The following is a 72,089-nucleotide window of genomic DNA, read 5'->3' as shown; positions in this document are numbered from 1 at the left end:
CATGGGTTTTCAGTTCTACCTCAGCCCATGCTGAGGACTCCAGGTCATTTCCAAGCAAACAGTCTACTGGGATATTTGAGGAGACCACTACCTGCTTCAGGCCATTGACCCCTCCCCACTCTAAAGTTACCATTGCCATGGGATGTACTTTAGTTTGATTGTCAGCATTGGTGACTGGATAGGTTTGTCCAGTCAGGTATTGGCCAGGGGAAACCAGTTTCTCTGTCACCATAGTGACACTGGCACCTGTATCCCTCAGGCCCTCTACACTTGTCCCATTAATTAAGAGCTGCTGCCTGTATTTTTGCATGTTAGGGGGCCAGGCAGCCAGTGTGGCTAAATCCACCCCACCCTCAGAGACTAATGTAGCTTCAGTGTGACACCTGATTTGCTCTGGGCACACTGTTGATCCCACTTGGAGACTAGCCATTCCAGTGTTAGCTGGAGTGGAGTTTGAAGTGGTATTTTTCTTGGGACAGACCTTGTCTCCAGTTTGGTGTCCAGACTGACTACAGCTACGACACCAGGCCTTTTTGGGATCAAAGTTTTTACCCTTGTACCCAGAATTGTTTTGTGAAGAGGCTCTGGGCCCACCCTCCTGTGCAGGTTTTTGGGGGCCTGTAGAAGACTCTTTACTATTTTTGTTTTTGGCTGTCTCACCACCCTTCCCCTGGGGAGGTTTTGTGACCCCTTTCTTTTGGTCACCCCCTGTGGAAGTTTTGGACACCCTAGTCTTGACCCAATGGTCCGCCTTCTTTCCCAATTCTTGGGGAGAAATTGGTCCTAGGTCTACCAGATGCTGATGCAGTTTATCATTGAAACAATTACTTAACAGGTGTTCTTTCACAAATAAATTGTACAGCCCATCATAATTACTTACACCACTGCCTTGAATCCAACCATCTAGTGTTTTTACTGAGTAGTCTACAAAGTCAACCCAGGTCTGGCTCGAGGATTTTTGAGCCCCCCTGAATCTAATCCTATACTCCTCAGTGGAGAATCCAAAGCCCTCAATCAGGGTACCCTTCATGAGGTCATAAGATTCTGCATCTTTTCCAGAGAGTGTGAGGAGTCTATCCCTACACTTTCCTGTGAACATTTCCCAAAGGAGAGCACCCCAGTGAGATTTGTTCACTTTTCTGGTTACACAAGCCCTCTCAAAAGCTGTGAACCATTTGGTGATGTCATCACCATCTTCATATTTAGTTACAATCCCTTTAGGGATTTTCAACATGTCAGGAGAATCTCTGACCCTAGTTATGTTGCTTCCACCATTGATGGGTCCTAGGCCCATCTCTTGTCTTTCCCTTTCTATGGCTAGGATCTGTTTTTCCAAAGCCAATCTTTTGGCCATCCTGGCTAACTGGATGTCCTCTTCACTGGAGTTATCCTCAGTGATTTCAGAGAGTTTGGTCCCTCCTGTGAGGGAGCCAGCATCTCTGACTATTATGCTTGGAGTCAGGGCTTGAGAGGCCCTGTCTTCCCTAGATAGGACTGGTAGGGGGGAATCACCCTCCAAGTCACTATCATCATCCTCTGAGTTGCCATCCTCAGAGGGGTTGGCCTTTTCAAACTCTGCCAACAGCTCCTGGAGCTGTAGTTTGGAAGGTCTGGGGCCCAATACTATTTTCTTTATTTTACAGAGTGACCTTAGCTCCCTCATCTTAAGATGGAGGTAAGGTGTGGTGTCGAGTTCCACCACATTCATCTCTGTACTAGACATTATGCTTCTAAAAGTTGGAATACTTTTTAAGAATCTAAAGCTAGTTCTAGAATCTAATTCAAACTTTTACCAAACTTTTAAACTCTAAAAGCAATGCTAACAGGGACTAACACAAGGCCCTAGCAGGACTTTAAAGAATTTAGAAAAATTTCAAATTGCAAAAAATCAATTTCTAATGACAATTTTTGGAATTTGTCGTGTGATCAGGTATTGGCTGAGTAGTCCAGCAAATGCAAAGTCTTGTACCCCACCGCTGATCCACCAATGTAGGAAGTTGGCTCTGTATGCACTATTTCAAAGTAAGGAATAGTATGCACAGAGTCCAAGCGTTCCCCTTAGAGGTAAGATAGTGGCAAAAAGAGATAATACTAATGCTCTATTTTGTGGTAGTGTGGTCGAGCAGTAGGCTTATCAAAGGAGTAGTTTTAAGCATTTGTTGTACATACACACAGGCAATAAATGAGGAACACACACTCAGAGACAAATCCAGCCAATAGGTTTTGTTATAGAAAAATATATTTTCTTAGTTTATTTTAAGAACCACAGGTTCAAATTCTACATGTAATATCTCATTTGAAAGGTATTGCAGGTAAGTACTTTAGGAACTTTGAATAATTACAGTAGCATATATACTTTTCACATAAAACACAAATAGCTGTTTTAAAAGTGGACACTGTGCAATTTTCACAGTTCCTGGGGGAGGTAAGTTATTGTTAGTTTTAGCAGGTAAGTAAATCACTTACAAGTCTCAGGTTTGGGTCCAAGGTAGCCCACCGTTGGGGGTTCAGAGCAACCCCAAAGTTACCACACCAGCAGCTCAGGGCCGGTCAGGTGCAGAGGTAAAAGAGGTGCCCAAAACACATAGGCTTCAATGGAGAGAAGGGGGTGCCCCAGTTCCGGTCTGTCAGCAGGTAAGTACCCGCGTCTTCGGAGGGCAGACCAGGGGGATTTTGTAGGGCACCGGGGGGGACACAAGTCAGCACAAAAAGTACACCCTCAGCAGCGCGGGGGTGGCCGGGTGCAGTGTGTAAACAAGCTTCGGGTTCTCTGTAGGTTTCAATGGGAGACCAAGGGGTCTCTTCAGCGGTGCAGGCAGGCAAGGGGGGGGCTCCTCGGGGTAGCCACCACCTAGGCAAGGGAGAGGGCCTCCTGGGGGTCACTCCTGCACAGAAGTTCCGTTCCTTCAGGTGCTGGGGGCTGCGGGTGCAGGGTCTTTTCCAGCCGTCGGGACTTTAGGTTCAGGCAGTCGCGGTCAGGGGGAGCCTCGGGATTCCCTCTGCAGGCGTCGCTGTGGGGGCTCAGGGGGGACAACTTTGGTTACTCACGGTCTCGGAGTCGCCGGAGGGTCCTCCCTGAGGTGTTGTTTCTCCACCAGTCGAGTCGGGGTCGCCGGGTGCAGTGTTGCAAGTCTCACGCTTCTTGCGGGGATTGCAGGGGTCTTTAAATCTGCTCCTCTGTAACAAAGTTGCAGTTCTTTTGGAGCAGTGCCGCTGTCCTCAGGAATTTCTTGTCTTTCTTGAAGCAGGGCAGTCCTCTGAGGATTCAGAGGTCGCTGGTCCTTGGGAAAGCGTCGCTGGAGCAGGTTTCTTTGGAAGGCAGGAGACAGGCCGGTAGGTCTGGGGCCAAAGCAGTTGGTGTCTTCTTTTCTTCCTCTGCAGGGGTCTTTCAGCTCAGCAGTCCTCTTCTTCTTGTAAGTTGCAGGAATCTAAATCTTTAGGTTCAGGGAAGCCCTTAAATACTAAATTTAAGGGCGTGTTTAGGTCTGTGGGGTTAGTAGCCAATGGCTACTAGCCCTGAGGGTGGGTACACCCTCTTTGTGCCTCCTCCCAAGGGGAGGGGGTCACATCCCTAATCCTATTGGGGAATCCTCCATCTGCAAGATGGAGGATTTCTAAAAGTTAGTCACTTCAGCTCAGGACACCTTAGGGACTGTCCTGACTGGCCAGTGACTCCTCCTTGTTATTCTCATTATCTCCTCCGGTCTTGCCACCATAAGTGGGGCCGTGGCCGGAGGGGGCAGGCAACTCCACTAGCTGGAGTGCCCTGCGGTGTTGGAACAAAGGGGGTAAGCCTTTGAGGCTCACCGCCAGGTGTTACAGCTCCTGCCTGGGGGAGGTGATAGCATCTCCACCCAGTGCAGGCTTTGTTACTGGCCTCAGAGTGACAAAGGCACTCTCCCCATGGGGCCAGCAACATGTCTCGGTTGTGGCAGGCTGCTGGAACCAGTCAGCCTACACAGATAGTCGGTTAAGGTTTCAGGGGGCACCTCTAAGGTGCCCTCTGGGGTGTATTTCACAATAAAATGTACACTGGCATCAGTGTGCATTTATTGTGCTGAGAAGTTTGATACCAAACTTCCCAGTTTTCAGTGTAGCCATTATGGTGCTGTGGAGTCCGTGTTGGACAGACTCCCAGACCATATACTCTTATGGCTACCCTGCACTTACAATGTCTAAGGTTTGGCTTAGACACTGTAGGGGCACAGTACTCATGCACTGGTGTCCTCACCTATGGTATAGTGCACCCTGCCTTAGGGCTGTAAGGCCTACTAGAGGGGTGACTTATCTATACTGCATAGGCAGTGTGAGGTTGGCATGGCACCCTGAGGGGAGTGCCATGTCGACTTAATCGTTTTGTTCTCACCAGCACACACAAGCTGGCAAGCAGTGTGTCTGTGCTGAGTGAGGGGTCCCCAGGGTGGCATAAGATATGCTGCAGCCCTTAGAGACCTTCCCTGGCATCAGGGCCCTTGGTACCAGGGGTACCAGTTACAAGGGACTTACCTGGATGCCAGGGTGTGCCAATTGTGGAATCAAAAGTACAGGTTAGGGAAAGAACACTGGTGCTGGGGCCTGGTTAGCAGGCCTCAGCACACTTTCAATTCAAAACATAGCATCAGCAAAGGCAAAAAGTCAGGGGGTAACCATGCCAAGGAGGCATTTCCTTACACTTGTATTTCACTTACTCTTCTGAGAGATGTGATAGCTATTAGGAAGGCTACTTTCCAAGTTAAGTATTGCATTTCACAAGAGTGCATGGGTTCGAATGGTGGACCCATGAGTCTCGTTAATACAATATTGAGGTTCCACAAAGGAACTGGTGGTGATCTCGGTGGAATGATCCTTTTTAGACCCTCCATAAAAGCTTTTATGACTGGGATTTTAAATAGAGAAGTTGAATGTGTAATTTGCAGATAAGCTGAAATTGCTGTGAGATGTATTTTAATGGATGAAAAAGCTAACTTCGATTTTTGTAAGTGGAGTAAGTAGTTTACAATGTGTGTAGCGGACGCGTGTAATGGTTGAATTTGAATATTATGACAGTAATAAACAAATCTTTCCATTTATTTGCAGAGCAATGTCTTGTAGTAGGTTTTCTAGCCTGTTTGATGACCTCCATACATTCCTGTGTGAGGTTTAGATGTCCGAATTCTAAGACTTAAGAGCCAGATTGCTAGATTGAGCGATGCTGGATTTGGGTGTCTGATCTGCTGTTTGTGTTGAGTTAACAGATCTGGTCTGTTTGGTAGTTTGATATGAGGCACTACTGACAGGTTTAGTAGTGTTGTGTACCAAGGTTGTCGTGCCCAAGTTGGTGCTATTAGTATTGGTTTGAGATTGTTTTGACTCAGTTTGTTTACTAGATACGGAATGAGTGGGAGAGGGGGAAAAGCGTAAGCAAATATCCCTGACTCATCCATAAAGCATTGCCCTTGGAGTGAGGCTGTGGGTACCTGGATGCAAAGTTTTGGCATTTAGCGTTTTCTCTTGTTGCGAATAGGTCTATTTGCGGTGTTCCCCAGTTTTTGAAGTAGGTTTGTAGTATCTGAGGATGAATCTCCCATTCGTGGATCTGTTGGTGATCTCGACTGAGATTGTCTGCCAACTGGTTTTGAATTCCTGGGATGTATTGCGCTATTAGGTGAATGTGATTGTGATTCGCACAATGCCAAATTTTTTGTGCCAAGAGACACAGTTGTGATGAGTGTGTGCCTCCCTGTTTGTTTAAGTAATACATTGTTGTCATGTTGTCTGTTTTGACAAGAATATGTTTGTGGGCTATTAGCGGTTGAAATGCTTTCAACGCTAGAAACACTGCTAGTAGTTCTAGCTGATTTATGTGAAGTTGTCTTTGCTGAGCGTCCCATTGTCCCTGGATGCTGTGTTGGTTAAGGTGTGCTCCCCACCCTACCATAGAAGCATCTGTTGTGATCACGTATTGAGGCACTGGGTCTTGGAAAAGCCGCCCTTGATTTAAATTTACAGGATTCCAACATTGTAGCGAGGTGTGTGTTTGGCGGTCTATCAACACTAGATCTTGTAGTTGACCCTGTGCTTGTGTCCATTGTGTTGCTAGGCACTGTTGCAAGGGCTGCATGTGTAATCTTGCGTTTGGGACAATGGCTATGCATGAGGACATCATGCCTAGTAGTTTCATCACTAATTTGACCTGATACTTCTGGTTTGGGTGCCTGCTTTGTATTATGTTTTGGAATGCTTGTACCCTTTGTGGACTTGGAGTGGCAATCCCTTTTTTTATGTTGATTGTTGCTCCTAAGTATTGTTGTATTTGACACGGCTGAAGGTGTGATTTGTGGTAGTTTAGTGAGAAACCTAGTTTGTGAAGGGTTTCTATGACATTTTTTGTGTGTTGAAAACACTGTTCTTGTGTGTTGGTTTTGATTAACCAATCGTCTAGATACGGGAATACGTGTATGTGCTGTCTTCTGATATGTGCCGCTACGACTGCAAGGCATTTTGTAAATACCCTTGGTGCTGTTATCCCGAATGGTAACACTTTGAACTGGTAATGTACTCCCTGGATTACAAACCGTAAGTATTTCCTGTGTGAAGGATGTATGGGTATATGGAAGTACGCATCTTTGAGATCTAATGTGGTCATGTAGTCTTGTTGTTTGAGCAAGGGGATTACGTCTTGAAGTGTCACCATGTGAAAGTGATCTGATTTGATGTAAAGATTTAGGCCCTCATTCTGACCTTGGCGGTCTTTTCGCAAGACCGCTGAGTTACCGCCGCGGTGAAGACCGCCGACCGCGGCGGTGTGCCGCTGTGCGCATTCTGACCGCTGGGAGCGTTCCGCCGGAAAACCGCCAGCAGCCACACTGGCGGTCGGCGGGAAAGTGGAGACTGGTCAACCTCCACCGCCACGCCAGCAGAACACCGCCCACAGAATTACGACCCACATTTCCGTGTGGCGGTCTTCTGTTGGCGGTCTTCTGTTGGCGGTCACGTCCCTATGGCTCCCGTCGCCTCCCGGAGGACCAACGCACAAGGTAAGTTGATCGTCCGTGAGGGGAGGGGGTGGGGGGGTGTTGTGTGATGTGGGCGTGCATGGGGGTGTGCGTGTGAGTGTGTAGAGGGGGTGTGTGAGTGCGTGTATGCGGGCGGGGGGTGCTGCTGTGTCTATGGGTAATGTGTGCTGTTCGGCAGGTGCGCATGTCGGCATGTATGTGTGCGGGTATGTGTCCCCGTTGTGTATGTGTGTGTAGGGGGTGTGTATATGTGCATGTTGGGGGTGTGTGCATGTCGGGGTACATGTATGTGCATGTCGGGGTGGGGGTGGGGAGGGGGTTCGTACCACCTCTGGGGGGTGGCAGGGGGGTGGAGGGTGTGGGGGGAGGACTCGGGTGGGTAGTGGGGGGTGGGGGAGACCCCTATCAGTGCCAGGGAAGGAATTCCCTGGCCCCGATAGTGCTTACCGCCATGGTTCGCACGGCGGTTCCCGCCCGCAAGAAACCGCGGCGGTAGGCAGGGTCATAATACCCTTGGCGGTCTTGGGACGACCGCCGGGCCGGAGTGCGCAAACTCCAGCCCCGCGGTCATGACCGCCGTGGCGGTCGGAGTGGAGAAGTAGCGGTCGGTCGCGGCGGGGACCGCCGCGGTCAGAATGCCATTTTTAATACCGCCGGTCTGTTCGCGGTCCGACCGCCGTCTCTCCGCCGACCGCCAGGGTCAGAATGAGGGCCTTAGTGTTCTGAGATCTAATATGGGTCTTAGAGTTTTGTCTTTTTTGGGTATGAGAAAGTACAGGGAGTAAACCCCTGTTCCTTTCTGGTGATTGGGTACTAGTTCTATTGCATCTTTTTGTAACAACGCTTGGACTTCTATCTGTAATAGATCCATGTGTTGTTTGGACATGTTGTGTGTTTTTGGAGGCACATTTGGTGGTAATTGTAGGAATTCTATGCAATAGCCATGTTGGATGATGGCTAGGACCCACGAGTCCGTTGTTATTACCTCCCAATTTTGGTAAAAATTTGTTAGTCTCCCCCCCCACTGGTGTTATGTGTTGGGGATTTGTGACACTGAACTCACTGTTTGTTTTGAGGGGTCTTTGGACTTTGGAACTTCCCTCTAGTCTTAGGGAACTGTCCACCTCTGTATTGTCCCCGAAAGCCTCCTCTATGATACTGGCTGTGGTATGTGGGCCTGGTTTGTGAGGTTGAGGGTTCTGTGGTTTGGCCCCGAAACCCCCCTCTAAATTGTGTCATCCTAAAAGTGCCTCTGCTCTGTGGGGAGTAGAGCGCGCCCATGTCCTTGGCCGTATCTGTATCTTTTTTCAGCTTCTCGATAGCTGTGTCCACTTCCGGCCCAAACAACTGCTGTCCATTAAAAGGCATATTAAGCACAGCCTGTTGTATTTCGGGCTTGAATCCTGAGGTGCGCAGCCATGCGTGTCGCCGAATTGTGACCGCTGTATTTACAGTTCTTGCAGCTGTGTCTGCTGCGTCCATTGCTGAACGTATCTGGTTATTTGAGATACTTTGGCCCTCTTCGACCACTTGTTGTGCACATTTTTGGAATTCTTTGGGCAGATGTTCAATAAAGTGTTGCATTTCATCCCAGTGGGCTCTGTCATATCTTGACAGCAAAGCCTGTGAATTTGCAATGCGCCATTGATTGGCTGCTTGTGCTGCCACTCTTTTTCCCGCTGCGTCGAACTTGCGACTTTCTTTGTCAGGTGGCGGTGCATCTCCGGAGGTGTGTGAATTCGCCCTTTTGCGCGCTGCGCCTACTACTACTGAGTCCGGTGTCAGTTGCTGCGTGATGTACATAGGGTCTGTTGGTGGAGGCTTGTACTTTTTCTCCACCCTAGGAGTAATGGCCCTGCCTTTTACGGGTTCTTGAAATACTTGCTTTGCGTGTTTCAACATTTCCGGTAGCATCGGAAGACTCTGGTACTGACTATGTGTGGACGACAGAGTATTAAATAAAAAGTCATCTTCAATAGGTTCAGCGTGCAGTGTCACGTTGTGAAAAGCAGCTGCTCTGGACACCACCTGTGTGTAAGCAGTACTGTCTTCAGGTGGTGATGGTTTTGCTGGGTAACAATCGGGACTGTTATCTGACACAGGCGCATCATAAAGATCCCATGCATCTGGGTCATCTTGGCTCATGCCTGTGTGCGTTGGAGACTGCACCATAGGTGGGCTAGCAATTGGTGATGATTGCGGTGAGCGTTGTGGTGATGGTGGCGGAGTTCTTGTCTTGCCACCTTTGTTTGTGGTTGTTTATCCTTCTCTTGGAAAGCCAGTTTCCTTTTCATCCTTATAGGAGGGAGAGTTCTTATCTTCCCTGTCTCCTTTTGGATATGGAGCCTTCTCTGCGTATAATCTGGCTCCCCTGCTTCTAGCTCTTGCCCGAATTTATGGCTTTGCATTTGTGTGGAAAGCCCTTGTTCCTCGGTGTAGGAACTTGTTTTCGGCTCCGAAGCCGGATGTTTCGGTATCGAAACCTTTTCAACCGTCTTTTTCGGCTCCGAAGCCACTTTTTTGAGTTTCGGTGTTCCGATCTCTCGGTGCCGACTCATCTCGGTGCCGGTATCTCGATGTCGAGATTGTTCTGACCCAGTGTCTCGGGCCGAGTCTTTTCTGTGCCGGTATCTCGACCGGAGTCGGATGACTTCGACACATGTGTGCCCTTTTTCGGTGCCGATGGACGGTCACCGATTTTTTGGGTTAAGCCATGGCCTGCCGGCGGTGGCGTCCCCTGGGCTTTGATGATTTTTACGTGAGTTTGGCCGGGGCTGTTTTACTCACGGTTTTCGGCGTCTGTTCTGTTTCGGCCTCGTCCGAGTCAGCAATGGAGAAGGTTTCTTCTTCCTCCAAGTCGTGGTGTTCTGACGGCGCCGACGCCATTTGAATCCTTCTCGCTCTCCAGTCCCTCAGCGTTTTCCTCGACCGAAACGCTCGACAGGCCTCACAAGTATCCTCTTTGTGTTCGGGAGACAAACACAAATTACAGACCAAATGTTGATCTGTGTAAGGATACATGTTGTGGCATTCGGGGCAGAAGCGGAATGGGGTCCGTTCCATTAGTCTTGTAGACGCACGTGGTCGGGCCGACCAGGCCCCGCCGGGGAATCGAAACCCCGAAGGGCCACCGAAGCTCTTCAAAATTCGGTGTCGATCTGCGTTAACTAACCCGATACCGAACGTAAACAATACCGTCAAATTTTTCCGATATCTAACTAACTTTCCGAACCGAAACACGGAGCGAAGAGGAACACGTCCGAACCCGATGGCGGAAAGAAAACAATCTAAGATGGAGTCGGCGCCCATGCGCAATGGAGCCGAAATGGGAGGAGTCTCTCGATCTCGTGACTCGAAAAGACTTCTTCGAAGAAAAACAACTTGTAACACTCCGAGCCCAACACTAGATGGCGGGATATGCACAGCATGTGTATCTGCAGCTACACATGCCATCGAACATATATATATATCGTAGGTACTATATATATATATCGTAGGTACATATGTGTGGAGTGAGGAATAGAAAAAATATAGTTGCCTGTCGATGTTTTGGATTTGATATTCTGTCCTCGATATTCTCTGCAATCGATATTCTGCTTTCAATATTCAGGGTGCCCACAATGTGATTCTATGTGAAGGAATATGTGGATTCTTTTAAGGTACATATTAAAGCACACTCAATCAACTTTTCACGATCCAACTTTAATTCCTATCATTCAAATGGGAGTTAAAGTAGAAGGATGTAATGTTGTAAAGCAAGCAGACTCACAGCTTTGTATGACCCTCTGCTCAGAACCCTCCCTGTCATACCGCCTACCTGAGGTAGTGGATGTACAGCCTCCACACTCAAAATTTGTTTGCTGGAGGATGTACTACCTTGGATATTCTGCATGAGGAAATCATCAGACCTGGAAGGCCTGAAAGGATAAACCTCACCTCAAGAAGTAAAGTTAGTAAACTACATCTGCTTCATAAAGTGTGGAGTTTCCTAATTCTGACCAACTTAATGAGCGAAGTTTGAACTTAACTTGTCACAAATTTAAAATAACTTTACAGAGAGCTTGCAGCATATCCATCAAGAACGTTTTGAGAAATTAGTGGTGAATAGTCTGTTTTAAACATTTTATGTTTGCAACAATAAGAAAAACTAAATAAAATTTAAATCTCATTTTACAGGGGGAGTTGTAAAGGTCCCACAATGAATTTCACTGTAAGGTTGTGACAAAAGATGGATAGTTCAATAATACTTCATCAAAAGAACCAATCAAAATTACATGGAGGGGCTCTGACAATGGCAGATACCCCTTGTAGTCACAGGCAGGTTGTGCGAAAGGCACTCTACAAAAGGAGACCTTCATTAGACAACAACCAGCAAGACAGGTAAGCATGATAAAGTATAGGTGATTGTGTGACCCCCGGGATGGGTCTATTTGAGGCCTGTGGCCTGGCTAAGGTCACTAGCAGCTGCACTGAGTCTAATGCTCTGAGCGATGCTTTCATAGTTTGCATTTAGGATCCTGTTCTTTCTTTGATGGGGCTTGCATGGACCTCCCATTTGGATGCTACAATCCTCCACTTCCAGAATTATGGGCATTCTCTACTCTCTCAAATGCAGTAGACACCTTGCATAGGACCCTCAAGGTGGCGCCCCATATATGGCTAACATTGTCTGGACGAGCAGGCACATTTCTGAGTGATGAATGTAGAAAGAATGGATGCCTGCCGTGTGTACTAGAAATGGAAAATATATATTTGCAGAAGCATTTTTCGTCATTACCCCAGGTGCAGATAAAAGTCAAGCTTCATGTTATGAAACATCCATGTTTAAATGTACACTAGAAAGCCAAATCTCTTCCTTTATAGAACTTTAACTTATCAGCAAGTAGTCTGTACTTTCCACCCACTACACCAGCAAATGTGGACATGGCTGATATGCAATAAAAGAGAAGGCATCAGCACTTCTCACCAAGGGCATATAGCAATAAATTACAAGGGGATACCATTGTTAAGCAATTCACAGAAAGCAATGTACATCAAGTAACAATGGTTAGACCTTATTAGGATTTTAAAGACCATTATTCAAGGTGATTATTGGACCTTACACTCCTAGAACTGAAAAAGTCCCCTACAAACATGGAAAAAAGAAGTTAATGCAATGTGGCCATCATATCCCTGCAGCTTGTTGCAGTTCTTGCTGGACAGGACATCAGACTGCATGGATTTGGGGGGTATTAACTGCTTTAGGGGAGACAACGTCCCATTGATGTCCACCACACTTCTTTTACAGTGGGATGGACTTCAAGAGGTCATCCACAGTACTGGAAAACAAAATATTTCTGGTAAAAACACCAGAAACATTTTCTTTCCCATATACAAAGTCGGTATGCGAGGGAAATGCTTCACAAAAGTCTGAAGTTTGATTTTTTGTTTTGCTGTATTGCACAACACGCTGTGCGCACTGACGTTACAGAGCAAAACAAAAGTGAAAGCAGTTGGCACATACGAATCTGTGGGAAACACAAGTGTCTACCCTTCTCCCAATAACAATAGTATACCACTTGTGTGGCTGGGCTATTGCCTTGAAAGGATAAGCTTCCTTAGGTCCTTAGGGCACAAAGAAAGTTCAAGATTTTGCCATGTAAACTGACTAGTCTTGGCAATGTGGGTAGCTGCGGTATTTAGGCCAGGGCTCGGTTGGCACCCAGGGGAATATTCCATGCCCAGACATTTCTGAAAACACATCATCTAGAGAAGTCTCTGGTGGTGTAGTTTGCACGGATCCCAATACTTTTTCTTACCCAGAGCGCCCTGCAAACACCAAACTGGCTAAATCATAGATTTTCCTAATATTGATGTGAAGGAAAATTCTGGAATCTGCGAGGATCCATAGAATTCCTACCACCCAGCGTTCCCACACTTTTCCCAATAAATCCCCCCTCCCAAATGTTCACCAACTATTATGCATTTGATACATTAATGACATAGGACCTCATAACAGCCACTAATAAGCTTTGACCATACATTAGATAAAGATAAAGCAGAATTTCAAAGGAGTCAATACATTTCAAAACGCAGATTCATACTACACAGATCATAAAGTACAATACACAAAAATCTGAAAATGTTAGTAGATGTTTTGTGGAGTTGTCTGGAGGGTCAGTTATAGTACAGATGCTTTCACGCTCGGTTGCCCTGATTATGGTTTCCACAATATTTTGTTCAATGAGATAAATCCTCAGTGCGTTGACCCTGGCAGGGTTATCTCGATATTAAACCATTTTTTAAAATATAGTGTGTTGCAGCAGTCCTTTGGGACATGGCAGGCTATATTGGGTTAGTTCAGATTCACACTACTGCCAGCTATGGCCTTTGCACCCCTCTGCAGCAGGCACATCAACCTAACAAAGTACCTGGCTCCTACAAACAAAATAACGACCTGTAGAGCAGATACATTATCTCACCAGGCTGTATTTCACGACAGTCAAGTGTAGGCTTGAGAAATTTCAGTCAAATATAAATCGTACCTGACCTGTGATAACTGTGCCCTGGGACATTAGGCTAATCAATGCAGCACTCCATATTGGAATCTGGAGTTTCCTGATTGGACATTGCTTCTGAATGACTGGTGGGTTTGGGTAGTGGCAACCACTTATGTATCAGAAATAGTAAATGTTATGAAAGTGGCTAGCTTAAGAACAACATGACTAAAAGTCCTGTGAAGTTGTGCAATCCCTTCACATGGAATATTTTTGCTTGACATGCCGTATATGAAAAGTGAGAAGGGAGTTCAGCTAAAGCCCATTGAATTCTTGGTCCTCAGATATGATGAGAACTTGTGTTGATACCACTTTTTATATCTTTGATATCAGGTCCTCACATACAGCACTATGGCATCCCACAGGGGTCCATCACATCTTCTCTACTCTTCAATACCTACATAGCCTCCTTACCACATTGGATTAAATCATTCAGCCTCACCTGTTACAACTATGAAGAGGACATCCAAATCTATTTTAAAAATGAATGGTCTGAAAGACCTCTACTGTTTAAAACTTGATGACTTCCTTTTGGCCATAAACACATGGATGATGAATAGCCATCTAAAGCTAAATACAGCAAGGATAGAGTTTATGACTTACGAACAATGAGATAACTACTAGCCTACCTCCACATGGTCTAAGAGAAGGAATAGAATGTTCTAAACACGTCCTGTGGAGACTCCTCTCTTTTTTCATGTGATGGTCTGAGGTCTCAGATGTAGAGGTGTGTGGTCTGTGAGATGATACTTCAGTTCTTTTGCAGCCTTTTTTCTCTCCGACTTTCCCAAAGATTCTTAAGGTGAATATTTAGGATAACCCTTCTGAGAATGACTTCTTTTGTGAGTTTTCTTCGTCTTCTTTGAGATTTCCTTTTCAGATGATGGCATTTATATGTCTTTAATCTTTTGAAGCCATAGTAGTAGTCTAGCTTCTCTGTCCTTAACTGTCTTTGCAGAGAAGGTGTGATCTTGCGCTGTTTAGGTTTATAAGAAGTGTGCAGACAATAAATACATGTCTTGTGGGGCTCGTCAGAGAAAGAGTCTAACCTTCCCTCAGGATCCACAACGTTTGAAGCAACCTTTTTTTTTTTTTTTTTTACAATTTTCTAGCATGATTCCTGTCAGGAAATGTCATCCAGAGGTGAGATAGGCTGACGTAGCAGTAGGTAATGGCAGAATCTGTTGAAGCTGTCAAAAATAGCTTTCTCTGAGGAAAAATTAAGCAGGCTTGTGGTAAGAAACCTGAGGTATGGTGCCCCTGACAGGAGAAGTGAGGATTCTGGAGAACCGCAGTATAAAGGTAAGTAACTTATTTCTTATCAGGAATCTGATTGGCTAAGTATTTGTTCTTTTCAAACTATGTTGTTAGGCTATCGACGTGGCTAAAGCTAGGCTATTAAAGCCTAACTTTGGTACTGCTTTTTCATTATGATGCCGCAAGACTCATGCCTCAACGATGTACATGATGCAGGCATGTGAATCTATGAAAGATCTAATACTCGAGAACAATTGTTCCTGGCAGGGTAACCACATGACGTAAAGCTATGTGTTCATAAAATAACTTCTCAGTAAATAGAATTTGTGTTAGATAGCACTGTTCACACGTAAAGCTCTTTTTTAAATATAATCAATCACAAATGCACCTTGACCTTAGTCAAACTCAGTGTACATTTGTGACAATTTTTCTTTTTTGTATATTTTCATAAGCAATCAAATATTGTATATTGTGTGTACACATGCGCAATAAACCCATACTCAGCGCTTATGTGATCACACAGCGAATAACATAAAACAAAAAACATTGAAGTGGGTATTGTATAAAGAAATGACATTGTAGCAATAGTAAACTCAGGCTCCTGTTTTGTCTCAGCAAAAGTTGGATGTAATAATTGGGCATAAAATCACTTCAGAGTAAGTGGTATTTTTGTTAGATGCACATATAGCATGTGATGTGTGTCCCAGAAGAATTGGCTCTGGAATACCTTTACCTGAATTTAAAATAACCCTTGAAGGTCTGTCGATATGTCAATCGTCAATAAAGGTTTGCGTGTCATTGACGATCGTTTCAGCGAAAGGGCTGTCGTCGGCGTGGTCATTGACGAAGTTTTTGTTGTCGACGATGTCGTAGTTGACATTGCCATTGTTAAAGCTGTCCTTAGACCTGTCATCATCGATAAGGTGGCGTTTTCTTCATCGAAGGGGTAGTTGATGATGTGGCCTGTTAAGAGCGGCTTATATTTCTGTTTATCCTTAGAATTTACCTTAAGAGATGAACTAGAAGCTTCAGAATTAGTCCTTTAGAGACTCGCCTCTTTTGATGTTTTTAGGTTTGAAATGTTGAAGTGTGTGGTTTAGGAGATGACACTTCAGTTCTTTTTTACCCTTTTCTCTCCTATTCTCCTGAAGGCTCACCCTGAGGGGAAAATTTAGATAACTTTTTCATAGAATCAATCACAAATCCACATTGACATCAGTCATCGTTACTTTTCTTTTTATATCTTTTCATAATAATGAAGATTTTGTATAACGTGCCAAGGTGTATAAACCCATGTTTAGTGCTCATGTGATCACACAGTGAATAACAGAGAACAAAAACATCAAAGTATGTATTATATAAGAAAATGAGAATAAAGCAAAAGTAAACTCAGTTTGCTGCTTTCTCTCACTAATAGTTTGATGCAATAACTGGGCATAAAATCACCTTATAGTAAATAGTATTTGTGTTAGATGTGCCCCTAGCTATTGTGCCTGTTTCAGAAATAAGCTTTGTAGGAGGCTGGGTTTTGGTTCAGTAGTCAACCACTTTCTGCCTGGTATTTGATGCAACTTTGACTGAAGTATTTAGAGTTCCTGCTAGCAAGGTCTCCAGTGCCAGTGTTTCTTCCCCAAAAGCAAGGCAACTGGTCACTTGATCCCCATGTACCAGGCCATTAGCACCTCTGTAAGAACCTAGTAAATGGTACCTGTGGTACCTAGGCCATAGGTACTGAGAGGGCCCCTAAGAGCTGCAGCATAGCTCGTGTCACTCTAAGGGAACCAGCAACAAACTCATAAAGAGTGCCACTGCAGGCTGTGTGACAAGGTGCTCTAAAAAGTGAAAACACAACATGACACACCGTGCATGTAATATTTGTAAGTCACCTCTACAACAGGCCTTACAAGCTTTGCACTGATAATTACACCAGATATTACAGCAAGCATGACATCTTTTAGAACACCATTGATAATGTTACCATAATATTGGAGAAGTGTGGCTCAATGGTTAGAGCGGCAGACCCTGATGCAGAAATCTGGCCCGGGACCAGGGTTCAATTCCCGCCTCGGCGGGTCTTGGGCTCAATTTCCTCAGACCTGATAATTCTCACATCGGTGCCTAATCTAATTCATGGGTCCCACTCTGTAACTCTGGGCAATAGCTTGCTTAATCTCCACAACGGCCCCAACAGCGCTGGGATGCCTAGCTTCACCTTGGAGGTTGCCCAGGAGTGGGCACCACACAGGGAAAAGCCAGGAGGGGTTCCACAGCGGTATGAGTACAGCGCCTTGAGACACTAACGGGTGAGTAGTGCGCTATACAAGTACACAGTTTACAGTAAAATTATTGATGAGATAGCTGTGCCTGGCGGGAGCGTGAGCTATAGTTACCTTAGGGTGCGAGTTATAGTTATTTGAAGTAACTCTGAATTTCTATGTTTTTTTACGTTTAAAATGTGATCCTAACTAAAACATCTCTGTCAACTTGCGGTGAATATTTTCGATATTTATACATATATATATATATATATATATATATATACATTGAACATTGGGGAGGAATTGAATACCCATTTACATGATAATTGAGAACTAACCATAATTGGGTTCTGTATTTTCAACAGGATAATGTGTAGTTAACCAACCTTAATGAATTTTAATGATTCCTAATGATTATAAAGTATTTACTGTAGAAGAACTTAACATCTATTCTGGATACTAATATAGTGTGTTAACAAGGGATGTATTTTTCACTTTTTTATCTTTATTTTTTATATTTAATCTTATATTTATTGGATTTGGGGATAAATGGTCATTTATTATATGTATTTATGTGTTTTTTCAGATTTAATGGGTCGGGTGAAACTAATGCTGCTTTCTACCTGCTACCGCGCTCTCTCTCTACATTGCACGTTGTTGTCTATGCTGATTATCAGATAAGAAAATGTTATAGAATCTGTCCGATATTGCTGATCTGTCTTATTAACATCGACTGTATAAGCAGTGATATAGGGGTTTTACTATTGCAGTTAGTGTGGTTAAGGTTTTCAATTAATTTTTACATCGCTTGGTTGTAGTTCACCATTGGACCTATAAGTAATAATATTTAATTATAATATATGAGTCTGGTGGACTTTCAATCTATGAGATATATATTTTTTCCTTCCATCCATGCATGCTATTTTACCCCATTATATATCGATCTTTACGGTTCCATGATTGTAGAATTATGTATTTATATATTTATATGTCTATATATCTTATATCTATACATATTTATTTATCTATATATGTGATAATTGTGTATAGTGTTACAGATCTGATTAGTTATTGTAACCTAGATATATTTTTCTATGAGATTGTAAGTAATTTTTTATGAGGTGTTGTATTTAAGGTTCTTTGTTTTTTCTCTTACCTGATATCTGCTGTTGTTTGTCTCATTTTTATGTCTATGACTGGTTAGTATTTAACAATGGTGGATGGGTGATTAATAACACGTGACCAAGGCTGCCGTGTCAGCCGAAATGCGTTGTGTTTCGATTAAACTTGTCTTTCACTTTACCTGAATCCTGAGCGTGCTGATATACTTTTTTCTCTTGCTGTTGGATTTATTATACCGGCTTGCTCGTACCGGTTTCTGCACCGCCCCTCTTGGGCCATTGAGTTCACTTCGAGCGTTTGAAGTTGACTTTATGATGTAGAACTCTACGGCCGGCCGCCAGAAACAGACGCTGTACTTTGCATCAACTTCCGCCTGTAACGCCTCCTGCTCTTCTGACCCCGGGACGAACTGCAAGGTAAACAGAAGTGGCACTGTGCCGGCGCTGTTCTTTGTATTGCACTTTCTTGCTACTTTGTGGCTGGGTAGTGCGTCGCTACAGAACGCTGATATTGTGGATAATATCGTATTTGAACTTCTCCGGATCTTTGTATATACGGCCGCGTCTTCGACGCTCAGCTCCTGTGAATTTCACTGCCGTGTTTGACATCCGCGGAGTGGTAATTGGATATCTCTACGATATACAATTTTTTTTGAGCTGCATTTGAATTATAGCTGGGCATGGGAGATTGCGAAACGGAAATAGACTATTAAGACCCGCTTTTTCTTTTCCTTCCCTGCGGAGCACTTATTTTGATCGTTTATCTAATATCGGCTTTTGTGGACCAAACAGTTGTGATTTCTTTTTTCACCGTTGTCGGAGGGACCCGGAAGGACGCATATGCAGGCTTGGGATATGTAATTTGCCTCGCTGGTGTTCAAAATTAGTTTTTGAATTAATACCTGATGGTGTGCAATACAGTTACATCTGTCACTTATTATTTTTACAGACAATAATTCCTGGCATATCTGGGCAAGGGGAACTAGGAACCTTCCTAGGGGATTCACGGTTTCTGTGAATTTCAGTTTGATCTTACTCATTGCAGTAACCCTGCACGATGGATGATGATATAGAGAATGAGAGGCGGTTGGCAGCACAAACATTATTTTCTAAAGACACAATTAGGAAGAATCCTCACATACGCTGTCAGGAAAGCAACAATGATTTAAATGTTGTACTACATAAATTGGAGAAATTGAGCAAAGCCGAAATATCTAAATGGTGGGATGCTACATCTTTGCAAAATTATGTCGATCAACAAATGGTCCCAAGGGGCCTGCGTATTTTTATCACACCATCATATGAGACACCCAATCCAGAGATGCTAAAGGAATGGGCAGAAAATTCAGCTTTGAGCTCTAGACATATGCTTCAGATACTTATAAAATATGCGTGGCAGGACCGGAAAACCCTATTAGGGGATATTAAGAGAATAAAAGACGATTTGGATTCACGGTCTGAGAAGGATATGATATCCAAATTTATGGAGACAATGAACACCAGATTGAAGAAATATGAGGAGGAAATTAAAATAAAAAAACAACTAAAATTACATAGAGATATAGGGGATTATGAAAGAATTCTGACTTTCAACAGAAAATATGATCATTTATACAAGTCATCCCCTGTCCGCCTCCCTACGGTGGAGAGACAATCTTCTTTGGAAACTGATGTAGAAAGTGCAAAGGAATCTGATATCCCCAGTTCTACTGAGAGTGAGAAGTCTATTGAAGAAGTCACCAACAAACCAGCAACTTTTTTAGACGAATATCGCCTGCTGCGACGCGGCAGGCAAATATCCAAGAACCAACAAGGACTAAGTTCCAATTACAAGGCAGGACATCAGGCCGAAGAGGAAGACGAGGCGGAATCAGAAGAGGCGAGAGAGAGTCAGAAATCGTAACAAAAACAAACTTCGATATGGGGCAAGTAGGAAAAACAACAAAAAGCTCCAACCCACAAACATAATGGATGAAAATATGGTGAATAAAACTATTGTGAATTTATCTAACTTTGTGTTATCTGAAAGTGATAAATCTACATTATGTTTAGGCCTCTCTTTCTGCCCTATAGAACGTTTTAATTATGCCGAGACAAGGATTGACTTTTTTAAATTTATCAGGAAACTGAAGTTGAGAAAATGGTTCAAACAAAAGAATTCCCCTGATGTGGGTGCTGAGGGCTCTCACAGGGATGTTTCCCATGATGTGCTCAATATCAGTGATGTTGATTCTTTGATTGCATTGTATGAATTAGAGAATGATGTTGTTGACTCCACTACAACTAGAAGTGTTTACCAAATTCTTGATGATTTAAATATTACGTATGATCTGTCTGTTCCCACTGGCTTTAAGCCCAGATCTACATTCTTTCCTATTATGAACCACAATAACATTGATACATTCTACGATTTGGTGGTTAAAGATTTGACACAATTTCGCCATAAAACATGGTTTAAATCTAAATGTAATTACAATCTAACACAATCCCAAAAGAAATTTATTACATCTTTGGCAAGTGATGCAGACACAATTGTCTGCCCGGCTGATAAGGGTGGTAATATTGTACTTATGGAGAAACAGAAGTACATTGATGAAGTTATGTGTCAACTTAATAACACCCAATTTTATAAAGTTACCACCAAAGAAGTATATACTAACAGTATTGTGGGGATTTGGCAGTTGCTTATGGAATGGAAAGACAAGGGCTTACTACTATGGGAAGAATATTGTTTTCTAAAAAGAGATTTTCCCAAACTACCGGTGCTGTATATTCTTCCCAAGATTCATAAAAATAGGACCAATCCACCAGGAAGACCTATCGTATCCTCTTGTGGTAGTGTTTTGGAAAATGTCTCTAAATATGTTGACCACTTTCTGAGGGAATTTGTTGTCAATCTTCCCTCTTATGTTCGTGACACTAAGGATTTTCTTGGGAAACTTGAGGGCATTGTATGGGAAGATGATTTCTTGTTAATAACCTTGGATGTCAATTCCTTGTATACTATTATCGACCATGAAAAAGGCATTGCAGCCTGTAGACATTTCTTAGATGCCAGATCACTGAAATATCTGGCACACACTGGAATGATAATAGACATGATAAGATATTGCCTGATGAACAACTTCTTCTTGTTTAATGGGGTCCTTTACCAACAAATCCTTGGGACTGCGATGGGCACCTGCTTTGCTCCGAGTTTTGCCTGCCTGTTTTTAGGCTGGTGGGAAGAGAATATTTTTAAAGATGAAGAAAAATATCCAGAAACCAGTCAGGCAATTCTATGGCTAAGATATATCGATGACCTTTTCATTATTTGGAAAGGTTCTGAGGAAGAAGCTTCCCACTTTGTTCGTAAATTAAACAACAATGATTTGAATATAGGTTTGACATACAAAATGAGTAGGTCTTCTATTGAGTTTCTGGATATATTGGTAAAGACTGATGCAAATAAGGTTAATACCGAACTCTTCCGAAAGTGCACAGCAGGTAATAGCCTACTACATGCATCTAGTGGACACCCAGAGAGCCTTAAGTGGAGTATCCCCTATGGAGAGTTGCTAAGGGCTAAAAGAGTTAGTAGTACTAATGAAGCCTTTGAAACTGAGCAGAAAGAGATGATCTTGAGATTCAAACAACGGGGGTACCCTGACTGGGTTATCAAAAAAGCAATTGATAAAATCAAGGTTATACAAAGAACTGACATCCTCTTTGATAATACTCCCAAACAAAAGATGGACAGTAATGATGATATCAGACTTATCATGACTTATAGTGATGATACAAAACAAGTTAGGAATATCATTGGAAAAAATTGGAAGATATTAAAAAGTGATCCTGTTATTGGTGATTTGATATTAAATAGACCTCAGATCACGTACAGAAGCGAGCCATAACTGCAGTTAATGAACATTATCCTGTAGCGAGGCATTTTAAAGAAAAACATAATTCCGATTGGACTCAGTTGTCGTACTTTGGCATTGAACATGTCCCTCCATCTCATAGAGGGGGCAATAGGGAACTAACACTGAGGAAAAAAGAGTCAAAGTATATTTTAGATTTAGAGACAAAGATACCCAAAGGATTGAACATTGGGGAGGAATTGAATACCCATTTACATGATAATTGAGAACTAACCATAATTGGGTTCTGTATTTTCAACAGGATAATGTGTAGTTAACCAACCTTAATGAATTTTAATGATTCCTAATGATTATAAAGTATTTAGAAGAACTTAACATCTATTCTGGATACTAATATAGTGTGTTAACAAGGGATGTATTTTTCACTTTTTTATCTTTATTTTTTATATTTAATCTTATATTTATTGGATTTGGGGATAAATGGTCATTTATTATATGTATTTATGTGTTTTTTCAGATTTAATGGGTCGGATGAAACTAATGCTGCTTTCTACCTGCTACCGCGCTCTCTCTCTACATTGCACGTTGTTGGGTGTTGTCTATGCTGATTATCAGATAAGAAAATGTTATAGAATCTGTCCGATATTGCTGATCTGTCTTATTAACATCGACTGTATAAGCAGTGATATAGGGGTTTTACTATTGCAGTTAGTGTGGTTAAGGTTTTCAATTAATTTTTACATCGCTTGGTTGTAGTTCACCATTGGACCTATAAGTAATAATATTTAATTATAATATATGAGTCTAGTGGACTTTCAATCTATGAGATATATATTTTTTCCTTCGATCCATGCATGCTATTTTACCCCATTATATATCGATCTTTACAGTTCCATGATTGTAGAATTATGTATTTATATATTTATATGTCTATATATCTATACATATTTATTTATCTATATATGTGATAATTGTGTATAGTGTTACAGATCTGATTAGTTATTGTAACCTAGATATATTTTTCTATGAGATTGTAAGTAATTTTTTATGAGGTGTTGTATTTAAGGTTCTTTGTTTTTTCTCTTACCTGATATCTGCTGTTGTTTGTCTCATTTTTATGTCTATGACTGGTTAGTATTTAACAATGGTGGATGGGTGATTAATAACACGTGACCAAGGCTGCCGTGTCAGCCGAAACGCGTTGTGTTTCGATTAAACTTGTCTTTCACTTTACCTGAATCCTGAGCGTGCTGATATACTTTTTTCTCTTGTTGTTGGATTTATTATACCGGCTTGCTCGTACCGGTCTCTGCACCACCCCTCTTGGGCCATTGAGTTCACTTCGAGCGTTTGAAGTTGACATATATATATATATATATATATATATATATATATATATAATTTTTTGTGTTGAATAAAATTAGTCCATGTTCAGATGTGGACATCAGGCAGGAAGGGAAGAGATAACAATAGTGGATATGAGGAGGAAAGGAAAAGATAAGAGATTCTACCAACTTTGATCTCATTGTGTAAGCGATCACATTTATTAAAGAAAAATTGAATCCTCAATTAAAGGAAGGTCCCACTTATTATGTTTTTTTAATCCAGCTCCATCACAGCTATTATGGTATCGACGATGCAAGGTTTAGCTAATTGTTATGCTCTACTGAAATAGCCAGTGGAATAAATCATTCTATTTTGGTTACTTGTTGCTAGGTACGACAGTGGATTTAAATTGCTATAATTGTTACTGCATCTACACTGGTGCCTTGTTTGTTTTGCCTCTTTTGACAAATTGTCTGGTGTCCACGGAAGCAGTGCTTTTCTCCTCCATCTTTCTTGCAAGCTCCGGGGAACAATTAATTTGCTGGCAAATCTGTTCTAGAGCATTCAATGTATAATTGGGGGGCTACTATTGAATTTCAGTACAGATCGACCAGGAAAAGATGTAAGCTTAGTTCAGAAGGACAGAATATTTTTGAACATCTTCCAGTCTTTAGGGCACCAGTGGCGAAGAGTTAGTTGGGTATGAGGAAGCTCTATGAAGATTTGAGATATATTTTGAAGTCCAAAAAAGTCTAGTGGTCAAAAGACATAGATTTTTCTCAAAGGAATATTTTTCTGAAAAGCTTATGTGTGACCAGCTGAAAGTCTGATATCATATTATAAGGATATTGTAAGTCACAGTTCCATGACCATATAGAAGAATGAGGCTGAATGTTTATAAGGTTATGGAACTATGTGGTGGCTCGCAATATCCTTATCATGTATAACAGTGGGTACTTTATTCCTTATAATACATGGTCGCAACATCAACATCATCTTTCCCACAAACAGCTTAAATCTTTGGTGCATAGCTCTTTCATATGAGAGAGACAGCATGTATGCAAAGAAGAAGATAAATTTAAACACATGAAAAAGCTGTTAGATATTTGTTATTAAGATGTTACAATGAGATTAATATATATTGATTTTTTTTTAAAAAGGAGCAGTAGCTCAGAATGTGCAGAAACATGCAGAAAAATTCAAACCGTTCTGCCATTACCTAAAGTGTGTAAAAATAAACAGGTTGCCATAGATCAGCGCAGCAGAAAGAAATATAATATTTTGTTTTTCCTTCTTTAAACAGACTTTTTAATTATTCTCCATGACCTGACTTGCCTTCCCCCCTCAGGCTGCTGTCTAAATTGTAATAAGTCATTACAGTTAGTTCTGATGTCTTTTTTTATAATAGGAGACTGGGTGCATCACAAGTTGACAATTGTAAAGAAATTATAGATGTGTTTTTATAGTGATTGTTGAATCCTGTGTATTATAAATAGATTTGAGAGAAACTCTTAACATGCAAAAACTTGACTATGCTAAAGGAAGGAGAAGCTGCATGTGGTATGCAAATTAAATTCAGAGGTCAGTGCTAATACAGTGACAAACAATGTAGCTTTGTGTGAGATGTGCAAGCAGAGAAGCTTGAGAGTAAGGGAAATGGGAGAAGATAGGAGTCTAGTTCTGAAGTGAACTAAAATGTGCTGGAAAACTATTATAGGCGCAGCTCTCCTAAATACATGGCTAATTTTGTCCAGCAGTGAAAAAGAATGCAATAATGAAGTGAAAGGTGGCTGGGCATTTTGAAAGAGTATGTTGTTCAGAGAACAAACAAACCTAAGGTGAATATGGTGAGTGATGAAAACACATTTCTGGAAAATAGGGTGTCATCCTTGCTGTTAGATGAATCAGTGAGGAAGTTATGGTTGGGAAAAAGCAATACATAGATTTGGGTACAGATGTTAAAGGTGAAGGTATACTTATGAAGTTACTAATTGATTCAAGTGCACATTTTTGGGTTTTGTCCAAGAAAACATATGGAAAACATTGTAAAGTTAGGAAGGTCCACTTTCTGGGTGTTGAACTTGAAGCCTATAGTGGTCTTGGAATTACAGTGATTGATGCCTTCTAAATATTATTGAGTTCAAAGGCAATAAAGAGGTGAATATTTACATGGTGAATACAGGTCAAAAAGCTTGTGTTGGTTCCATCAAGGAATGTTAGACATGGCCCTGAAACAAATACAGATAACTATGGATCTATGAGGGATTGCAGATATAATTCTGGGCAGAAGGTGTTGTCAGGGGAGCAATTGAAGAATAATTGTAATAATATGGAGAATCTGGAATATATGCTGGAAACAACATAAGGAAGTATTTTAAGTTAGTATGGGAGAACTTAGGATGTGTTATTAATTATAAGGAAAATATTTTCCAATGTATTGTAGAAGATGAGTCATGATAATGTAAAAAAAAAAAGCCTGTAGATCCTTAATTATTTCAAATTGTTAGGGCTCTTGCCTCACCAAATACACAGTTCTCCCACATTTAGAGGTGACATAACCAATAAGTGTCCAAAGACAGAACTTCAGCTGGCTTTTCCATTGGTTAACCTATCACCCAGCAGCCCATCTGTCAAACAGCCGTGTTGGTCAATGCATTCGAAAGACTGCCCAATATGGCGCAGGCTCCACGAGTCTGTCATGCAAACCAGAACTCGCAATGCCCCCCTGGTGTTGTGAAGGCCTCTATGAGATGCAAGATTGTGAGTGACAGCATCCCAAAATAAATAATCCTGTGGCAGACTCACCATGCAATTTGTTCTCCACTGCCCCTGCTTGGACCATGTCTAACATCAGATGGAACTGATGGATTAGTCTTTGCAGAGAATAGGTTACGCTCTGAGAAGTCTCCAAATGCATGGCAAGTCCATTAAAAAAAATCGAGGTTTGGTCTAAGGAAACCTCCACTGTAAGTGAATAAAGTTTCAAGTATTATCCCTCTTAGACTCAGATTTATTTAACACCCCCAACTAAAAACATAACAATCATCAAAACCACAAACATCACATCTTTCGGCCATTCACAATCCAAATTGCATAACCCTACTTATACTGACACTCCTAGGGCCCGGAACACCATCAATATTCCAAATAGGACCAGGAAAAATCAAAAATGCAGATTGAGTAGGGGCATATTTTTTGATTTGGAACAAGTTTTAAATCTTCCTACCCTCAGTCTGAACCATCCTCTGCTACCAGTATGATGAAGTGCTTTTTTTGGTTAATTTACGAGCCATAAATCCACTGCGTGATGAACCGAAATCTGAAACTGAGGCTAGTCATCAAATCAAAGCATTTAAACAATGTGAAGCACATTAGGCTTCACAATGAGAGGCAGAGAGAGGTTAAGTTTCAAAACCATAAAAGTTAATCAAACGATTAATGCTGTTTACAATCCAAAATCATCAAATTAGTATCACTCATTAATCAATACATAAATGCCACTGTAAATATGAAGCTCAATTCAATCAATGTGATATTAGTATGAGGGTTAACTAGTATAAAACTTCCTCATATAAAATCTTATTGAAATCAAATCAGTTCTCCCATATAGGGAGTACCCCATTCTGCTCTAAGGTTACTTTAAAGTGAACAAAAGAAGGTCTGCAATATGTCTGGAAATATTTTGCTTTATAGTCTAGTCTGCATTTGCTTAAAACATGTAATTATACCATTTGTTACACCTACACATGGTCCCCACCAAATTCTCTAATCAGGTTAAGGCAATTGCTGCAATTCAATGCTCATTAGGTTTTCAGCATAGTTCACATTGCGGCTTCTCTAAATGCCCTTCAAGCTTACAGTTGTCTGCAACAAAAAGAGATACATGGGACCAGACTGAACTATGCCCATACACCAGTAAATTAGTTGACACAGTGTACAGTTACCACGTAAGGAAATATTTCAAATGGGAAAGAAAACAAGGACAATAGCGTTCATTAAACTGTGAATACACTTGTTGAGAAAAGAGATTGCAACCAGATGTCAGCCATTTTAAAATGCAGGCCTACAAGAGCATTGGTCTATCCAAATGTGACTAATACAGTATTAATACATTTGCACAATTCTTTGTGAACGTCAATATGATCCAAAGACATTTAGTATGTAGAACTTGTTACCAGCACCAACAGTCCTGTGTTAACTAGGGATTGACAACTGTCTGCAAGGACATTTCCCAGAGATGTGACAGTCCTGATTCCCCACCTCAAACACACAATTGTGGTGTGAAAACATGGACAGGTGTGTGGCTGCTGAAAGGGTGCTTCATGAGACTATAAGTACACCCCTGATGGTCAGAGTGCACTGACGGTGTTAGGACCACTGAGAAAAACCTCGGAGTAAAAGTAGGGCTATATCACCAGGTTTATTTTTTATAGAATTTTCCAATTATTGTTCATTGAACCCTTTTTTGAATGGAACATTTTGATTTGAACAGCTGACACTGAGAAGATTGTTTTCTAGGAATATATTTTCGTACATTAAATAAAATCCCTGTTCAAAAAGCCTTTAAAATGTACAAATTGTACAATAAAGAGTTCACACCATGCTTTTGTCACCAATGGGTTGGCTGTCTTTCTCATCCAACACTGCCTTCTTGACATCATTGATCTCTTGGCCATCTTCTCTCCAACAAGCACCAGCAGCTGCAATAACAAGTTAAGGACATGTTCACGAAAGGCAGTTGTTATAGCAAAATAAAGGGAAAAATAGAGAGAGAAAAAGAGAGAGTGTGTGTGTGTGTGTGCGTGTGCGTGTGCGTGTGTGTGTGTGTGTGTGTGTGTGTGGTTGAGGATGGGTGGAAGCTTTTAAAAACAGGAAGTGAAAGGAAAGGACCATGGGGCATGTACAATGATATATTAACAAGCAACAGTTTCAACAGAAACCTATCTGGAGAAGGCTCTCCTGTCTACAGTCTTAGTATCAGAATCTATTAGGTCCAAAGGGATAGGAGAACTATGTAAGAATAGATCCAGTAATATCTGTGTCACTAGGGAAGACACCCATGAGGGCTGGCTCTGCAAGGGCATTCTAACCTAACAGAGGAACCTCTAATGATGTATCCATTCATCAATGATGTCTTAGGCTCAATCTGAGAAGAGGAGTAACTGGTGTTCCTAGGCTAGACTAGGCAGCTACAGTGTATAGTATGTTTACTGTTCGGAAATACTGCACACTGAGCTACAGCATCAAACATACCAGATCCCTGGTGCCCAGAAGGGTGCTTCCAGTCATCATGCTTCATAGGAGTCAGATTATGTTTTTCAAGGTCCTCCGATTGCTCTTCCACCTGTGCAAGTTTGTGGATCTGGTCAGCAGTCTTGGGAACTTCTTCACTTAGGGGCACCCAATTACGCTGAAAGAAAGAATTACATGAAAGCTGCCACCTGAACTCTACTTACAACCATTCCCATAAAGAACCCAGGCACCGAGACTGAAGAAGAGAAGTAAGCCCCTTCCATTCATCACACCCCTTACCCAGTGCAAGTACTCACCGTACCCCATCAGTTAGTGAACTGAAGAACAACTCTACCTCACATGAAGGCTCCCCATTTAAGTTGAAGACTTTCCGAAATCATATTTTCTGCCCATAAATTATTCTTGCATACGTTGCGTTTCCTACCACTGATAGACCCTTTCTGGGATGGGCAGACGTACGAGTGCCTGGTGCAGCACAGTCTATATGCAGTACATTAGTTCCATCAAAAATAAGGAGATGGTCTTGGCACAGACCCAAGGACCACATACACCAGGGCTGGAGGCTGACACATTGTCTAGAGGGCCAGCCTGTAGGCCACCAGGTTTACAACATGTAAAAAACTCCACAACAACAGGCAAAACAGTGCTCTTACCATACGCAGCTCGATCAGATCTTGCAACAGGACATGGGTCTGAGATGATATTTTCCTTTCTTTGATGATTTTTTCTATCTGATTAAAATACTGATCCATTCTTGGCTGGTAAAACAAGCAGACACGGTTATTTTTTAGCTCGGATGGCTGCCCACAGCAAAGATGGATGAGGTGCTAAATAGTTATCAAACTGCATACATCACAAAATACGGTACAGGTCAATAGAGCTTGCATCTCTGTGTGGAAGATGTGTGAGAGATGCTCAGGGGAAGATTATAAAGATCATCAAATGAGAACATAGCTGACCTGAGACATCAATTCTCATGGTGTGGCAGGGTGTTAAAAATGTCACTTAAATCCCCAACACTCCAAAGCAACTTACTGCTACTCTCTATACATCATTGGATTATTGAGCTATGACCTTCTATCCCATTATGCAATCTTCAGAAAATCATGTCTCCACTGTCTCCAGTCTTTGTCTATCGTACTAGAGATGTGGATTACAGAAAATATCCTGCAGTAGCAATTCCACCCAGGCAATTTATTTAGTTTTGGAATTACATTTTCTTTCCTGCACACAGAGAGTCAGTGGAGCCTCCTCACACCTCACACATCTTGGTGGACATGCTTAGAGCTGGTGACTCTTTAGTACTCCAGATGAAATCTTGTCAATGCTACAGGCACTGCTTATTGCCCGTGTTGTGGGTAGTATCATATTGCTCATTCTAGGTGCCTTCCAGTGGGATGCACTTCTGACACTACAGAGTTGATCTACCAGACCTATAATATAAGTGTTGGATTTTTTAAGCCATCTATGTCTGGTATGAGTATCTCAACAGCCTTCTTTTTTCTTATCTTTCTTCCATTCATAGTGTGGAAAAACAAAACAGTAAGTACTGGAATTCAAATGAAAAATGACAACTGCTGAGCTACTCACACCTTATATGTGAAAATGTGTGATCTGTGGGCACCTACACCAGTGGACAGTGTCTAGTGCCTTGGAGCACCCAAAGCAGTGGCGATCTGGCTGCACGTTGTTCGGAGTCAATGGAGACTGCGTGCACAATAGTACAGGCCATACCTTATCCTTGCAAGAGTCCAGGTCTTTGCCAATGGTAGACAAAAGCCAGCACAGACGCTCCAGCGACTCCTCATCCTTTTTCTTGAAAAGCTTCACCACACAATCGTGCATGATACCCTCCGTCAACATCCCTAGCTTGAACAGCTCCCCAGTGAACATGATGTTACCCAAGTGCCGCCTCCTTGACTGGTCTCGTGCCAGCTCCAGCTCTTCATTAAGGCGTATCTTTTCCTCAGGCTTCAATGGAAAGGGGTCATGGTTACTTATTTTTTCTTTTTTTTTCATTAAGGTTTTTGATATAATGAAGAGCAAATTCTCAGAGGCAATGAACAGAAAACATGTTTTAAGTTGCAGAATTATATTAAACCTGATGTGCTGTGAGGGGTTCAGCTGAAACTATTAAGGAAAACAGGATTTCACTGAGGGAAACTGATTACATTAGGGACAGTAGTAGAAAGCACCTATTTACATTACACATTTCTGTTTTTTTACATTACACAATTACACATATTCACATCCAAATTACACATATGAACAATCTGAGGCACTGGGAGATGAAAAGATTCATCCTCAATGACACACTTTGTGTCAAGTACTAATGCTGAGATTAGAATTCAAATCTTCAACATCAAGGTCAGCAATTTACCACTAAAAACCATCTCCTGCTGCTAAGGTTAAATAGTTACTCACCTACAGCAACAATTCTCCAGCATTGGTATCTTTCATATATTGAAATGCAAAGACCATCCTTGGCTGATTCTTCCAAGCATGTAAAGCTATCAAAGGTCCATTGATGACAACAACCCCACATACAAGGGTTGATATGGCAGCCATAGCATTTACTTCAGTAGGTTGTAGGAAAGAAGATCTGGCTGTCTTCCCTGGAGAGTAACAGGGGTGTACTTGTGTCACAGTGCTTTGTGGCTATTCAGGGTTGAGGATGCTGTCAAAGTCAGGCTAACTGGTATGCTTGGCCATGAACTTCGGGATCTAAGTGGAAGAATCAGTCAGACTCAGTGGCTAGGAACAATTTGAATCCTTTCCTGAAATGCTACAAGCAAATGAGTTTGTTTCAGATGTGGAGTGTTGCAAGTCATGCCAGTCATCCAGGTGTAAATCACAACCATGACAGGAGTAAGACACAACTACTTATAAACAAAAAGTGTTGTGAACCAGGCACACGATCTGAATGTTAGAAGGTAGACAGTGGGGGCAAGTCCATAAACATGTTGGGCAATGGAAAAGGCGATCCCCCAAGTAGGGAAGAGAAGGCTACCTTACCGTGCCAGCTGCATCCATCTCCACCGCCTTCTTTCTAAACATCTCTCTGTCATCTTTTACAAATTCCGCCTGGCATCGGTTCAGCAGCACTTTGCGGAAGTTTAAAGTTTGTGCACGATTTTTTGCTGAGGGGACCTTCAGCTAGAAACAAGAAACACCACACCATCATTAAGAGAAGCCTAGTAGTAGGCATGTTGGCTTAACAATCTTCCAGCATGAACATGCACATTTCAGAAAAAAAGATTGTGGAATGATGCTAATGATTTGCCCTGGTGGTAGTACAAGCACCAAAGCTATGAGTTACTGACCTCACAAAAAATGTACAATGTTAGTGAGGGTCTCTTTAATTAACTTTGGGGACCTTACACAATGGAACAAATGAGAGTCACAGTCAACAGTAAGTTTGTGATAGTCACAAGCCATTTCAAAAGCAGTTTCTTGGCAACAGATATTCAAGCCTTATTTCCTTTTTCTGCACAGCATTTCCAGATTTCAAAGACGAGTGCTATGACTGATAAAAGGGTAGTTTGCATGTGTACCCCAAGCAAACAACCCAACTTGCTCTGTATCTCCTGAAATTTACAAAGCTTGGTAATGGGGTGATACCAGCAGTTCAATGATGTGGACTTAATTTTTGAGGATAAATTCAGATTAAAATGAGATGGGAAATTACAAAGGAGAAAGAGCTTCTCACTTCATTTAACTTCAAATGCTGCTATTAGAAGGATGATGCTTACTTAACTGTACCCAGTATTACCCCTTATCAGAGATTGGAATGCAAACATACCCCCTCATCCGGCAGTGGTGCACAAACTTATTCAGATCAAAACATGGTACACAAAGGTGTCCTCCATCAGTAAGTAGCATCCGATCGTATCACCGTCAGGCAGTGCAATTTAAATGAATTCTCCAATCAAAAAGTTACATGCAAGCCTATCATGCCAAATAACTTGATAGCCTATCAGAGGGCATCACCTGAAATTACTCCCAGTCAGAGAGTGGAAACCAACTCATTCACCCATCAAGAGAGTGGAAGGATAACATATTCCTCCATCAAAATGCAGTACGTAAGCTCATTTCCCAGTGGAGAAGTTCACAAAAACTTCTTCCACAATCATAAAGTGATAGACCACTTATTGTCAATTACAGAACAACATGGGACCTCATTCCCCCATCAACCAGCAGCATGGAAATTCATCCTCATCTGAAAACAGCACATAAGCTTATCTCCTTCAAAGAGTGCCCTGTGAACTTATCCTCACAGAATGGCACGTGAATCAAATGTCATCAGGTAGCAGACAAACATCATGCCCCTTGCAGACAACAGCACATCGACATGACCCTATCAGAGAGGTGTTTTAACATGTTCATATTGGGCAGTCGCACATCAACAAATTCCCAATACATAAACTTACCCCCATCATGGAGCGGCACAGCTTTGCATACACATCTGATGAATTAGGCTCAGCGACAACCTTCTCAATGATCAAGTCAACAACCCCATTCAGTTGCGCCTCTGATTTGATGGGAAGACAATTGACCTCCTTGATCAGCTGTCTGAACGTGCGGGGCGTCAATCTGCTGAGAATATTGTCCATCCTACAAAGGAGATCCTGCAATGAATTGAACGAAATATTGATAAATGGATTATTTCCACATCCCAGCTATCCATGTGGCACCCACCCATGGCCACAAGAACCAGCCGAAAGAAAACATGTATTGTGAGGGTAGTCTTATGTGAAATACAGTAATTTAATTGCTAAGAATTTACTTCTAACAGTGTCAACAGTGCTTCAACATGAGAAATCAACACACCAGGACCTAAACACCTTTATCTGAGGAATAACTGCACGCTGACCCTGAGTTAGATTTTGCTACCGTATCCCTGGTATCACCCATGCCCAAATGGGCCATAGCCCCACTCTTTCCCTTAATTTGCTCCAGCTGCAGTTAGTAATCACCCTATTGCCTACACTTACAGCCACTCATGGCCAAACCCCAATGGCACAAAAAATGAGCCAGTGGGGACACATACTCTGTGAGGTAAGCAGAGATGGTTGGTTGGGAGTATTGTCTGGTTCTTGGCAGTAACAGGTTTTGGATGCATAGCAACTGATCTGCATAATCAATTCTGCTGGAACAACCTTTGCTGGCATTGGATGGTCCTCAGTAAATCATTCAATTCTAAGCACCCTAGGCCTGTATACGAAAGTCACCTTTGAGATTTCATTTTAGGTGATGGTATTTCTCTGGCTTTAATCTTTTGAAGCCATAGTAGTAGTCTTGCTTCTCTGTCCTTGAGTGTCTTTGCAGAGAATGTGCAACAGATCTTGCACTGCTTAGGTTTATGGGAAGGGTGCAGACAATAAATACACTCCTTGTGGGATCAACAAGGTCAGAAGAGACCTTTTTTACAATTTTCTGCCATAATTCCAGTCACAAAAGGTAACCCAGAGGTTAGGCAGGTTGATGTTGCAGAAAGTAATAGAATCGGGTGAAAATGTCAAATATAGGTTTCACTGAGGAAAAACTGAGCAGAGCTCAGGGAGATTCCTTTCACATGGCTTGTGGTAAGAAATCTGAGGTACGGTGGCCCCTGAAGGGAGAAGTGATGATTCTGGAGAACCACGATCTACAGGTAAGTAACTTGTTTCTCATCAGGAATCTAATTGGCTAAGTTTCAGTTCTTTTCAAATTACATGGATAGGTTGCAAATGTGACTTCTTCAGACTATTAAAGCCTGGCTTTGGCACTGCTCTTTTTATCACGATGCCATGAATCGTTTGCCTCGGCCACAGGGATGATTCAGGCTTGTGAATCTATGAAAGATCCAATCCTGGAGCACAACAGTTTCTAGCAAAGTAACCAAATATATCACAGCACATAATGTAAAACTATTTTTTCATAGAATCAACCACAAATGCACAGTGACTTCATCTATCATTGCTTTTCTTTTTATATTTTTTCATAATCATGAAAATATTGTATATTATGTATATACCTGCCTTGCCATATAAACCCTTGCACTGCTAATGTGATCACACAATGAATTACAGAGAACAAAAACATAGAAGTGTGTATGATACAAAGAAATGGCGATGAAACAATGGTAAACTCAGGTTGCTGCTTTGTCTCACCAATAGTTTGATGCAATAACTGGGCATAAAATCACTTCACAGTAAATAGGGCCATATTTATACTTTTTGACGCAAAACTACGCTAATGCAGTTTTGCGCCAAAAAAATTAGCGCCGGCTAACGCCATTCTGAAGCGCCATGCGGGCGCCATATTTATTGAATGGCGTTAGCCGACCGGCGCTGCCAGGTGTGCGTGAAAAAAAACGAAGTACACCAGGCAGCGCCGGCGTAGGGAAAAATGGCGTTTGGGCGTCCCAAAATGGGGCAAGTCAGGCTGAGGCAAAAAAATCGTCTTAACCCGATTTGCGCCATTTATTTTGGGCGCCCAGACGCCATTAACATGACTCCTGTCTTAGCAAAGACAGGAGTCATGCCCCCTTGCCCAATGGCCATGCCCAGGTGACTTATGTCCCCTGGGCATGGTCATTGGGCATAGTGGCATGTAGGGGGGCACAAATCAGGCCCCCCCTATGCCACAAAAAAAATAAAAAAAAATACTTACCACAACTTACCTTTTCTTCCCTGGGATGGGTCCCTCCATCCTTGGGTGTCCTCCTGGGGTGGGCAAGGGTGACAGGGGGTGTCCCTGGGGGCAGGGGAGGGCACCTCTGGGCTCATTCTGAGCCCACAGGTCCCTTAACGCCTGCCCTGACCAGGCATTAAAAAGAGGTGCAAATGCGGGGTTTTTTGCCCCGCCCACTCCCGGGCGTCATTTTTGCCCGGGAGTATAAATACCATGCACATGCCTGGGAGTCATTTTTTAAGACAGGAACGCCTACCTTGCATCTCATTAACGCAAGGAAGGTGTTCACGCCAAAAAATGACGCTAACTCCATGAACTTTGGCGCTAGACGCGTCTAACGCCAAAGTATAAATATGGAGTTAGTTTTGCGTCGAATTTGCGTCGAAAAAAACGACGCAAATTCGGCGCAAACGGAGTATAAATATGCCCCATAGTATTTTGAATTCGATGTGCAGCTATTGTGTATTAAGTCAGATCTGACTTTTAAAGTACAGATAAACAAAGTTACTAACACCTGTCTCTGGATAATCAGATTCTTGAAAACAATTTTGCCATTCATTCCACCAGACCTCAGGGCGACAGTTGTCCTGACCCTCATTATATCTAGACTGGGCTACTGTAATACCTTGTATTTAAATATAAATCAATCATCGATCAATCAATCAGGGAATTCGTAAAGCGCACTACTCACCCATGAGGGTCTCAAGCCGCTTAGGGGAGGGGGGAGGGTGGGGCTGCTACTGCTCGAACAGCCAAGTCTTCAGATGTCTCCTGAAGGTAAGGAGGTCCATGGTCTGACGCTGGTGGGTGGGAAGAGTGTTCCACGTCTTGGTGGTGAGGTGCGAGAAGCATCCCCGTACAAGCTGCAGCTGATCCAAAATGCTGCCGCTCGGCTAGTGCTAGGTTTACCATTAAGGAAGGCTCGAAGAAACTACACTGGCTACCTATTAGAAAGCACATTGCCTTCTAGGCACTGTGCTTGACTCACAAGGCCCTCCACTCTCAAGGGTCAGGATATTTTCAAGCTGCCATTAATTAGTATACTCCCAACCAGCCTTTAAGATCGGCTGGGCTCAGACTGGCGCAGACTGGAAGGGGCAAAAGAGCTAAAAGAGGAGATACAGCCTTTTCTGTAGCTGCTGTCAAGTTATGGAACATGGTTCCAGATAAAAATCAGGGAGCTCTCTCCCCTCCTGCCATTTCGAAAGCATCTGAAGACTTGGCTGTTCTCACTATAGGTTTCTGTTCTGCATCGGTCTCTTTTTACTTGCCTAGCGCTTTGATACCTCTGGTCTGAATGCGCTCTATAAATAACCAAACACACATACAAATTGTGCCTGTTACGAACATAAGCATAAGTAACAGAAGCTAATTCGTGCAAACTTTTTTGTGGCCATTATGAATGCATTATTACCACATTGTAAGGAAATGCCTCCTTGGCATGGTTACCCCCTGACTTTTTGCCTTTGCTGATGCTATGTTTTGAATTGAAAGTGTGCTGAGGCCTGCTAACCAGGCCCCAGCACCAGTGTTCTTTCCCTAACCTGTACTTTTGTATCCACAATTGGCACACCCTGGCAACCGGGCCCTTGGTACCAGAGGTACCAGTTACAAGGGACTTACCTGGATGCCAGGGAAGGTCTCTAAGGGCTGCAGCATGTCTTATGCCACCCTGGAGACCCCTCACTCAGCACAGACACACTGCTTGCCAGCTTGTGTGTGCTAGTGAGAACAAAATGAGTAAGTCGACATGGCACTTCCCTCAGGGTGCCATGCCAGCCTCTCACTGCCTATGCAGTATAGGTAAGACACCCCTCTAGCAGGCCTTACAGCCCTAAGGCAGGGTGCACTATACCATAGGTGAGGGCACCAGTGCATGAGCACTGTGCCCCTACAGTGTCTAAGCCAAACCTTAGACATTGTAAGTGCAGGGTAGCCATAAGAGTATATGGTCTGGGAGTCTGTCGAACACGAACTCCACAGCACCATAATGGCTACACTGAAAACTAGGAAGTTTGGTATCAAACTTCTCAGCACAATAAATGCACACTGATGCCAGTGTACATTTTATTGTGAAACACACCCCAGAGGGCACCTTAGAGGTGCCCCCTGAAACTGTATCCAACTATCTGTGTAGGCTGACTGGTTCCAGCAGCCTGCCACACTAGAGACATGTTGCTAGCCACATGGGGAGAGTGCCTTTGTCACTCTGAGGCCAGTAACAAAGCCTGCACTGGGTGGAGATGCAAACACCTCCCCCAGGCAGGAGCTGTAACACCTGGCGGTGAGCCTCAAAGGCTCACCCCTTTGTCACAGCACCGCAGGACACTCCAGCTAGTGGAGTTGCCCGCCCCCTCCGGCCACGGCCCCCACTTTTGGCGGCAAGGCCGGAGGAAACAAAGAAAACAACAAGGAGGAGTCACTGGCCAGTCAGGACAGCCCCTAAGGTGTCCTGAGCTGAAGTGACTCTAACTTTTAGAAATCCTCCATCTTGCAGATGGAGGATTCCCCCAATAGGATTAGGGATGTGACCCCCTCCCCTTGGGAGGAGGCACAAAGAGGATGTACTCACCCTCAGGGTTAGTAGCCATTGGCTACTAACCCCCCAGACCTAAACACGCCCTTAAATTTAGTATTTAAGGGCTTCCCTGAACCTAGAAAAATAGATTCCTGCAACTAACAAGAAGAAGAGGACTGCTGAGCTGAAAAACCCCTGCAGAGGAAGAACAGAAGACACCAACTGCTTTGGCCCCAGACTTACCGGCCTGTCTCCTGCCTTCCAAAGAAACCTGCTCCAGCGACGCTTTCCAAGGGACCAGCGACCTCTGAATCCTCTGAGGACTGCCCTGCTTCAAGAAAGACAAGAAACTCCCGAGGACAGCGGCACTGCTCCAAAAGAACTGCAACTTTGTTTCAAGGAGCAGATTTAAAGACCCCTGCAACTCCCCGCAAGAAGCGTGAGACTTGCAACACTGCACCCGGCGACCCCGACTCGACTGGTGGAGAACCAACACCTCAAGGAGGACCCTCCGGCGACTCCAAGACTGTGAGTAACCAAAGTTGTCCCCCCTGAGCCCCCACAGCGACGCCTGCAGAGGGAATCCCGAGGCTCCCCCTGACCGCGACTGCCTGAACTCCATTTCCCGACGGCTGGAAAAGACCCTGCACCCGCAGCCCCCAGCACCTGAAGGAACGGAACTCCTGTGCAGGAGTGACCCCCAGGAGGCCCTCTCCCTTGCCCAGGTGGTGGCCACCCCGAGGAGCCCCCCCTTGCCTGCCTGCATCGCTGAAGAGACCCCTTGGTCTCCCATAGGAAACTATTGGAAACCCGACGCGTGTTCCCACACTGCACCCGGCCGCCCCCGCGCTGCTGAGGGTGTACTTTTTGTGCTGACTCGTGTCCCCCCCGGTGCCCTACAAAACCCCCCTGGTCTGCCCTCCGAAGACGCGGGTACTTACCTGCTGGCAGACTGGAACCGGGGCACCCCCTTCTCTCCATTGAAGCCTATGTGTTTTGGGCACCTCTTTGACCTTTGCACCTGACCGGCCCTGAGCTGCTGGTGTGATAACTTTGGGGTTGCTCTGAACCCCCAACGGTGGGCTACCTTGGACCAAAAACTGAAACCTGTAAGTGACTTACTTACCTGTTAAAACTAACAATACTTTACCTCCCCCAGGAACTGTGAAAATTGCACTGTGTTCACTTTTAAAACAGCTTATTGTGTTTTATGTAAAAAGTATACATGCTAATGTAATGATTCAACGTTCCTAAAGTACTTACCTGCAATACCTTTCAAATGAGATATTACATGTAGAATTTGAACCTGTGGTTCTTAAAATAAACTAAGAAAAGTTATTTTTCTATAACAAAACCTATTGGCTGGATTTGTCTCTGAGTGTGTGTTCCTCATTTATTGCCTGTGTGTATGTACAACAAATGCTTAACACTACTCCTTTGATAAGCCTACTGCTCAACCACACTACCACAAAATAGAGCATTAGTATTATCTCTTTTTGCCACTATCTTACCTCTAAGGGGAACCCTTGGATTCTGTGCATGCTATTCTTTACTTTGAAATAGCACATACAGAGCCAACTTCCTACACACATTTTCCCCCATATTGCACTCCCTGCTTCTATCAGCTTTAGCAAGGGCTAAACAAGAGGACTCACTATTTTCATTGAACTCCTAATTGGTGAAGTGCTGAAAAGGGTTCCAAAAACCATCTGTGTCCCTCACTACTGATCCTCGACTGAACCAAAACCGAAGAAAGGACTTCAGTGTTTTACCAACAGTTTGCGTGTGGAAGCGGCTAGAAGTGGGGCCATGTGAAGCATAAACATTAGTCCTGTCACATCATTGGAGTTCCACAAAACGACCATGTAATAAACTAGCAGAATCACCTCAAACACATCTGACTCACATTAACACCAGAACCCAATATTACAAAACAAAACAATTTCCCGGACTCAGTTATGAGTTAGGCTCTTTGAAAGAACTGCGCAAAAGGATTACACCGTCTTCAGACCAAACTTCTGAGAGGGTCCACTCATCGATCAACTAAAGGTCCACATAGTCTTAATGCCTCAGGGACCCAGTGATTCACACGCGCAGGATGATCTGATCAAAAGGTGATCAGAATAAAAATACTCCTAATGTCTCAGGGACCCAGTGGTTGGTACGTGCAGGGTGATCTGATCAAAGGGTGGTCAGATGTTCTCGGCTGAAAATACTGATATACCCTTTGCATTGATGTGTCCAACTTCATTTTATGCCCTCAAATTTAAATTATGAGACAGATTTTATTTGCTAAACAGTAAGCGATCATAACCCTCTTTCCCGATAAGGTCCCAAGACTGATATGTACAAGAGTGAATTGATTCCTTCAGTTATGAGTCCTGATCAGGACAATTCACTGATAAGCACTGGGTAAATTTCCTCATAACTGAGGTCCAACCAAAAGCCTTCTCATTCGAATACAAATGTTGATCAGATCCCCTCACTCACTAATCCTAGAAATATCTTTGAGGTTTGTACCAAAATACTCCCCCTATATATTAGTGCACCCTATAGTTCTATCTCAATATACTGAGTACAAAAATATTGACTTGCAACACTATAGACTGCAAGACACCCACTTTCACAGTATCATTAAGAAAAGCATACACATGGTGATGCACTGCAATACTAAATACTATTTGCAAAAAGGCACCCAGGAGGTGCTGAAGGAAAAGGCAATGGTACTTACATGGTCGCTCTCTGGCTTCAGGCTCAAGTCTGCAAATGACAGGGTACAGTCAGGATTAGTATTCATTCCTGCTATTCTGTCAGAATTTAGGAGGGTCGGGAAAAGCCAATTTGTGCGACTGCACCTGGTGAGTACATGAATTTTACAATTAAAAACCACGATCTCATTACATGTTAGACAAACAAAAGCCAATGCTACAAATCTTGACCAGGACAGAATTAGTTTCTGCAAGAAAAAACATTTAAATCCACTTTTCTAACACAATGGCTATAGGAAAAGCAGGCAGAAGTGCTATAAGACTATTAGAAAAGTCCAAGAACTGAGTGTTTAATATTCTGATATAAACAAGGAGAAACATATAGACGAGCATTGTAATGTCAGTGCTGCAGGGCTATTGCAGCCATTAGTGGCCCGAGCCATTTCATTGTCTTCAATAGATCTCCCAGCATCCCAATGCTCTAATATATGTTATATGATTTACGTTCTATGTCACATCATGCTACGTCATACTCTAGAGCAGTTATGAAGGGCATGCACACCTCTAGGGTCTCTTGGCTCTAAGAACAGAGGAAACCATAACAACTTCTAACATCTCACAGGGAAAGGGAGGCAGAGTGATAATGAAGAGTGTTGATCACCAAGAAAGAGCTTCACTCTTTTTCTAAAGCCAAACTCTGCTAGGGTCGATGGGGAGCGTGCTCCAAAGAGTTGAAGGCCCAAGGTGACCTTCTGAGTATGGTCTACTAGGAAGGAGAACAATCAAGATGGATTGACTCTGACCATGGTCAACAGTGACAAAGGCAACTCACAGAGCTAATGGGTGAAACTGCCCTCACACTGGTCATGCTGATCACTCCTGTCACAACGGTGGCCACCATGGTGTCTGTACTATCTCAGGGGAGGAAAATCCACCCGGGGATCATTTCTATTGAATTCAATACTCAATTTCTTACCAACAAGATGTTCCAAAATTAACATAATGGCTATACTGGTGAGGCAAGTCTTGTTAGGTTAGTGAAAACACAGCGTCCAAAATAAAGTATGAAAGCTCCGATTATAGGAACTTAAAAAATAAAAATTGAAGAATTTATTACACCCTCTATATCGGTGCTTCCCAAACTTTATAGAACCACAAACCAATTTTTAAAACGACAAACTTTCGCAAATCACCTAGCTTTAAGGGGCATGAGGTGGGCGATTTTTTTAATGTTGCTAATGCATCATTTGGTACCCCATTGTCATTTACAGGCAGCACATTTCAAGTTGAAATGTTAACTAAATTTGCACAGTCATACATTTTTACTGATAAAACTATACTGCACACAAATGGTAGTGTGTGCAAATCGGGTTGCAGTGAATATTTATTATTTGGCATCAGCAAGTAGTGTCTTGATTTGTTCTGATACTATTCAAATCTTTATTTCCATCACGTCACAATTACAAAAAAAAATTATTCATTCTAGCTTTCCTAACGGCTGAATCTGTACACTTCAGTTACCAATATTTACATTTTGTTGTGTGTTCAAAAAAATGACATCCTATAGCCTGTCCTCTCACACTTCATGTACCCCAGTAAGATTGTCATATAATTCACTTTACTTTTCTTTCTCTGGCTGCAAAGTGAGAGGAGTTTGTAGGCAGCAATCCCCATGTTAAAACACATAAAAGCAGAAGATGTTGTGGGTTCATTTCAGAGCCTAGGCCCGGCTGTACTTCCAATTAAAAGAAACAAACATTGGCAAAGCCAATTTGTTTCGCCTTTGTTATTTATTTTGCAATCTATCTTGCTAACTGGATTATAAATATTTGAAAAAGATTATAATAATGTTTGTTTACATTTGATAAATCTTTAATAGTTGTTTATGTTGTGATGTACATAGAATTAATATCCCAGGGTTCCAAATCCATAATTTGTATCTTGTTTAATATGGCATTCTATTAAAATATCGTAGATTGCACTGCACCTGCCGCACCATTCAAACATACCCCGTTTACTGCAAGGCAACCGCAATTGTGACTGTCTGTTAAGTAGGAAAATATAGTAATATTTGTTTTTTAGAGACGTTCTAACAACCTTTTGCTCTAGTATTTTACCTTAGACCTGTGCCCTATGCCCTAGTTACGTGCTCTAATTTCATTTTATTCATTTTATTTCATTTTAGCGTAACTAGCTTTTAGCGGGTTTGTTTCAGTATTCTAATCAGCTGCTATTTCGTGAATGTGTTGTTTATTGCTTTCAGTGCACAACATTTCACAGTGTACCTATGCGCCAGGTGGCCCAGTGCGGTACATGATATTCCATCGTAATATTGCTGCCACATGAGCGTGTAGATAGCTTTGATGCTTATGCACATAACCACCTCAGTCCTATTTCTGAGAAGTCAATAGGTTTGTTATAAAAACAATGTGCATGCCAGAAGATGATTGGAGAGGTCATTCCGACCAGGATATCTATCCACACCGTACGCCGTTCTCAATGCTACCTTGCTGACCTCAGCCCTGTCTCTACAACCAGCCAAGAAGGTGGTGCGCAGACCTCTGTTTTCAGGTAATGGGGGTGGGTGCTCTATCCTTGCCCCAGGTACGGGCAGATTTGGGCTATCACTACTATGCTACCAGTAGAAGCTAGGTGTTAGGTAGGAGGCCTACATACAAGTTTATTCCAATATACTTGGGTTGTTTGTTTCCTTTTCACTGATTGTAACAATCCTAATTGTACTATGTCTCATCTTCCTAATAACTGCAGCTCATATATTTTATCATAGATTGCAGTCTTTTCAATAAATGTATTTAAACTATCCTGCATCGCTTTCTTTTTGCTTACATGTGTGTATAGGACTTTGCCAATGTGTGTAAGGGGTGAGACTTGTCAACCACACATTCCCTGAGGAGTTGCAGAGTGTCATGCGTCAGGACGCCACTAATCACCTTTACTTTCTACGTCTGGGTGCGGTGCTGCTCAGTAGACGAAAGGGTTAGGCCAACAGCTACCAGGTGGTGTTGGAGTGACTTAATCACCCACAAGGGGTGATGCTCCCGCCAAAATCCAGCAGTCTCATTCCCATAACGAGAGTTCAATGGCAAAGACATAACTTGATATTTGACCTTTTTTTGAAGCGCAGTGAATGTGACGAGATACATATAGAATATAAAGGCATCCATATTTATTGCTTGGACTTTCATGACCCACCAAAAACCGTCTTCTGACCACGGGCCACAGTTTGTGAAACACTTTTATATATAGTCATATAGCTGTTCCAATCAATCAGAGCAACAGACACGTGTTTCACGAAGAATGGGAGCTTCTTCCCAGCAACTGATTCTTGCAAATAATCACATTTTTAAGTTCTCATTTATAACCTCAAGAATCATATTATATGCCGGTGGTTGTGTATTCGTATATGTTTTCCATCAGCCTGCCATAATTAGCTAATCAAACATGCAACATTTAAATGGCAGGATGCTACAAGTAAAACTAGTTCAGCTGAAAAAAAGGACTAAGCCAAAAAAAAAAACAGGGTACGGTGGCACAGCTTTTCCAAGACATTCAGAGCACTTTACTTCCCAATAAGCACTCATAAAATACTGGGGAAAACAGAATACAGTAAATAATGACTATGCACTTGTCATTTAAGGGATGCCATTTCAAAGCAAGAGCAAAAAAAATATTAGCTATTGTGAAGATGCATACTTGAAAAGCATACATTGCTATTACAAGCCATAAATATCTGATGTTGGAGTTTTAAAAAAATGCATTGCTCTAACAAAAATCAAACTCATGCTAACTTAGAAGAGCATAGGTCTTAGACTTTACCTTGCCTGTGACGTTTGTTTGTTGCCAATGTTTATATCACATGGGTAAATTTGTATTTTGATGTTTCAGTAGAATAATGAAGGTAAGAAAGGTAATTTGTTGTGTCAGCACAATTGTATGTGTCCGATATCTAACCTAGGTTTCATGGTAGAATTATGTAAAAATTTAACTTTATTTGTTCTAGTACAGGTAGAATTTGGGAGAAGTCCATGTTTTTTTTTATAAAGAAATTTTATTGATTTTATGAAAACAAGAAAATACAAATACAAATATCATAACACCAACTGGTGTTTGGGGACGGTTAATCCCTGGACCAAATCAGGGCTCCGTAGAGCATATCTATACACAGAAATAATAGTTAGTAGTTTATATTTAAACTCCATGAGGGTATCACATTCAAAGTCGCATTGCTCCCAGGCTAAAGGCATGCCGCATCCTCCCACTTCCCCCACACTTTGCTGTACTTGTTTGGGCACCCCCTGGCCTCGTACACCAGCCTCTCACGCTGTGTGCACCAATCCACTCCACGTCTCCATTTATTCAATGCCGGCGCCACTCCGGCCTTCCAATCTGCCATTATATCTCTCTTGGCCACCAAACATGCCATTCCCAAGAAAATCTTGTCTGCTCTCCTTAGACCCGACTCACCCATGACCCCCAGTAAAAGCGGTAATGGGGTCACCTCGATATCCTCCCACAGGGCCTTAGAGACCTCCCCTATGACCGCCCTCCAGTAAATCTTTATAACTGAGCATGCACAAACTATATGGAAGAAGTCAGCATCTGGACCAGAGCATCAGGGACAGCCAGCTGTGGTTCGGAGGCCCGCTTTATGTAATCTGATAGGAGTGAGATATACCGTGTGCAGATATAGGGTCTGTAGTAACCGGAATCGCGTAGCCATAGTTAGGGTCCGAGGGGCCATCAACACCTCCACCCTGTCCTCCTCTTCCTCCATCGGTCCCACCCAATCCTCCCATTTCCAGCAGAGCCCCTCAAGGGGACAGGTAGTGTTGGCCACTAAGGAACGGTATATCTGGGAGACTCCACCCTTGCCTAAATTTCCCATCAACACTTTCGCCTCCATAGGACTGCATTCGGGAACGCCATCTCCCGCTCGTATGTGCACTGACAAAGCGTGGCGAAACTGAAGGTATTTATGGAATTGTGTCTTATTTAGCGAGAAGAGTCCCTGGAGCTCCTCGAAGGACCGCGCATGCGATCCCCCAGCGTGGAGATTCCTATGTTGTCCCACCTCTGGAATCCCTGCAGCCCAGCGACATCCACAAGTAGTTTTCCGTATCAGAGCGGGGCCTGCTGGGTGAGGCGACCGCACCATCCCGACACCTTCTGGGTTGCACGCCACCCCATTATGACCATTTTTGTCACATCTGGGACATTCCTAGGGATCGGGCCACCATGCATGGCATCGAAGACCCCATGGTAGCTCAGTGATTGAAGCTCCAATCGGTATGCGGGTCAGTCCAACCACCTCCTACCCAGTCATTGATTACGAGCAGATGCATTGCAAGGTAGTAATAGTGAATGTTGGACAATCCCAACCCTCCATCAGAAGCTCCATGTTAATAGAATTATGGGAAAATTGAAATGTATTATTCTGCAGTGTTTCACATGGATTAATTATGATTAGACCATTCGGTAGGAACCATGTACAGCTGTGCTGAATGTATGAAATCCTTTATCCGGAACCCCATGAAGGCTTGGTGCAGATGTCAAGAGCTCTTTCCCTGAAAGGAATCCCTGCCAGTTTGCACTCTCATTTTAACTCTGTATTTTGCTGTCCTGAGCATTACTAAGGGCCTTATTACGAGTGTGGTGGTCCAAGGACCGCCACACTTACGGTGACAGTGCACCGCCAAAATTGCCGCAATTTTGGCGGTCCGACTGCCACATTATGACTCTGGCGGTGGAACCGCTGTCCCTACCGGGAAGATGGTTCCCGATGGCATGACAATGGTGTAAAGAAATGGCTCCCTGTTGCAGTTACCCCCCACTTTTTGCCTGATGCTGACTTGACTGAGAAGTGTGCAGGGACCCTGCTAACCAGGCCCCAGCACCAGTGTTCTTTCACCTAAAATGTACCATTATTTCCACAATTGGCACAACCCTGGCACCTAGGTAAGTCCCTTGTAACTGGTACCCCTGGTAGCAAGGGCCCTGATGCCAGGGAATGTCTCTAAGGGCTGCAGCATGTCTTATGCCACCCTAGGGACCCCTCACTCAGCACAGACACACTGCTTACCAGCTTGTGTGTGCTGGTGGGGAGAAAAGGACTAAGTCGACATGGCATTCCCCTCAGGGTGCCATGCCAACCTCACACTGCCTATGGCATAGTTAAGTCACCCCTCTAATAGGCCTTACAGCCCTAAGGCAGGGTGCACTATACCACAGGTGAGGGCATAGGTGCATGAGCACTATGCCCCTAAGGGCCTTATTACGAGTGTGGTGGTCCAAGGACCGCCACACTTACGGTGACAGTGGACCGCCAAAATTGCCGCAATTTTGGCGGTCCGACTGCCACATTATGACTCTGGCGGTGGAACCGCTGTCCTTACCGGGAAGATGGTTCCCGATGGCATGACAATGGTCTGAGTTGAACTCAGTCAGGGCGGCGCTGAACTCAGCATTGCCTGGCTGATTACAACTCCCCTTACTGCCAGCCTTTCCATGGCAGTCTGACCATCATGGGAAGGCTGGGATTAAGGATGTGCTGGGGACCACAGGTGGGGCCCCTACTCTGCCCATGCATATGGTATGGGCAGTGCAGGGGCCCCCGGCCACACGCCATCGGAAAGCACAGTGTGCTTGTCGGCCTACTCTGTGCTACGGTATAGGACTCGGCTAGCACTGTTCCTGGCGGAAATGCTCTATTACAATGTTCTCACTGGTCAACCCAGCGGAAAACAGTGTGATGGGGGCGGGGCGCCACCAATATGACAGTGGTGTCCTCCCGCGGCATTGGCGGTCGGCTGGTCCGACCGCCAATGTTGTTATGAGCCCCTAAGCTCTTTGATTGAATCTGCGTTCAGCCTGAACTATTCATTCTGATCAATTGATTTACTGATTTGGCCATACTATTCGATATATTATGTGACTAAAAATCCGAAAATAAACCTTTTAGGTTTAAGCTTGCTCCATCAGTCATTTTTCACATGTTAATTTTAACGGTCATTTAAAATGCCAAAAGAGAACCAGATTCAGTCCGGAACACCAAAATCCAACAGAGAATAACACCTCTCCCGCTACATCAATAGAAACTAATAGAGCACGCCAAAACATTCTACTTCAATCACATACATAAAACACTCAATTCCCCTGTTACCTTAAAATACAGAGTGGGATACAAAAAGGCTAGAGTAGGAAGTTGGCTCTATATATACTATCTCAAAATAAGAGAGGGTGTGCACAGAGTCCAAAGGTTCCCCTTAGAGGTAAGATAGTGGCAAAATTAAATAATACTAATGCGCTGTTTTGTGGTAGTGTGGTCGAGCAGTAGGCTTATCAGAGGGTAGTGTTAAGCATTTGTTGTACACACACAGGCAATAAATGAGGAACACACACTCAAAGACGTAACTCCAGGCCAATGGTTTTTATTTAGAAAAATATATTTTCTTAATTTATTTTTAGAACCACAAGTTCAAGATTTTAAGTAAATACATAAAATGCAAGGTACTCCACACAGGTAAGTTAGGAACTTTGAATTAGAGCAATAACATATACAGTTTTTGTTAAAATGGCAATAAGCTATTTTAAAAGTGAACAGTGCAAAAATCAACAGTTCCTGGGGGAGGTAAGTATGGTTAAGTTTCTGAGGTAAGTAAAGCACTTACACAGTCAGTCTCCTGGGTAAAGGCAGCCCACATTTGGGAGTTCAAGGCGACCCTAAAGTCACCACACCAGCAACACAGGGCCGGTCAGGTGCAGAGGTCAAAGGAGGGCCCAAAACACATAGGCGCCTATGGAGAACAGGGGTGCTCCGGTTACAGTCTGCCAGCAGGTAAGTACCTGCGTCCTTGGGGAACAGACCAGGGGCGGTTTGTAGAGTACTGGTGGGGACACAAACAGGCACACAAAACACCCCCTCAGCGGCACATGGGTGGCCGGGTGCAGTGTGCAAAGTTGGAGTCGGGTTTGCTATAGAAAGCAAAGGAGGGAGCCAGGGGTCACTTAGGCGACGCAGACAGGGCACTGGGGGGCTTCTCGGACCAGCCAGTGACTGGGCTAGGCAGAGGGCAGCCTGATAGTCACTCCTGCACTGGAGTTTGGTTCCGCTCGGTGCTGGGGGCTGCTGGTGCAGTGCTGCCTGTTACCAGGCAGTCGTGATCAGGGGGAGCCTCTGAATCCTCTCTGCAGGCATCGCTGAGGGAGGGGGTCGTCTCAGGTTACTCACGAGGTCGTAGCCTAGGATTCCTCCCTGCAGTGTGGGTTCTCTGAAGCTCGAGCCGGGAGCGTCGGGTGAAGAGTGTGAAGTCTCACTCTTCCGACGGGAAGAGTGAGTCCTTTAGGAGTTGCTTCTTTGTTGCAAAGATGTTGCTGTAGTAGAACAGTGCCGCTGTTCTCAGGAGTTTCTTGGCCCTTTGGGTACAGGGCAGTCCTCGGAGTCCTCAGAGGTTGCTGGTCCCTGTCGGATGCGTCGCTGTCTAGGTTCTGGAGACAGGTCAGTAGGGCTGGGAGCAAGTCAGTTGTTGTCTCCGTCGTCTCTGCAGGGCTTTCAGATCAGCAGTCCTTCTTCTTTGTGTAGGTTGCAGGAATCTGATTTCCTGGTGTAGGAAGTTGGCTCTGTATGTACTATTTCAAAGTAAGAAATAGCATGCACAGAGTCCAAGGGTTCCCCTTAGAGGTAAGATAGTGGCAAAAAGAGATAATTCTAATGCTCTATTTTGTGGTAGTGTGGTCGAGCAGTAGGCTTATCAGAGGGTAGTGTTAAGCATTTGTTGTACATACATACACACAGGCAATAAATGAGGAACACACACTCAAAGACAATTCCAGGCCAATAGGTTTTTGTATAGAAAAATATATTTTCTTAGTTTATTTTAAGAACCACATGTTCCAGATTTACAATCAATACTTCAAATGAAAGGTACTTCACTTAGGTATCATAGGAACTTTGAATCAGCAAAATAGCATGTACAGTTTTGGCAAAAATGGCAATAAGCTATTTTAAAACTAGACACAATGCAAATTTCAACAGTTCCTGGGGGAGGTAAGTATTTGTTAGTTTTGCAGGTAAGTAAATCACCTACAGGGTTCAAAGTTGGGTCCAAAGTAGCCCACCATTGGGGGTTCAGGGCAACCCCAAAGTTACCACACCAGCAGCTCAGGGCCGGTCAGGTGCAGAGGTCAAAGTGGTGCCCAAAACGCATAGACTTCAATGGAGAAGGGGGTGCCCCGGTTCCAGTCTGCCAGCAGGTAGGTACCCGCGACTTCGGAGGGCTGACCAGGGGGGTTTTGTAGGGCACCGGGGGGGAACACAAGTCAGCACAAAAAGTACACCATCAGCGGCACGGGGTGGCCGGGTGCAGAGTGCAAACAGGCGTCGGGTTTGCAATGGAGTTCCATGGGAGACCCCGGGGTCTCTTCAGCGAAGCAGGCAGGCAAGGGGGGGGGGCTCCTCGGGGTAGCCACCACCTGGGCAAGGGAGAGGGCCACCTCGGGGTCGCTTCTGCACTGGAGGTCAGATCCTTCAGGCCCTGGGGGCTGCGGGTGCAGGGTCTTTACCAGGCGTCGGGTTCTTGGAAGCAGGCAGTCGCGGTCAGGGGGAGCCTCTGGATTCCCTCTGCAGGCATCGCTAGGGGGGGGCTCAGTGGGGTCAACTCTGGCTACTCACAGGGTCGCAGTCACCGGGGAGTCCTCCCTGTGGTGTTTGTTCTCCACAAGTCGAGGCGGGGGCGTCGGGTGCAGAGTGCAAAGTCTCACGCTTCCGGCGGGAAACGTGTGTTGTTTCAAAGTTGCTTCTTTGTTGCAAAGTTGCAGTCTCTGGTGAACAGAGCCGCTGTCCTCTGGAGTTCTTGGTCCTTCTAGATGCAGGGTAGTCCTCTGAGGCTTCAGAGGTTGCTGGACCCTGGGGAACGCGTCGCTGGAGCAGTGTCTTTAGAAGTGGGGGGACAAGCCGGTAGAGCTGGGGCCAAAGCAGTTGGTGTCTCCGTCTTCTCTGCGGGTTTTTCAGTTCAGCAGTCCTCTTCTTCTTAGTTTGCAGGAATCTATCTTGCTGCGTTCTGGGAGCCCCTAAATACTCGATTTAGGGGTGTGTTTAGGTCTGGGGCGTTAGTAGCCAATGGCAACTAGCCCTGAGGGTGGCTACACCCTCTTTGTGCCTCCTCCCTGAGGGGAGGGGGGCACATCCCTATCCCTATTGGGGGAATCCTCCATCTGCAAGATGGAGGATTTCTAAAAGTCAGAGTAACCTCAGCTCAGGACACCTTAGGGACTGTCCTGACTGGCCAGTGACTCCTCCTTGTTTTTCTCATTATCTCTCCTGGACTTGCCGCCAAAAGTGGGGGCTGTGTCCAGGGGGTGGGCATCTCCACTAGCTGGAGTGCCCTGGGGCATTGTAACACGAAGCCTGAGCCTTTGAGGCTCACTGCTAGGTGTTACAGTTCCTGCAGGGGGGAGGTGTGAAGCACCTTCACCCAGAGCAGGCTTTTGTTTCTGTCCTCAGAGAGCACAAAGGCCCTCACCACATGGGGTCAGAAACTCATCTCTCAGCAGCAGGCTGGCACAGACCAGTCAGTCCTGCACTGAACAATTGGGTAAAATACAGGGGGCATTTCTAAGATGCCCTCTGTGTGCATTTTTTTTATAAATCCAACACTGGCATCAGTGTGGGTTTATTATTCTGAGAAGTTTGATACCAAACTTCCCAGTATTCAGTGTAGCCATTATGGAGCTGTGGAGTTCGTTTTTGACAGACTCCCAGACCATATACTCTTATGGCTACCCTGCACTTACAATGTCTAAGGTTTTGCTTAGACACTGTAGGGGCATATTGCTCATGCACCTACGCCCTCACCTGTGGTATAGTGCGCCCTGCCTTAGGACTGTGAGGCCTGCTAGAGGGGTGACTTACCTATGCCACAGGCAGTGTGAGGTTGGCATGGCACCCTGAGGGGAGTGCCATGTCGACTTAGTCATTTTCTCCCCACCAGCACACAAGCTGGCAAGCAGTGTGTCTGTGCTGAGTGAGGGGTCCCTAGGGTGGCATAAGACATGCTGCAGCCCTTAGAGACCTTCCCTGGCATCAGGGCCCTTGGTACCAGGGGTACCAGTTACAAGGGACTTACCTGGGTGCCAGGGTTGTGCCAATTGTGGAGACAACTGGACATTTTAGGTGAAAGAACACTGGTGCTGGGGCCTGGTTAGCAGGGTCCCAGCACACTTTCAATCATAACTGGCGTCAATAAAAGTAAAGTCAGCATCAGTATCAGGCAAAAAGTGGGGGGTAACTGCAACAGGGAGCCATTTCTTTACACCTGGGTTCTGGGTTGCCCCTAAATACTGAATTTAGGGGTGTGTTTAGGTCAGTGGCTACTGTCCTGCAGGGTGGCTACACCCTCTTTATGCCTTCTCCCTGAGGGGAGGGGGGCACATCCTTAATCCTATTGGGGGAATCCTCCAATCTCAAGATGGAGGATTTCTAAAGGCAGGGGTCACCTCAGCTCAGGACACCTTAGGGGCTGTCCTGACTGGTGGGTGACTCATCCTTGTTTTTCTCATTATCCTCTCCTGCCTTGCCGCCAAAAGTGGGGGCAGTGGCCGGAGGGGCGGGCATCTCCACTAGCTGGGATGCCCTGGGGTGCTGTAACAAAAGGCTCACTGCCAGGTGTTACAGTTCCTGCGGGGGGTGAGAAGCACCTCCACCCAGTACAGGCTGTGTTCCTGGCCACAGAGTGACAAAGGCACTCTCCCCATATGGCCAGAAACTCGTCTGGTTGTGGCAGGCTGGCAGAAGCTGGTCAGCCTGGCACTAGGAGTCGGACTGATATTCAGGGGGCATCTCTAAGATATTCTCTGGGTGTATTTTACAATAAATCCCACACTGGCATCAGTGTGCATTTATTGTGCTGAGAAGTTTGATACCAAACTTCCCAGTTTTCAGTGTAGCCATTATGGAACTGTGGAGTTCGTGTTTGACAAACTCCCAGGCCATATACTCTGTATGGCTACCCTGCACTTACAATGTCTAAAGGTTTTGCTTAGACACTGTAGGGGCATAGTGCTCATGCACATATGCCCTCACCTGTGGTACAGTGCACCCTGCCTTAGGGTTGTAAGGCCTGCTAGAGGGGTGACTTACCTAAGCCACTGGCAGTGTGAGGTGGACATGGTACTCAGAAGGGAGTGCCATGTCGACTTAGTAATTTTCTCCCCACCAGCACACACAAGCTGTGAGGCAGTGTGCATGTGCTGAGTGAGGGGTCCCCAGGGTGGCATTAGACATGCTGCAGCCCTTAGAGACCTTCCCTGGCATCAGGGCCCTTGGTACTAGGGGTACCATTTACAAGGGACTTATCTGTGTGCCAGGGCTGTGCCAATTGCGGAAACAAAGGTACAGTTTAGGGAAAGAACCCTGGTGCTGGGGTCTGGTTAGCAGGGTCCCAGCACACTTTCAATCATAACTCGCGTCAATAAAAGGCAAAAAGTCAGAGGGTAACCATGCCAAGGGGGCATTTCCTCACACCTAGGTATTCGTGGTAAAGAGCAGGCGTAGCTGATCCTTGCCCTAGATAAGCCTCACCTTTTCCTGCAAAGCATTAAAATTCACGTCACCTCACGAAGGGCAGAGCCTGTCAATGTTTAACTGCAGGCACGGCACAGAAGATCTGAAAAACAAAACCAAAGAACATAAAAAGAAAGGTGGGTTCGCACCTGTAGCCATCTCTGTGCCTGCCGGCTTGCAGTAACATGCAGTGACAAAAGTTTTCATACACATGCGTGCATGTAAGCATATAAAAATTGGCTACGGTTCAGGTCGCACATGTTTCGTATGAATCTAGCTTGGGTTGACCGGGCCCACGCACCCCTTGCCTAGCAAGGTCAGATTTCGACTTTGACTTTGGGAAACTGTTTTTATTTCATTTAGAGATAGGGACCAAGTGTTACTGAGGACAATATGGAGGGCATACCGTGCAGGCACTAGAATGAAAACAGGAACAGCATGCAGCAAGGAAAGCAGACCGCATGCAGATGTACTTGTATGCAGTTCTTGATCAGAAATGCAAAAAATGAACCTTCAGAGTTGTAGTCAGAGGAAGGACACTAACAGTCAACCAATGGCATTTGACCATCTGGTGTATTTTGTCCATGCTCCAAACCATGGCATGGATGGCTAAACAGAGCAAGAAGCAGAAGCAGACATGTGCCGGCCAATCAGGACACGTAAATTAAGAGTGGTGTTCAAATCAACCAATAGTAACTTCAGGTAAATAAGGGGTGGGTTCTAAGTCCCTTTTAACATTTTTTTCAAATAAGAGAGACTTTGCTGCTGCTCAGGCGAAACCTAAAAAAGATGACCTGTGAGAAACTGAGTTTGAAATGCTTTTGATTTTCCTAAGCGTTTCATCTACACAAGACACGTACATAAATGTGTGTTTTCTGGAAATATCAAACGTGTAAAATTATAATAAAGACAATAAGTTATATACCACAAAATACATTTTGAATTATTGTGGGCACGCAATAATAAGTAGTTTGTTATTACCCAGTGGAACCCTTTCTTATATACCTTATGAGAGAACGTGTTCAAACCTGCAAGGATTCATATGTATGCCTTACAGGGTACATGCAAGTGCTGCATAACAGACCAATTGTAACGTGTAACCTGCAGGTTCAAAAGACCTCTGCAATACAGTTAATAACCCACAGGCTCTCTCACTGAGCATACAAACCACTGACTTGAGTGTTTATAGGATATGGCCGTCTTTTGAGTGGTGTACCCCAATATTTTGCCCTGTTTGTTTTGGTGACCTCTGTACACTTCACCCATGTACTCCTGCTAACCAGTAGTACAGTAACTGTGCTTCTCCTTTTGACTTGTTTGAATTGATATAATCCAAATTGGCATACTTAAATTACTTATAACTCCCTAGTATACGGTACAGGGTGTAACTAGAGCCTGTAAGTTAAATGCTATAAGTGGACAGCAGCACCCATCTTGCCATCCACCACAGTGACAGTGCAAACCTTTCGGCCTCCCATTTTAGGCTCACTGAAGTAGTGTAAAAACCGCAATTCGACCTTCTAAATAAGCCCTTGTCTGGCCAAAACATTCATTTTAAATAATAATACATCCCTATGTAGGCCTTATAGCCCATAAGGCAAGGTGCATGGCATATAAAAGTAGAAAATGTAGGAATTTAATGTTGGACATCCTTGCAGTGACTAGCCCCCAAAAGCTATTTCCTCTATGGCAAAGCTGGCTGTTCCATAGAGAAACTCCTGGGTGCACTATATAATTTACTTCTCTGCCCAACTAAAGGTTCCAACACCTCATTTAGAGTCAGGAGGTCTTTTAGTATGTTGATGACAGATTATACTTCGTCTCTACTGCTGACATACACCTACAACAGTCAAAAAGATTAACAGCATTGGAAGTTTTGCCCTTTGGCAAGTTTACACTGCCTGTATGAGGTAAGGGGCATTGAAAAATGTAAAATGATCCCCAAGCCATGATAGAAAACTCCAATGGTAAGTGGGTCATGGTCCAAAGGTCCAAGGGGGTCTAAAAAGAAAATACAGAAAATCCTGAACAAAAAGTTGAAAATCTCAAAAAAGTTGAAAGTTTGTCCAACTACTCCCTCATATTGACGGAGCTGCCCTTCAAAATTTCAAATTCTTTACAGGAACCATCGTCACAACACGGTGGTTCCTGTAAATACAAGAGATTTCTGCTGGGCAGGCGGCATCTCAAAATTTGGTGGACAGGTACTCCTTCCTGCAGGGTGAGGGAATACTTTACACCGTTGTTTTGACTGAGTAAATTACAATACACCAAACCTAAATCAGTTCCTACGTCTAAAGGTAAAACTCACAACTGGGTTGAACCTGGTTTGTTTCCCACCCATGCTCCGTCGTGGACAGACTCAAATTGCGCCTAGGTCTCTGTTTAGCGTAACCAGTTGACTGTGATAGATACTTAACCTCTTTGGCATTATTTTGAATTTAAAATTTTAAAATGAATATCTCTGGTGCCATTTATTGGTTGTTTTTTTTCATTTTGGTGTCATTTTATTTATTAAAATGTACTCTATTTTTCTAAATTGGTTTAGGATTTCAATATGTTGTAATTTGACATTATTACAGTTTGAGTTCTGCATAAACACTTTACACGTTGCCTCTAAGTTATGTCTCTCTCCTCTGTGCTGTAGCTACCAGGATGTCGAACGCTGGTTAATTTAGGGACTTCAGTGGTTGCCAAAAAAATAAAACCATCAAACAAATAAAAACCTGATAGAAAGTGCAGTCATTCCTCCTATATACCACACAAACAGCAAGTGCACGACCATCCTACAAATAACCAGACACCGCTAGAGTACTGAACACTAACAGATGGCGAAACTACCAACACCCAGTGCTTAATTTGTGCTTGTTGTTTCTGGTGCTGAGCACCAGCACTTATTTTTGCGGGCCGGGGCTAATTCTTCTGCCTCAAGCTCTTGTAGCAAAAGACACATATGGGAAAGACGGAGGAAGAGAAAAGCAAAAAAAAAGTCACAAAGTTAGAAAGCTGCCAGAGTGAGCTGGCGGTGCAAGGGGTGTCTGTAAATAGATTAAAGAGGCCCGAGATGGCTTCAGGGTTACTCTGCCTCGGTATTCCGTGCTCGCACATTTAATTGCAGCAACCGCGTGTTTCAGAGGAGAGCTTTGAGCACCGGCACGTTTTTATTTACAAATTAAGCACTGCCAACACCCTCCACTCATTTATGTACCTCAGAACCAGAAACATTCAGCCGTTTTTGTTCTCTTTTTTGCACTTTTATCTAGCGCGAACTCGACCCAGGTATTGAAGCGCTTTACATGACCCCCAGGTACATTAGACAAAGTCATGTTATGTTTTTTTAGGCACGGGGAGATTCAGTAATTTGTCAAGAGTCACAGGGTGTAAAGCGCCGACGCCGGGACTCGAACCTACCTGGTTCCCCAGCTGGTAGCTCTGGCTGTAAGGGGACATCCGAAGCGAGGGGTAGGAAACCTCTGCAGAAATGCTGCCTTATACTGAAGTTACTAATACACACGGTATTTTAAAAGACGATCCACAAACATGTCCTAAATGTTCCATCTCCCAGTCTGACGCGACACTGCTGTACCACAACTAGACGAACACTACATGAAAGACAGACTCCGTCCATCTCTGCATTTTTATTATTCGAATATTGGTCTCACCGGGAGCAGAAATAGCAGTGACTTGGCCTACCTGAGCCGCGCGCCGCCTGGGTGTCAGTCTGTCAGGTGCGTGCAGCGAGGATGGAGAGGTAACAGCGAGAAGGCAGCCCCACCCCAGGGCTCAGCGCCAAGAAGCCTCTCCGCCCGGAAGCCCCGCTCTTTGAGTAGCTTTCACTTCAGGGACGTGACGAAACCGAAACCGACGTCCGCCGGGTAGGACCGCAGCCTTTCTGCGAACAAAACATCGGGTATTTGTTTCATGTTTGGGAGGGAGAAGCGCTGTAAATTCTTCCCGGGATACCACTTCAGTGCTCTGCCCCCTCATGCCATGCCATGCCAGGACGAATCTCTTCTGTCTGGGGCAACATTCCAGTTTAAGACCTAAATAGCGCGAGCTATAGTCCAGCCAGGAGGGCTCTGGCCCGGGGCCCCAGCGTTCAGGGGGCCCCACACTTTCGAGTCTCCCCTTCCCCCATAGAGCCAGCTCTGTTCTGCAAAGTCTTGCCCTGATGACCTTGAATAATTCTTAAACAGATTTTTTAAATACCATTTTCCTTTAATTAATTTTTAATGTGGCTGATCTTTGAAAGTCTATTACCGACATTTTCCAGAGACGTGTGTATGTTTCAAGAAACATCCATGATCAAGTTCCTTTTACGTCAAAACAGGACTTCGCATATGAGAAATGGGAGGGTGAGGAGATTATTTGCAGTAACATATGTGAGCTGCTGCTGTGTTACAAAGTTGAAGATGTCAGTATCCCTGAATATTTCATGTAAACACATTTGGGCTTTGTAGCAGTGTGCCTATTGCACTGTCAGTGACCTGGTCAAAGAGGGCACGAAAGAGCGGACATTGGATCATAATTGCCCCTGGCCTGCCTCTGTGCTGGGGAACACCCCGACAACTCCACGCACCCCGCCTCCGCTCACATTGACTGCCCCAAAATTAATTGCATTTACCCGTTCCCAAGAGACAAACACATAACCATAAACAGTGCTTAATTTGCCAGTTCTCTCTCTTGCCTTTTAAGTGACGGCCTGCTGCCTAAAAATGTCTCAAATGCCCTTACATTACACCCTTTTAAATAAAGGTAGTAAAACAGGTCTATACTCTTCTTTATTTTACAGAAATAACTTGCTGATTTCATACTGATTCAAAATGAAAATTCAATGTACTTTAGACATTTTTTGTGCTTTATAATAGGCTGCATATAGAAGTATAAAATATTTGTAGTATATTTATATGTAATATTTAAGATGTGCTCCGGGGTCCCCACAGGTGGGCTGGACTATTCAGTGTTTATGACTATTGATGAGGGTCCCCTAGAAGAGAATTCAGTATTAAGGGATACTGATCCAGATCCCTTGATAAAGAACCTGAAAAATACAGACATTATTCTGTATCTACGATTAAGATTTTCCAATGCTGCTCGAGTGCAGTCAGTACTGCAACGTAAGAGTTATCTGCAATATAAGACTAGAGCAGAAACTCTTCCAGATCCAGGGGTAAACATAAAAGGACAAGTCACTTAACTTCTGTAACACTCTTTCTGATGGTTCCTCCTACCACAGATTCCTCACTTTTAGAAAATCCCCAGATGCCAGACTGGATCCAGAAGATTTAAACAGCATAGCGCCAGTGTGCATGTAGTGCCACTGTGGTGCTCTACTTTGACTGCCACGGGGGGTGAGTATAAAGCCACATATAAGGACCACCTTCGAGTTCGGTGTCAGTTTCTCCCTTGAGTGTCTGCACCCCCAGTTGCAAATCTCAACAATAATTTGAGGTACCATGTGCATGTCTTTTTAAGATGAAAAAAGGGCATTCTACAGGGGAGAAGGAGAGAGAGAGAGTGTGTGTGTCTCTCTCTCTCTCCCCTCCTCATCCTTTTTCTCTCCCTCCCCCACTCCTGTGTCCCCATCCAAAAAGTCCTACATGGCTGAATGAGAAAAAATTACCATCCTTTTAGACCTAGTTGTTAAGGCAGAAGTGGTTCATGAACATGTGTAATTTATCTTTGGTAATGTGGACACTCCATCTACCTGTGGATTCCTCACCTCTTCAATCTCCTTAAGGCATAAAACTAAATCTGAGAAATTGGAAATAGCTCTCACACCAGCAGGTATCCCTGCAACTCCAACACTACTCCAGCCTTCACCAGATATGTTTAAGGAACCACCACAGAACTCTCAAGTTTGCTTCCAACCCTATTTTCTACACCTTCAGACGTGAAGGTGAAAGTAACAAAGAAGCAGGATGCTAAATTGAGTTGCCACTTTATTAAGTATTTGTCAGTAGTCCTCAGAATTGGAAGACAGGCAGGATTAGTGAGGAATCAGTAGGTAGATGGGGTAGCCACCAGAAGAAAAATATTATTTACCCTGTAAGCATCTGTTTGTAGAGTATACTGCTGTAGATTCCCAAACTCTGCATACGCCTGCTGCTTAGTGTTAGACTTGACGTTTTCAAAGAGTTTTCCTTTGAAGAAAGGCTTTTAAGTCAAGATATGCAATATGTCTCCACTCTTAGTAGGCAATGCACATGGGCACAGATAGAATGTTTCTCACACAGCCAGTAAGAGTAAGCATGGAGTGAAGAGTGCATGTAGTATGGTGCAACATCAGCAGTGTGGAAGTTGAAAAAAGACATCTGCAAATAGAGCCACGAACTTACAGGGAGAAGGGTGGGTACTTGTCAATCTACAGCACTACAAGCTATGAACAGATGTTTACAGGGCAACATCTCCAGTTGTAGCATGTGCTATAGATACACATTTTCTGCATTGACTGTAAAGCAGTACCCCTATAAGCAGTGCTAATGTGTTGATGATGCAGATGTATGAAATAAAGCCTTTAGGAATGTTGGGCCTATCATAACCTATAGGCAGTCTAAAATGTCCACACAGCGTTTGAGGACGTGTGGTGTTGACCAAATAGCTCCCTTACATGTGTCAGCTAGCGGGATACAGCCAAAGGACATTGTTTTCGTAGAGTGCACCCAGAGGGTAATAGGGAGTGGACTCCACTGGTTTTATGGTAGCAGGTTTAGATGCACTTGACGAACAAGTTACTTACCTTTGGTGTTGCCTTATCTGGTAGAGACTCTATCTAACCATATATCCCTTAGTTGTCAGAATGGATTTGGAAACCTTTTGGTGAGCGGAACCCTAGGACCTCAGGTGTCTTCCCCACCACCACGGTGAAAGACCACAGGGGAGAGATGAGGCCAGTGTCTGGGGAGGTCTCCAGTCCACTGGCATTTGTCAGATCCTCATACCAACTATCCGTAGGATCTTCTAGAGACTGGGATCCATAAGGGTCCGCAGAACCCTCCCAGGCATCACCCAATCCAGGCCTGTCATAAGAATAAGGCACTGACTCAGATACAGGCAGTCTGCCCCTAGATGACACCTGAGCCGGCATTGGATGACACCCATCCAGCTCCGTATCAGAGTCTCGAATAATGGGGGCAGCCCCAGTGCTGGGCGTCTGTGGTGCCAGGGGCATCAGCACTGAAGCGGGTGCCAGGAAGGTCAAGGTCACTCGACCGCCACCACTCTAGATTCTTCAATGTATCCCTGAAGCCCGAGGGTGCAGAGGGGAGCCTTCCCTCACCTGTGGGGACTCAAGGGGACTCCAGAGGGGTCAGGCCATCCAAAAAGAAGGTGCGTGGCCTCATAAAATTACTTTAATTGGGTGGGGGTCGCACTGGCTCCTACAAATTCAGGGAGGCGCAGAGATGGCCCAGGCTCCACCACAGAGCTAGGCCCCACAACTCATCTGAAGGCTTGCACAGTGAAGTCAAAGACCTCTTCAACTAATTCTTTTTGTGGGACTTACCCGACGATTTGGAGTGGGATGACGATCGCCACGTACACCTCCACAAACAATTTCGGGACCTTCCTCTTAATCAAGACCTGCAGCGTTGCAGAGACAATCGATGTCCGGTGATGCTGCTTCAGGGATCACACCATCAGTACCTTAGAATGCATGGTGTAGAAATCCTCACGTGTCTTGGCTTAGCAGTTTCGCCCAAGACACCAGTGACAAACTAAATGTGGATCCACCAAAGACGTCTGTCGACGACAAGAGCTGCATAACTTAAAACCTGCCTTTTTGGTTGACATCCTTCACACATGAGACTGAGGGCATGACATAGACGTTGGTGAACGGGTTATTCCGTCACAATGGTGATGGATATCATGTCCGCTGAAACTTAAATCCCATTGGCTGTATTGGGATTTAGGTTTGGGAGGACGGGATGTCCGTCACCATTGTGATGGAGTATTCCATCCGCCAATATCTAAATAAAGCCTTACGTTTTGAAAAAATCATTGAAAAAAATGACCTGCCTTGACTGGCGCAAAAAGAAAAGAACTGACATCAGGATGATGCGGTGGCAGCTATACAGGCACCACGCACATCACTTATGGTGCACACAATGCCATGTATTGGTGCGCAGGGGTACTGCCACCAAAAAATATCCGGATCAAGTCTGACGCCTGGGGATTATTCTAAAGTATGGAATCTGCAGCTAGAAGTCTCTATCAGATTATCTGTCTAGCAATACCAGCTTGGAAACGGCCTGGCCTTTGTGAGGTTTTGAAAGGCTACAAATAACTGGTTGCGCCTGCAGAAAGGTTCTCTCTGCTACAGTGTCTGGTTGAGGAAAAATACTACCAGCTCTATTGTTTGGTTGGGAAACCACTTTGAGGAGGAACTTTGGGTTGGATCTGAGAACAACCGTGTCCTGTTGACCTGAATGAAAGGTTCTTGGAGTGTGAAGCCCTGTAACTCATGATGTGCCAGATAAAATGGCTACAAGGAAGACAAATGTCTTGTAGATTCACATGCTCTGGACCCTTCTGGCACCTAGTGCTGTAATTGGACATATGGAAGTTGTTATTCTTCGATATCTTTCGAAGTGTCTAGTGACTCCTCCATTAGCTGGCCAAGTGCATGTTAATTTGCTTTACTACAATGGGTGACAGTACCTTGGAGTGGTGAGTAGCATGTGGAACATGTGTAATAAGGAGCTTAAATAGTAGATAGATCTGTGATCAAACCCACAACTTTCCTGGTCGTCGGATGGGCATGTGAATCTGCAGCACTACACACTATGAAAAGATGTTTACAAGGTGAAGGAAAATGGCTACCTGTTGCAGTTACCCCCACTTTTTGCCTGATATTGATGTTGACTTGACTAAAGTGTGCTGGGACCCTGCTAAACAGGCCCCAGCACCAGTGTTCTTTCACAAAAAATGTACCATTGTTTCCGCTGTTGGCACACCCCTGGCGCACACACACAAGTCCCTTGTAAAAGGTACCAGTGGTCCCAAGGGCCCTGTGACCAGGGAAGGTCCCTAAAGGCCGCAGCATGTGTTTTGCCACCCTAAGGGACCCCTCACCTAACACATGCACACTGCCATTGCAGATTGTGTGTGTTGGTGGGGAGAAAAAGGCAAAGTCGACATGGCATCCTCCTCAGGATGCCATGCACACAAAATACTGCCTGTGGTATAGGTAAGTCACCCCTCTCGCAGGCCATAAAGCCCTAAGGCCGGGTGCACTATACTACAGATGAGGGCATAGCTGCATGTTTAATATGCCCCTACAGTGTCTACGTCTGTTCTTAGACATTGTAAGTACAGTGTGGCCATATTAAGTTTATGGTCTGGGAGTTTGTCAAAAGGAACTCCACAGTTTCATAATGGCTACACTGAACACTGGGACGTTTGGTATCAAACTTCTCAGAATAATAAACCACACTGATACATTGCTGGATTTCGTAGAAAATGCACACAGAGGGCATCCTAGAGATGCCCCCTGTATTTTACCCAATCCTTCAGTGCAGGACTGACTGGTCTGTGCCAGCCTGCAAGAGTTTCTGACCCCCCTGGGGTGAGAGCCTTTGTGCTCTCCAGGACCAGAAACAAAGCCTGCACTGGGTGGAGGTGTTTCTCACCTCCCCCTGCAAGAACTGTAACACCTAGCAGTGAGCCACTAAGGCTCAGGCTTCATGTTACAATGCCACAGGGCACTCCAGCTAGTGGAGATGCCAGCCCACGGACACAGCCCCCACGTTTGGCGGCAAGTCCGGAGGAGATAATGAGGAAAAACAAGGAGTCGTCACCCACCAGCCAGGACAGCCCCTAAGGTGTCCTGAGCTGAGGTGACCCCTTCCTTAGGAAATCCTCCATCTTGTTTTGGAGGATTTCCTCCAATAGGATTAAGGATGTACCCCTTCCCCACAGGGAGGCGGCACATAGAGGGTGTAGCCACCCTCAAGGACAGTAGCCATTGGCTACTGCCCCCCAGACCTAACACACCCCTAAATTGAGTATTTAGGGGCATCCCTGAACCCTGGAATCAAGATTCTTGCAACCTGAAGAAAGAAGTACTGCTGACCTGAAAGCCTCGCAGACACGACGGAGACAACAACTGATTTGGCTCCAGCCCTACCGGCCTGTCTCCAGACTCAAAGAACCTGCACAACGACTCATCCAGCGGGACCAGCGACCTCTGAGGACTGACCTGCACCTAAAGGACCAAGAACCTCCCGAGGACAGCGGCTCTGTCCAAAAACAGCAACCAAGAAACCAACTTTAAAGAGACTCTTGCCTCACTCCAGAAGCGTGAGTCTTCACACTCTGAACCCGATGCCCCCGACTCGAGTTCAGGAGAACCAACACTGCAGAGAGGACTCCCAGGTGACTCCAACTATGTGGACACCCTGAGTCGACCTCCCCCCCCCCCAAGTGATGCCTGCAGAGGATCCAGAGGCTCCCCCTGACCGCGACTGCCCGGTAACAAAGGAACCCAATGCCTGGACAAAGCACTGCACCAGAAGCCCCCAGGACCGAGAGAAACGCGAAATCCGACACCTACTTGGCACACTGCACCCGGCCGCCCCTGTGCCGCGGAGGGTGTGTTTTGTGTGCCTGTTTGTGTCCCCACCAGTACTCTACAAAAAACCCCTGGTCTGTTCCCCGAGGACGCAGGTACTTACCTGCTGACAGACTAAAACCGGAGCACCCCTGTTTTCCATAGGCACCTATGTGTTTTGGGCACCTCTTTGACCTCTGCACCTAACCGGCCTTGAGATGCTGGTGTGGTAAAATTTCCTCCTACCGTGGGCTGCCTAAGCCCCAGAACTGAGACTTGTTACTTACCTCCCCCAGGAACTGTTGATTTTTGCACTGTGTCCACTTTGAAAATAGCTTATTGCCATTTATGCAAAGACTGTATATGATATTGCTTTTATTCAAAGTTCCTAAAGTATCTAAGTGAAGTACCTTGCATTTAAAGTGTTTAATGTAAATCGTGAACCTGTGGTTATTAAAATAAACTAAGAAAATATATTTTTCAATATAAAAATCCATTGGAATGGAGTAAGTCTGAGTGTGTGTTCCTCATTTATTTCCTGTGTGTATGTACAACAAATGCTTAACACTACCCTCTGATAAACCTACTGCTCGACCACACTACCACAAAACAGAGCATTAGAATTATCTACTTTTGCCACTGTCTTACCTCTAAGGGGAATCCTTGGACTCTGTGCATACTATTTCTCACTTTGAAATAGTATATACAGAGCCAACTTCCTACACTGGACCTTAACAGGAGGCTGGGAACAAGCTCTGAAATCCACTCTGCCGCCCTGTGCTCATGTTGGAGCAGGTCCAGCCCTTTGGGTTTCTCTCCACAGGTGAAACAGCAGGCTCAAGCCCTTATTCTGAGGTCCAATCCTTTGGCTCTGCAGGTTCAGTCGTTTGCTTTTCCATAAGTCCAGCAGTGTTCTGAGGAAGGTAGTCAGGGATACCACTTATACCTGGCTCTAGCTTGTTGTTGGGGGTGACCCCTTAACCAATAGGGAATGTGTTTCCAGGGCAACCCCACCCACTCCTACATTGCTGCTGGGTGGTTTGTAACCAACCACTCCAACAATGTCATACTCTGCCAAAATACAACATGGCACTAATGTTATTTCCTTAGTCAGAGCCCTGAGCACGTCCATAACTCGCCCTGCAAAACTAATCCTGGGGCAGGGCTTTTCCCCCATTGGGATTGGTGCCAGTTTAACTGCTTAAACAATGGCAGGGGCAGTTTAGGCATGAAAATACCAACTTTGCAAAATTGAAGTATACAAAAAAAGATGGATGGAATACCTGAATTGCAGACACTGGTAATTTCTCTAGCCACATCCCGGTCCATAGTTATTTTGCACACCATGTTACATCAGTTTGGACCAAGCCATACGTGTTGCCGAACTGGAACACAAGCAACCCAGTTTCACCCTTGTAAGGGCCCATAAGTCAGGTACATCTTAGTTCCAGTGGCACAATGTTAACAGGACTCACATCTGGGCATAACTGTACCACTTAAGGCAGCGCCTCACTGTTCAGAGCCAGTAAACCAGCACTGAATCTAGCAAAAAGCAGGGGTAACCTTGCAAAAAAGGTCCTTCCTCAGAGGGTCACAACCCAATCTAAGCAGTAGAAACAAACTGCCCCCGGAGGTAGCAGGCAACCACACCTCAGACGTCCCAACACGAGGCAACAACAGTGAAGCAAAGCATATTGTTCCTCTCTCCCAGCAGGACACAGAATACTTGAAATATGAAGGGCTGATCAAATTCACACAGCTGGTCTAATAGTGTGCCCCTAGAGTCAAACCATGGGCACAAGCATTCAACCACGAATAATGTCAGATGGCGGCAATGCGTCTCAGCACTCCATTATGCAAACTGTCCTCAAGCCAACTTGCAGCCTTCACATATTTCATCCCCATGATGGGAATCCCTCTTGAATATGAAATGAAATGGCTGCAAACTAAAACACAAAAATAAATATTTCCAGCCACACTAAGTCCCCAACACCCCCTTCTCCCTCACTGTGAAACACTGGAGACCCATTTGCGAATGATGAACTCTTACAGAGTAAGAAGCTAAGACATCAGAGGAATCACATGTCCAAAAAGGAAGACCGTGTAACAAGTGGGCTCCGCAGTGCACAAGACTCTGCGCTGTCTTGGGCTGACCAACACGGTTTTCATAAATTGAAACCATTCCAAGTCATAGCAAAGCCTATCTCAGGAGCGAGATCAGAAGAGGTGAACATTCTTGGTAGATTGTAGAAGAATGACTTGCCTGACCCACAATGAATGTCAAAAGCACACTCGCAAAGGGATGGGTTGAGCTGGGTCCTAAAGCAGGCAAAGAATTCATGTAGGAAGTTGGCTCTGTATGTGCTATTTCAAAGTAAGGAATAGCATGCACAGAGTCCAAGGGTTCCCCTTAGAGGTAAAATAGTGGTAAAAATAGATAATACTAATGCTCTATTTTGTGGTAGTGTGGTCGAGCAGTAGGCTTATCCAAGGAGTAGTGTTAAGCATTTGTTGTACATACACATAGACAATAAATGAGGTACACACACTCAGAGACAAATCCAGCCAATAGGTTTTTATATAGAAAAATATCTTTTCTTAGTTTATTTTAGGAACCACAGGTTCAAATTCTACATGTAATATCTCATTCGAAAGATATTGCAGGTAAGTACTTTAGGAACTTCAAATCATCAAAATTGCATGTATACTTTTCAAGTTATTCACAAATAGCTGTTTTAAAAGTGGACACTTAGTGCAATTTTCACAGTTCCTAGGGGAGGTAAGTATTTGTTAGGTTAACCAGGTAAGTAAGACACTTACAGGGCTTAGTTCTTGGTCCAAGGTAGCCCACCGTTGGGGGTTCAGAGCAACCCCAAAGTCACCACACCAGCAGCTCAGGGCCGGTCAGGTGCAGAGTTCAAAGTGGTGCCCAAAACACATAGGCTAGAATGGAGAGAAGGGGGTGCCCCGGTTCCGGTCTGCTTGCAGGTAAGTACCCGCGTCTTCGAAGGGCAGACCAGAGGGGTTTTGTAGGGCACCGGGGGGGACACAAGCCCACACAGAAATTTCACCCTCAGCAGCGCGGGGGCGGCCGGGTGCTGTGTAGAAACAGGCGTCGGGTTCGCAATGTTAGTCTATGAGAGATCTCGGGATCTCTTCAGCGCTGCAGGCAAGCAAGGGGGGGGTTCCTCGGGGAAACCTCCACTTGGGCAAGGGAGAGGGACTCCTGGGGGTCACTTCTCCAGTGAAAGTCCGGTCCTTCAGGTCCTGGGGGCTGCGGGTGCAGGGTCTCTCCCAGGTGTCGGGACTTAGGATTCAAAGAGTCGCGGTCAGGGGAAGCCTCGGGATTCCCTCTGCAGGCGGCGCTGTGGGGGCTCAGGGGGGACAGGTTTTGGTACTCACAGTATCAGAGTAGTCCTGGGGTCCCTCCTGAGGGGTTGGATCTCCACCAGCCGAGTCGGGGTCGCCGGGTGCAGTGTTGCAAGTCTCACGCTTCTTGCGGGGAGCTTGCAGGGTTCTTTAAAGCTGCTGGAAACAAAGTTGCAGCTTTTCTTGGAGCAGGTCCGCTGTCCTCGGGAGTTTCTTGTCTTTTCGAAGCAGGGGCAGTCCTCAGAGGATGTCGAGGTCGCTGGTCCCTTTGGAAGGCGTCGCTGGAGCAGGACCTTTGGAAGGCAGGAGACAGGCCGGTGAGTTTCTGGAGCCAAGGCAGTTGTCGTCTTCTGGTCTTCCTCTGCAGGGGTTTTCAGCTAGGCAGTCCTTCTTCTTGTAGTTGCAGGAATCTAATTTTCTAGGGTTCAGGGTAGCCCTTAAATACTAAATTTAAGGGCGTGTTTAGGTCTGGGGGGTTAGTAGCCAATGGCTACTAGCCCTGAGGGTGGGTACACCCTTTTTGTGCCTCCTCCCAAGGGGAGGGGGTCACAATCCTAACCCTATTGGGGGAATCCTCCATCTGCAAGATGGAGGATTTCTAAAAGTTAGAGTCACTTCAGCTCAGGACACCTTAGGGGCTGTCCTGACTGGTCAGTGACTCCTCCTTGTTGCTTTCTTTGTTCCCTCCAGCCTTGCCGCCAAAAGTGGGGGCCGTGGCCGGAGGGGGCGGGCAACTCCACTAAGCTGGAGTGCCCTGCTGGGCTGTGACAAAGGGGTGAGCCTTTGAGGCTCACCGCCAGGTGTTACAGCTCCTGCCTGGGGGAGGTGTTAGCATCTCCACCCAGTGCAGGCTTTGTTACTGGCCTCAGAGTGACAAAGGCACTCTCCCCATGGGGCCAGCAACATGTCTCTGGTGTGGCAGGCTGCTGGAACTAGTCAGCCTACACAGACAGTCGGTTAAGTTTCAGGGGGCACCTCTAAGGTGCCCTCTGTGGTGTATTTTACAATAAAATGTACACTGGCATCAGTGTGCATTTATTGTGCTGAGAAGTTTGATACCAAACTTCCCAGTTTTCAGTGTAGCCATTATGGTGCTGTGGAGTTCGTGTTTGACAGACTCCCAGACCATATACTCTTATGGCTACCCTGCACTTACAATGTCTAAGGTTTTGTTTAGACACTGTAGGGGTACCATGCTCATGCACTGGTACCCTCACCTATGGTATAGTGCACCCTGCCTTAGGGCTGTAAGGCCTGCTAGAGGGGTGTCTTACCTATACTGCATAGGCAGTGAGAGGCTGGCATGGCACCCTGAGGGGAGTGCCATGTCGACTTACTCGTTTTGTCCTCACTAGCACACACAAGCTGGCAAGCAGTGTGTCTGTGCTGAGTGAGAGGTCTCCAGGGTGGCATAAGACATGCTGCAGCCCTTAGAGACCTTCCTTGGCATCAGGGCCCTTGGTACTAGAAGTACCAGTTACAAGGGACTTATCTGGATGCCAGGGTCTGCCAATTGTGGATACAAAAGTACAGGTTAGGGAAAGAACACTGGTGCTGGGGCCTGGTTAGCAGGCCTCAGCACACTTTCAATTGTAAACATAGCATCAGCAAAGGCAAAAAGTCAGGGGGCAACCATGCCAAGGAGGCATTTCCTTACAATTCACACGAAGGACACTCATTGCATGAACCCAGGAGAGACCTGGGAACGGCATCTACATCCTTTGAAATCAACGAAAATTTGAACTCCAGATCCGCTTCAAAGGGCACAGGAATTGAAAATGTCACTTACCCAGTGTACATCTGTTCGTGGCATCAGTCGCAGTAGATTCGCATGTTTTGCAATAGCTCGCCATCTGGTGTTGGGCCGGAGTGTTACAAGTTGTTTTTCTTCGAAGAAGTCTTTCGAGTCACGGGACCGAGTGACTCCTCCTTTTGTCTCCATTGCGCATGGGCGTCGACTCCATCTTCGATTGTTTTTCCCCGCAGAGGGTGAGGTAGGAGTTGAATTGTAGTAATAGTGCCCATGCAATGGAGTGACTAAGTATGCACCTATTTAAGGTTGAGATGATACATATATAAATAATTGAAGGTAACTTCCAAACTGCTACAGGCTCCCGGGGAGGCGGGTGGGCACATGCGAATCTACTGCGACTGATGCCACGAACAGATGTACACTGGGTAAGTGACATTTTCAGTTCGATGGCATCTGTCGCTGTAGATACGCATGTTTTGCATAGACTAGTAAGCAGTTATCTCCCCAAAAGCGGTGGATCAGCCTGTAGGAGTGGAAGTAGTCTGAAATAATGTTCTTAGTACGGCTTGACCTACTGTGGCTTGTTGTGCGGATAACACGTCTACACAGTAGTGCTTGGTGAATGTGTGAGGCGTAGACCATGTGGCTGCCTTACATATTTCTTGCATTGGGATGTTTCCTAGAAAGGCCATGGTAGCACCTTTCTTTCTGGTTGAGTGTGCCCTTGGTGTAATGGGCAGCTGTCGTTTAGCTTTAAGGTAGCAGATCTGGATGCATTTAACTATCCATCTGGCTATACCTTGTTTTGATATTGGGTTTCCTGCATGAGGTTTTTGAAATGCAATAAATAGTTGTTTAGTCTTTCTGATGTTTTTTGTTCTGTCAATGTAATACATCAATGCTCTTTTGACATCTAATGTATGTAGTGCCCTTTCAGCTACGGTATCTGGCTGTGGAAAGAACACTGGAAGTTCCACTGTTTGATTTAGATGGAACGGTGAAATAACCTTTGGCAAAAATTTAGGATTGGTCCTTAGGACGACCTTATTCTTGTGTAGTTGTATAAAAGGTTCCTGTATTGTAAACGCCTGAATCTCGCTTACTCTTCTTAGGGAAGTAATGGCGATGAGAAATGCCACCTTCCAGGTTAGGAACTGTATGTCGCAGGAGTGCATGGGTTCAAAAGGTGGACCCATAAGTCTAGTTAGGACAACATTTAGGTTCCATGAAGGAACAGGTGGTGTTCTTGGTGGTATAATTCTCCTAAGGCCCTCCATGAATGCTTTAATGACTGGTATCTTATATAGGGAAGTTGAATAGGTAGTCTGCAGGTATGCAGATATTGCTGCAAGGTGTATTTTAATGGAAGAGAAAGCCAGGTTAGATTTTTGTAAGTGAAGCAAGTAACCCACTTTAGTTCTGGAGTTGTGTGTAATGGTTGTATTTGATTAATATGGCAGTAGCAAACAAACCTCTTCCATTTACTTGCATAGCAGTGCCTGGTGGATGGCCTTCTGGCTTGTTTTATGACTTCCATACATTCTTGGGTAAGTTGTAAGTGCCCGAATTATAGGATTTCAGGAGCCAGATTGCTAGATTCAGCGATGCTGGATCTGGGTGTCTGATCTTTTGGTTGTGCTGTGTCAACAGATCTGGCCTGTTGGGCAATTTGATGCAGGGTACTACTGATAGGTCTAGCAGCGTTGTGTACCAGGGTTGCCTTGCCCAAGTTGGTGCTATCAATATGAGTTTGAGTTTGCTTTGACTGAGTTTGTTTACCAGGTAAGGAGGGAGAGGAGGAAAAGCGTAAGCAAATATCCCTGACCAGTTCATCCATAGGGCATTGCCTTGGGATTGTTCGTGTGGGTATCTGGATGCGAAGTTTTGGCATTTTGCGTTCTCCCTTGTCGCAAACAAGTCTATCTGAGGTGTTCCCCAGAGTTTGAAATAAGTGTTCAGAATTTGGGGGTGAATTTCCCATTCGTGGACCTGTTGGCGATCTCGAGAGAGATTGTCTGCGAGTTGATTTTGGATCCCTGGTATAAATTGTGCTATTAGGCGAATTTGGTTGTGAATTGCCCAACGCCAAATCTTTTGTGCTAGCAGGCTTAACTGCGTGGAGTGCGTCCCCACCTGCTTGTTTAGATAATACATTGTTGTCATGTTGTCTGTTTTGACGAGAATGTATTTGTGAACTATTATTGGTTGGAAAGCTTTTAGTGCTTGAAAAACTGCTAGAAGTTCTAGGTGATTTATATGCAGTTTTGTTTGATGTACGTTCCATTGTCCTTGTATGCTGTGTTGATCGAGGTGTGCTCCCCACCCTGTCATGGAAGCATCTGTTGTTATTACGTATTGTGGCACTGGGTCTTGGAAAGGCCGCCCTTTGTTTAAATTTATGTTGTTCCACCATAGAAGCGAGAGGTAAGTTTGGCGGTCTATTAACACCAGATCTAGAAGGTGACCCTGTGCTTGTGACCATTGTGATGCTAGGCACTGTTGTAAGGGCCTCATGTGCAGTCTTGCGTTTGGGACAATGGCTATGCATGAAGACATCATGCCTAGGAGTTGTAGTACCATCTTTGCGTGTATCCTTTGTGTTGGATACATGCGTTGTATGATGGTGTTGAAATTTCGAATTCTTTGTGGACTTGGAGTGGCTACTCCTTTTGATGTGTCTATTATGGCTCCCAGGTATTGTTGTACCTTGCGCGGCAGAATTTTGGATTTTGTGAAATTGACGGTGAACCCTAGTTTGAAGAGGGTTTGTATGATATGATTTGTGTGATGTGAGCACTGTATTAACGAATGGGCCTTGATTAGCCAGTCGTCTAGATATGGGAACACATGTATTTGCTGCCTTCTTATGTGTGCAGCGACTACCGCTAGGCATTTGGTAAAGACTCTTGGTGCGGTTGTTAATCCGAAAGGCAGTACCTTGAATTGGTAATGTATTCCTTTGAATACAAACCTTAGGTATTTCCTGTGCGATGGGTGTATTGGTATATGGAAATAAGCATCCTTGAGGTCTAAAGTTGCCATGTAGTGGTGTAGTTTTAGCAATGGCAATACTTCTTGTAGTGTGACCATGTGAAAGTGGTCTGATTTGATGAAAGTGTTCACTACTCTGAGGTCTAGGATTGGTCTCAGCGTTTTGTCCTTCTTTGGTATCAGAAAGTACAGTGAGTAAACTCCTGTGTTTATTTGTGTGTTTGGCACTAATTCGATTGCATTCTTTTGCAATAGTGCCTGCACTTCTATCTCCAGGAGATTGGAATGGTGTGTTGTCAAATTTTGTGCTTTTGGTGGTATGTTTGGAGGGAATTGTAGAAAT

At 44.5% G+C, this 72,089-nt stretch overlaps 1 protein-coding gene across 4 annotated transcripts; it reads right to left on the bottom strand.

Moving 5' to 3' along the window:
* Positions 1–27,019: 27,019 nt before the first annotated feature.
* Positions 27,020–56,926, bottom strand: LOC138265346 (eukaryotic translation initiation factor 4 gamma 1-like). 4 transcript variants are annotated; one of them, XM_069212979.1, is made up of 9 exons: positions 56,778–56,894; positions 53,103–53,187; positions 40,531–40,654; positions 33,037–33,234; positions 31,622–31,762; positions 30,341–30,577; positions 29,260–29,364; positions 28,607–28,763; positions 27,020–28,053 (listed from the first exon to the last, which is right to left on the bottom strand). In XM_069212979.1, exons 2-9 carry the CDS (start codon positions 53,117–53,119, stop codon positions 27,947–27,949), a joined length of 1,086 nt encoding a protein of 361 aa, XP_069069080.1. In that variant the 5' UTR covers positions 53,120–53,187; positions 56,778–56,894; the 3' UTR covers positions 27,020–27,946. The 4 variants fall into 4 exon arrangements, with proteins under 4 accessions (XP_069069080.1, XP_069069081.1, XP_069069082.1 ...); XM_069212980.1 differs by lacking the exon at positions 53,103–53,187 and having other exon boundaries at positions 56,778–56,926; XM_069212981.1 differs by lacking the exon at positions 53,103–53,187 and having other exon boundaries at positions 56,747–56,870.
* Between the last annotated feature and the right edge of the window lie 15,163 nt (positions 56,927–72,089).

Source organism: Pleurodeles waltl, chromosome 11 (assembly GCF_031143425.1).
Source record: "Pleurodeles waltl isolate 20211129_DDA chromosome 11, aPleWal1.hap1.20221129, whole genome shotgun sequence".
NCBI lineage: Eukaryota > Metazoa > Chordata > Amphibia > Caudata > Salamandridae > Pleurodeles > Pleurodeles waltl.
This window is presented reverse-complemented; position numbering and strand designations above follow the sequence as displayed.

Excerpts from the sequence above, each read along its gene's own strand:
- LOC138265346 (XM_069212979.1), bottom strand. Across the intron at positions 30,578-31,621 it reads AGATGGATGCAGCTGGCACG|CCTGAGGAAAAGATACGCCT; the intron begins GTAAGGTAGCCT and ends TTTCCATTGAAG. Across the intron at positions 28,054-28,606 it reads TTCTGGGCACCAGGGATCTG|CTGCTGGTGCTTGTTGGAGA; the intron begins GTATGTTTGATG and ends TTGTTATTGCAG.